Raw genomic sequence first — 60,948 nt, forward strand, 5'->3', positions numbered from 1 at the left:
ATTAATGCAAATTCCCAGATAAATAATTAAACTTAATTAAAAATTACTGTTACATATGACCAGGAGGATATAATTAAACCTGAGACATTTCAGTGTTATCCAGATGTTTCGGTGAGGTGAATTCTTGCACATGGCCTAGAGGGAATGAAAAAGACATCAAACACCGCATAACCATTCTGTCTCAGTTCTTCAAATGCAGTGATGTCCTAATACACTACTATGACCACCTCCATCAGAGACTACTATGAGTTCACCTGCAGAAAGCAGATAAAGAGAAACAGTCCACTTGTGACATCAGAAAAAAGTCACACCATTAGCCCTGAAAATCCAAACCAATTTTTCCGGGAACTTTGATCTGGGATTAAACACACACAAAAAAAAAACACTTTTGGAGGAGATGGAGGTGGGGCGGATCCATCAAGAGCTCCACAATCAGCCGGAGCATTAGAGTTAGAGGGCCTGGAGAGTCCATTAGGTTTTCTTATAACCGTGCAGCAGCCTGAGATATCAGCTGATTTAAAACCGTAATACATAATGTAATAAGGGCATTTCAGTGGTTTGTTATGAGGTGCAGAAATCTTGTGGCGGGAGGATTCCAGCAATATTCTAGCTCTCTATAACATCTCCATGTCTCCATCTCTGGGGTGCCACTTGTAATGTTTGATGAATGGCTCTCTTCACAAGGGTAAAATTCCGTTTGCTGCCTCAAATGCTTTTCTCCCACTTTTCGTCAAAACCCCTGAGTGGAGTTCACATGATGGATGCCTTTGTCTCGTCAGTGGTCATTTGCAAAAGCACTGTGCTCAAGTCTGCTGTGCCAAAGCATCTTTCTGTCAGCGATGCCTCACACACTGCAGCATAGCAAGTGAATATATGCTGTTAAGGAGCTTTTTCTGCCTGTTCGAAACCTTATAATGCTTTAGTTAATGTAGCATGTACACTACCGGTCAAAAGTTTTGAATGTTTTTAAAATTCTCTGATGCTTACCAAGGCTGCATTACATAAAAGTAAATAGTAGTAAAATTGTGAAATATTATTACAGTTTAAAATAACTGTTTTCTATTATTATATATTTACGATGTAATTTATTCCTGTGATGCAAAGCTTTTCAGCATCATTACTCCAGTCTTCAGTGTCACACGATCCTTCAAAAAATTATTCTAATAAGTTGATTTGCTGCTCGATTAGTAATAGTTCTTATTATTATCATTGTTGGAAACTGTGATAATTTTTTTTTTTTTTTTCAAAATTCTTTGATGAATAGAAAGTTCAAAAGAACAGCATTTATTTGAAATCTTTTGTAGCATTATAAATGTCTTTAAGTCTTTGGTTCTTTTAATTGTGATGATTTTGGCTCACATTTAACAACAACCCACCAATTCACTATCTCAATAAATTAGAATACTTCATAAGATCAATAAAAAAAGGATATTTTAAACTGAAATGTCAGGCTTCTGAAAAGTATGTTCATTTCTATGCACTCAATACTTGGTTGGGCCTCCTTTTGCATGAATGTGGTGTGGCCTGGAGGCAATCAGCCTGTGGCACTGCTCAGGTGTAATGGAAGCCCAGGTTGCTTTGACAGTGGCCTTCAGGTCATCTGCATTGTTGGGTCTGGTGTCTCTCATCTTCCTCTTGACAATACCCCATAGATTCTCTATGGGGTTCAGGTCAGGCGAGTTTGCTGGCCAATCAAGCACAGTAACACCATGGTCACTGAACCAGCTTTTGGTACCTTTGGCAATGTGGGCAGGTGCCAAATCCTGCTGGAAAATGAAATCAGCATCTCCATAAAGCTTGTCAGCAAGGAAGCATGAAGTGCTCTAAAATTTCCTGGTAGATGGCTGCATTGACTGTGGACTTCAGAAAACACAGTGGACCAACACCAGCAGAAGACATGGCAGCCCAAATCATCACTGACTGTGGAAACTTCACACTGGACTTCAAGCAACATGGTTTCTGTGCCTTTCCACTCTTCCTCCAGACTCTGGGACCTTGATTTCCAAATGAAATGCAAAATTTACTTTCATCTGAAAAGAGGACTTTGGACCACTGAGCAACAGTCCAGTTCTTCTTCCCAGGTAAGACGCTTCTGATGTTGTCTTTGGTTCAGAAGTGGCTTGGTACGTGGAATGTGACAGTTGTAGCCCATTTTCTGAAGACGTCTGTGTGCGGTGGCTCTTGATGCACTGACTCCAGCTTCAGTCCACTCCTTTTGAAGCTCTCCTAAGTTCTTAAATCGGCTTCGCCTGACAATCTTCTCAAGCCTGCGGTCATTCCTTTCACTTGTACACCTTTTCCTACCACACCTTTTCCTTCCAGTCAACTTTCCATGAATATGCTTTGGCACAGCACTCTGCGAACAGCCAGCACTTTCAGCAGTGACCCTCTGTGGCTTACCCTCATTGTAGAGGGTCTTGATGATCGTCTTCTGGACAACTGTGAAGTCAGCAGACTTCCCCATGACTGCTGTTGGGATTACTGACCTAAACCCAGTATTCATACCCTGAGAATGGTAATTTAATAGAACTTGAAATTAAATATTCTAATAATTTGAGATACTGATTTTTTGATTTTGATGAGCAGCAAGCTGTAATCATCAAAATGAAAACAAAAAAGTCTGGAAATATTTTACTTTATGTCTAATAAATCTAGAATATATTTAAGTTTTACTTTTTGAATTAAATTACAGAAAAAAAATAACTTTTTCATGATATTCTAATTTATTGAGATGCACCTGTATATTATATTATATTATATTATATTATATTATATTATATTATATTATATTATATTATATTATATTATATAGATCTATCAGATAGATGTTGTTATATTAAATATTATTTCTGATTTGAATAAACCAGTTAATTTTATATGAAAATGAAGGCTTATCTCTCATAAATGGTAGTGGAAAAAATCATTCCTCAGATAATGTAAAATAAATACAAATGCATATGTATATACTGCACATACTGCAAACTTTTTCCACTTTCCACACCACAATATAGAATAAAAATAAATAAAATAATTATTTAAAAAATAATTATAACGGTTCTCAAAATTGTTTATCTTGACTGGCATTGGCCGTTTTTCAGGTGCCACCAACAAAACCCCTGTTGAATGATTTAGTGTTCCCTGAGGAGGCCAGAAACATTTGTGTTTCACAGACATTTTATGATTTCCATCCCATCCAAATGGATCGCATCTGTGTTTTTCTCACACAACCTCAGTAAAAGTTACAGAGCAAATTATCTACTTTTTTTTTTTGGCTAACTTTTTGGTGTCCTCTGAGAAATTAAATCCCATCCAGATGAGAAATTATTTATTTATTTATTTATTTTCTTTAAAAAATTTCCTATTGTGCTGCCTGGCACACATTCGTTATGGATTTAGCCTTTTTTTGCCAACGTTCTGTGTAAAATAACAGCTGGTGGTTTAAGTTGTGCCAGTATCCATGACATAAATGAAAATTAAATCAATAAGGAGAATCTGATCCCGGAAACTGCTTAATAATTGTTAATTATTTTCACGCCTTAATTATACACTATTCTATAATTACATAATTAATCACATATATGCAGCATGACCTTCCATAAAACCCACATTCAGACAATCAAAACACTCCCACCTTAATAACAAAGATTCCAATCCCATTCCATTCAGTACATGAAATGTCAGACGTCTTTGTAACTCAAACGTCATTTATAAAACTAATCCCGCCCACTAAATACGTTGAACTTCAACTCGCCGTACAGGTGGATTCGGCAGTGCGGATTAAATCTACAGCTCTTTTTATCCTGATGGATCCACTTGAAATTGCTCTGAAAACTGACGTAATGGGTTTCTGTCAGCGGAATTCTACTCCGGCTCTCTCTCGCTGTCTTATTACCTTGAGTGAACCCGCAGTTCTCCTTTGGTTTTATTTAATGTGTTTTCTTCCCTCGATTAAAAGCCTTGGCATTCATTTCACGCCGCACAAACACTGTTTACCCTCATAGGAGTGGAACATCTGCTCGACTCTCCACATAGCTTGTGGTGAAACCATCAAAATCCTCCTTGGGATAATATAGACTTTCTGAGCTTGCTCTTCACAAACCAATTGAGAGTCTTAATACATATAGGCTCAGTGACAATTGCACACTGTTGGGATGGTGTGGACTGAGATGGGGGAATTTTATAGTTCAATTGAAAGGTTTGTGGCAGTTGGCAGTCTGTAATCCAACAATGCCTCCCACTTTGAGAAGAAGAATTAATTTTCTTTCTTTGATAATCACCAGAAGACCCGTTGAAGCATTCTGAGAGAGTTTGGTAAGCTGTCATGGAATATTTAAGTCAAAATTAGCCTTGAATCACTGGCCGTGTCCGTTGAGGACATTAATTTGAGAGTATTTCACGCTCTAAACACATAAACTGAAAACACAAAACCAGAAATATATTTAGGTTATTAATGTACATTCAGCAGCAGGGTGCTTTAGTAAAATAAAATTTTACAGCCTCATTAAGCACATTACTGCAATACCATACCTCAAGTGAGAAAAGTTTCTGTGCGTTTACTAAATGGCCCTCGGTGACAGGAGGAAATGAGGTCAATGAGGTATGTGAACAGTGCCGTGAAAAGGTCACTCTATTAAGAAGCCTTCGGAGGGCATCTTTGCGATCTCTTCCAGTCAATACAGATCCCATGAAACCTATGCAGTGTACATGCAAACATTGTGCATCAACAAGAACGTTGTTCAAATGATGTTGTCACAGTTACAGAATGTCACAGAAGACACACATTTCCCCTCCGTTATTTATAATTCAGAGCTTTTCAGTTGGGCAAAGGATCTCTTTACACAAGTCAGAATAATAAACAGTCAATTTTTAGGATTCTGTTTTTATGAAGACTGAAGCTGGTGAAGAAAACACATAAAAGCATGTATAATACAATAAAATCGTGTTTTGGGGCCCTACTAAAAAAGAGATGCAATAAAGATGGAAGTAAAGTTGTCAAAAAAGGGACAAAAATATTTAAGAGTATGCATATGAAAACTCATTTGCATACTTTTCATTATTGTCTATGCAAACAACAAACAAAAACATAAGTAAATCAAGTAATATTAAATAATATTTTATTTAACATTTTTATTTACATATTTTCATTTAAACTTACTTTTTACTGTTCCTTAATCATTTTGCTATTTTTCAAATGCCTTTTGTTTTTATCTTTTATTGTGATAAAGAAAGATTGAAATAATGACAAACAAGTTCAACATTTATTATATATATATATATACAAATTATGACAGTCCCTATTTTCTACAATAACCATCAGCTTTGCCTCATTGTGGTTATATAGTTAACTACTGTACTAGAGGAAAATCAAGATAAACATTGTAACCAAATATTTTTCTGCCATTTCCAGTGAAACTAATTTTGTCAAATTATGCACACAAAAAAAAAAAAAAAAAAAAAAAACCCTCTAAAATCTTATTTAATTGTGTGTACACTAAAAAATGCTGGGTTAAAAACAGCCTAAGTTGGGTTGAAAATGGACAAACTCAGCGGTTGGGTTAAATGTTTGCCCAACCTGCTGGGTAGTTTTATTTAACCCAACTATTGTTTAAATATTACTGTATTGCTTGCTTAAAATGAACCCAAAATATGTTGGAAATTAACATTTATTAATATGTTTAATAAATGAAAATGTATTAATAAGTTTAAGTAAGCAATAAGGTACGAGAGGCTGTGCTGTAGGTATGAGACTCCACTTTCTTAACTTTTCTCCACTCCGTTCCTAACAACGCCCTTCAGCCATCACTTATTCACAATACAGCACTAGCCTCGAGTACCTTATTGCTTTTATAAAACGGTTACCACACAATACAAATATTAAAGCCAAAAATATGTATCAATGCAACTTTCATGAAGTAAAATTTCACTAAAAGCCTTCCTTCCGCCAGAAAAAATAGTCCCTGACCGTGAACAGCAACAGAAGTTACATTATTACACCATTAGATGGCGGCAAAGACTGTCTTTATGAGTGTGTCAGTCAGTAGCGAAGACTTTTACATTGAAAAGACTGAATTGTTGTGTACACGGAACAAAACACAACTGATAAATGCTTTGACTAGCGCTGTCAGTCACGGGAAAACCCCTTTACTGTTAAAAGGACAAGATAATACATCGGACATTTAAACAGATTTTTTATTATGAACATAGGACTGACCTGAAGCAAGATGCTAAATCTGAATGCAGGTAATAAAATCACTCAGTCTTTTTCTCACAATACTCTTCTACATAATACAGTAAGCTTCAATGAACAATATCAATTGAGAACATAGAGTTTACGTTGCTAAGAGTGGTTGCCAAGGGTGTTGTGTGGTGATACACAGAACCGTTGGGTGAAATGGTCATAGCCGTGTTTTATCGTGAATAAAACACAGCTATTGACCAATCAGAATCAAGGACAGGAACTAACCATTTTATAATGAATAATAATTAAAAAATAAACATTTATTAAATTGCTTATTAATTAATGTTCACATTTTGTTTATTATTGTTGCCTCCAGTAATTATGTGTCTGATTTTTAATTTCAAACCTATTTGGTTCATTTTAAGACAGCCATATAGAAATTTTTAAACAATAGTTGAGTTAAATAAAACTACCCAGAACGTTGGGCAAACATTTAACCCAACTGCTGGGTTAAAACAACCCAATCGTTGGGTTTGTCCATTTTTAACCCAACTTGGGTTGTTTTTAACCCAGCATTTTTTAGTGTATTTTGCATGCTAACTGTTAACAAGACGTACAGAGTCTGCCATTTTATTCCAAAAATGTTAACAACATAATTTCCATAAGCATAATAAATCCTTTGGCTTTTGTTGATTCAGAAAAAAAAAAAAAAGGTTCAAGATAGATTCAGGAATGACTCATTTATTCCAATTCTTATACAGGTAAAACTTACATTTGTGAAATTTTATACGGCTCTGTTCTTCCCTCATATGTCATATTTGTAAGACAGCCAGCCATGTGAAACAAATGTGTGTGTTTCTCTGATAGCCTCTAACTGTGCCTACACGCGCTGTTGACAAAAACTGTTTACGGCAGTCTGGATCATAGTGAAAAGATTCCACATCGCCCTGCCAGAGTTATTTGTGGTCTGGACAGTGTGTGATGTCCCTGATGCTTCTGTTGATTTTAATGAGATGATGATCCACTGCCTGCCAAATCACTGCTTCACTGCATCTGTGATTCAAACAATACTAAGGTAAGATTTTTTTATGGAAGCTAATTCGCATTATTAAATGAATATGTATACATTTAAACAGAGATTTACTAAAACTCAGCAAAAAAAGCAAAAAAAAAAAAAAAAAAAAAAACCTTTTTCAATATACTGTATTTTAAATATAATTTTGTAAAATCCAATTAAGTTTGACAGATCTTTATTGGAAAACCTTTAATGAACCTTTTTCAATGAACCATAACAACTATTGCACAATCACCTATGAAAAAGTCCTTAAGACACTAACAGTTTACAGGCGGTAGATAATTAAGGTCACAGTTAGAACACTAAAGAGACCTTTCTACTGACTCTGAAAAACACCAGGAGAAAGATGGCCAAGGTCTCTGATCACCTGCGTGAACATGCCATAGTCCTGCTGCAGGAGGCATGAGGACTGCAGATGTGAACAGAGCAATAAACTGCAATGTCCGTAATATAAGACACCTAACTCCTTTTTGCAGCATGAAAGGCCTATGGAAAAGAGCAGCTTGAACATAATGAAGAAAAATTTTCATTTTTGGGTGAACTATCCCTTTAAATTAACTAAAGACATATGATTGATTATAATTATCCTTGATACTGATCATTAAAAAAAACAAAAAAAAACAAAAACAAAACAGAAACCACAGTTTCACGTTGCAATGACACCACATAAACGTGTAGTCAGCGAAATATCTCGTTTTGGAGTACAGGTTCAAAGGCGTGCGAACGTCGCCTCTCCTCTGATGATATTCATGAGTTCCAGAGCCAGTGATCAGGCCTGTGCTACCCATGACCCTCAGAAACAAAGGCCATCCAAGCCCTCACTGTGATAAGTCTGCTATCACTCTCCACACTTCAATGGGCTCTGGAAATACATTCTCTCTGTCCCACAGGACCTGACCTTTTCATATCTGAGCCTTTGAGTTTTTCTATTAGCTCTGAGGAGATTACACAGACTCAGGTCTTTCACTTCTGACTGCCATTCATAACAATTTCTTTGGATGTGACCGGATCTGAATGCTGGATCTGTATACATATTAAACAGGATTGAATGTATTCGTATGTATTTGTGAAACCAATTCCTGCATGATTTATGCAAAGCGGTCTTAAAATGTTCATCTGATTCTTCTGCCTTTTTCATAAAAGTTGATGAAACTGCGGAAAAGGTATATTTTCGCACACCTACTGGGCTGGAGTGTGAAGTGCAGGAAGGCGCACAGGAGAGCAATGGCAGCCGCAGTGATTGTACTCTACTGTTTTTCACCAAAACTGAACAGGTGAATTGTAAAATCTTTTCTTTGTCCCTCAGAACAAAGTCGTATGAGTTTGGAATGACATGAGAGTGAGTAAATGATGACAGAGTTTACATTTTTGTATAGAGCAGCTCAAATTATTCTGACTGGCTAAACAATATGAAGCGGTCAGATTCTTTTTTTATATTATTTACAACAAAAAGCCTTTGGCTGTCAGAGGGGCAGGTGTGATATGTATCAGGTAGGGACATTTTCTGCATGCTGTTCCATAGAAAAAGAGAAAGAAAGAATAAACCAACAGACCTTTAAAGGCTTTTTGTGCCTTCAAATTCTGTGTGAAGATGCAAGTCACATAAAAGCCGTGCTGAAATATGCTGACTCTGACCTTCTTTTGCTCTTTTACTGGCTTTGGTTCTGTTCAGAAATGCAGCATCAGATGCTAGCATTCATGTAGCTCAAACAGCCTGTGGCTAACAGCACCAAAAACATGGGTTTGATGCCCATGAAGGAATATATAAACACATTAAATCTATACCTTTATCCTTTAGATAAAACCATCTGCCAAAGGCATTATCCAAGTTGCCTTTGTCAGTGTGTGCAAGAGAATCATCAATCAACTTTTTTAAGTATGTGATACACTTTTTCTCGCAATCAATTTATTCCATCTCTGAGTCACATTAAATAGTCTGTGTAAACCAGGTTTAAGCATCCATCCATCCATCCATCCATCTATCTATCTTTTCTGATTTGTTTGCAGTCAAATATGAATTGTAGATCAGGATTCTGTTTGCTACTTTAAATCAAATTCAGTTTTAAATAAAATTCATAGAACTGAACTAGAATTTTAAAGGATTAGTTCACTTTCAAATGAAAATTACCCCAAATTTTACTCACCCTCAAGCCATTAATAAATATCCTGACTCATCCGAACTTTATAATGGCAGTGAGTGAGATCCAAGAGTATGAGCTGAAGAAAGTGCATCCATCCACAACCATCCATCATAAACGTACTCCACGGGGGTTAAGTCCTTCTGAAGCGAAGCATTTGTGTAAAAAAAAAAAAAAAAAAAATCTCTAGCTTTTATGCCTTCCGTATTCTACTTACAAAGAAAGTGTGAAACTCTCGCAGTTCAAAAAGCTTACGTTACATCCTACACCTTCCCTATTCAACTTACGGAAAAAGCTTAACTGACGCGATGACAGTTCGATTTTTCCGTAATTTGAATACAGAAGGCGGTCTGGCGGAAACTAGATATTTTACTTCATAACTTGTTAAATATGGATATTTGTCTGACACAAACGCATCACTTCGCTTCATAACCCCCCGGAGCCGTGTGGAGTGCGTTTATGATGGATGGATGTGGATGGAAGCACTTTCTTCAACTCATACTCATTGATCCCGTTCATTGCCATTATAAAGCTCAGTGTTACGGAAGTATACTCGGAACACAGATAATGTCAAGGAATGGAGTTTATTAACAACAGCTGTGATGAAACAGTAATGCAGGTGAGTAAACAATGATACTTCAGCAATGATGATGATACTGATTCAGTCTTTGTCTTACAGGTTATAGAGATCGTGGATTAACAGATGATGGAGGGATGCACACACATACTCAACGGAAGGTAAGTATTCACACAAAGACACTGGAGCACGAAGACAAGGAGAACACGCTGGAGGAACACAGGAGGTAAGCATCAGGAGACATAGGAGATATTCGCTTGGAGAATACGTAGGAGTAACATAGGAAAAGTCAATTACGTGTGAAGAAGACCAGACACTGGAGTGAGGTGAGGAGTGTGCTTATGTAGCCAGCATGATGAGTGTGTTGATTGAAGACAGGTGTGTGTGATCAGTACTCTGGTGAGGGAGTGCGTTGTGATTGGCTGGTGAGGGAGCCTGGCTGATCTGTTGCATCAGGATATTTATTAATATATCTCTGATTGTGTTCATCAGAAAGAAGAAAGTCATATACACCTAGGATGGCTTGACGGTGAGTAAAGCTTGGGGTAATTTTCATTTGAAAGTGAACTAATCATTTAAAACACCACTATGTCCAACTGCCTTGCGCATCTGGTTGGTGAGGTCTGAAAACGCGTTCTGATGACGGAAGTGATGTCTCGCGCTTATACTTCAATGTGCGAAACATCACTTCCATTGTCAGAGCGCGTTCAGACCTCACCAACAGTTGGACATAGTGGTGTTTTTAAAAAATGATATAAATACTGTTCGGTTTCTTGCACAAACCGATTGTTTTGTGTCTTAGGACATCAATGTGTCGTCACGAGCCGCAGGGTTTAATTTCAATTTGTCTGTGCATGTTTTTTTTACTCTTATAGATGGAGTTACCATTGACATGCATTATACGACTGACAGACTGCAACGGTTGGAGTTAAAAATCATCATTTGTGTTCTACTGAAGAAACAAAGTCACCTACATCTTGGATGCCTTGGGGGTAAGCAGATAAACATCAAATTTTCATTTTTGGGTGAACTATCCCTTTGAAGGCATTGTCAGTTCAGTTCTGACTGGTGCACAAGCCTGGCAAAAATGCACCTTTTCAAGCTATGGCTCTTCAGATTACCTCTGAGCTGTTTTTAGTTCAAAGTATTTGGGAGAAGAAAAAAAAAAAGGGTTTTCCACCAATGAGATTATTATCCTGCATGAGACATACTGTGATAATTTGACGCCACTCCAGAATATTGAACATCACATTTGAGGAAGACTATTCCATCCGATTACAGATCTCCAGAGTGCTGCTGTCACCCAAAAAAATCCCAGCATCGGGATGCGCAGCACTCCAGAGTACGGAAATGAGCTGCGCTTCGTAATGAAGCAGTTCAGCCGAAACACTTGCTCACTAGCGGGTGAAATATAACAGTGAATGTATTTAAAAAGTGAGGGGGGAGGTTTGCGCTAATAGGCCTTCTGGAAACTCCACTCGTCCCCTCGAGACGGCAAAGTACAGTCCTTGTAATGAGCTGCGGGAAACTGATGTTAAAGAAGGAAAATCCTGTGAAGGTAAAACGATCAAGGGCTGCTCTCCCGCCGTGCCCTGAGGCCAAACCGACACAGAGGAGCCGAAATGAAAAGGGAGGTGAGGAGGTGGAGGCGATGAATCACATCTTAAAATATGAAGTGACGCACATCGGAGTAGTATGCCAACAGCTGTGTTATCTGTACCTGACATATCTTTGTTCAGTGGTTGACATGAATACTTTGGGTTATTTGGATAGGACGCTTCAAAAGCGAACATCTATTTTCCCCAAATGTCCTTATAAATCTACAACATATTACGTAGAAACACTTCCATATGTCATGAAATGATATACTAGAATCCTACTGAATAAAATATGCAGTATTTGCAGGTGCTCGCTAATTAGAATGACAAAAAAACACATGGTGGCTTGTTATGTACCAATATAGCGCCATTATAATGACTGTATGTTAACATGTCACAATAGCATACCAGATGCCAAGTTGTAGCGCTTTAATTAAACACCTGCTGGTAACAAACCATATATAATACTTCCAGATTGTCGTATCTGTTTTGATCGGGAAACTCACTTTTGTGATCTTCATTGTTACATGTAAAGGCCAATTTATCTGTTTTCACACAGGCTAAGAGCTTCGGAGGAAGTGCAGGTTTTCTCGTAAACAAAATTAATGATGTGTCAAGAGTCCAGACTTACTATTGTAGACGGTTTTTGTGGAAGTGGACCACACTACAACCGAGGTGTGCTGTTCTGTTTAACCCTAAACAGAAGCATAAAGAGGTCAGTACTCCGGGGAGGTGATTATCTTTTTGTCTGCTTAATGGTCCTCATAGACAGGCCTTAATGAGAAATAATGAAGGGCCATAAGACCCCACATCTCCATATCCTCACAGGAATCTCACAAGGATAGCGCTTCATCGGATATATCGGGTATATGTTTTACGGTCACATTTTTCATTGTTTATTAATCATCATTTTCAAAGTGTACTGTTCTGAAAATTTTAAATCTGAAATTTAAAGGGAGAGTTCAGCAAAAAGGAAGTCATGGGAAGGAAGTGATGTAGGTTTGGAATGACATAAGGGTGAGTAAATGATGATAGAATGTTTGTTTTTGGATGAGCTGTCGCTTTAAGTGATCTTTACACTCATGTATCACGATATGACATCCTGACAGTTGATTCTTATACTTGATCCATCTGATGTCATTAGAAAGTCATGCTCAAACTTTCACTGAGAGATAGGCTAAACCAGTTAAATCATTACTCAATTATAAGATCGTTTAGATAATTAAGACCAATGTTAATTGTGACTTGAGTTCATTGTGATCTAAATAGCATCTGATATGCTAATGATGCTACTGAAAGGCATTCTTATCACTAAATGAGTTCCACAAATACACAGCTGCCAACAACACATTCTGTTGTTGAACATCTATCTGTGCTCTGTGCATCACACTTGTAAATGTGGACAGTGATGAGCATCTCTCATTGGCACTGTGTTATTATTGAGGACTAAAAAGAAGATTGGTTTTAAAATATGATCATAAACTGAGCAAAGTAAACCAAAAACTGAAATGAAATTAAACTAAAAGCAACACAGATTGCATTATAAAAGTATCTTATTTGTTCTAACATGATTAATATATTTGATTAATGTATTAGAAAAAAGCCATCTTGTCATGTGATCTCATCTCAACATGTCTGCCCCCATGAGAGCCCTTATGGAAAGAAAATATATTTCCCTATATATGAACGATCAATATATTACAGTATATTTGAAAATATGCAGAAAAATATATTGCGTAAATATATTACAATATATTGAATAATACATAAGGAATTGCCGCTTTTCATATATTGAAAAATATGTGATAATATATTTACTAATATATCATAATGTATGTAATTTTATATTCAGTAATATACTTCATAATATATATAGATTTATATGTGATCAGATATGGTACTGCATGCATAATATATTGCAGATATATTTACTCATGCAGTATAAACACATATATGGTAAAATATATTATGTAATACATTTCTTATATTTTATAATAATTTACATTTTCAAGTTTCATATTTTCAAGTTAGTAAACAAAAGCACACCTGCATGTACTAAAGTTTCTACCAAAGAGACTATCACTGTGCTATAGCGTGCAAAGCCATTACTTTTTAAATAAAGTTATTATAGGCTTAATGGTGTTCAGCCAATCATCAACCAACAGACTCTACTCTTCAGCACAATGGTAAACCCAAAAACTCACACATACCAGAAAACCTTTTAAATTCCAAAATAATACAACTTTAAACACTAACAGATCTCGACCTATATCAATATTGAGCAAAACACAGGAAATAGCACTTAATTTTAACATTTACTCTCCTTTAACAGTCAGAAGCAAAGCATGCTGGGAACTAGACGTCTGTTGTAACCACTGATTGTAACTCATTCCATGAATGTGTGTATATATATGTGTGTACAATACATTCACATTTATATGGGAACATGTATGTGCAATATATGTACACAATAAAGGATAAAACTTTATGAATGTAATGCTATTTTTGTCTTCATTTATAAATATTTTATATGTATCAATAAATAGCCATACATGGTCAATGCATATATTGCAGTATATTGAAAAATATAAGCACTAGTTTCCCATATATGGAAATGTATTATGTAATATATCGTATTATATTTTGCAGTATATTCCCATATATTTTTGTTCCGTTAGGGAGGACCCACTCTGCGCAAGACAAATCTTTCATGAGTCTTCATCTCATGTGAGTGTAAATGATTTTATTTGAACATGTTTTTCAAAACTGCTGCTTTAGGGGAAAACCTTTTAATGAGAAATTAATTACTGAGTAGACCTTTAAACTGTTTCTTCTTGCTTTGTGTATTTAAAAAGTCAGACTCTGATGCCTCTTTTGGTTTTTTATATTAAATGCCTCCTCAGTGCCACTCAGATTTTTTGCTAATTAAAAAGGTTTTCTAGAAAACCTTGGGCAGTCTTTTAGAAAGAATATGTTTTTTAAGAAGTTTCCTATGTGCACCTGCATTTGTTTGATTAAAAACACAATAAAAACAGTAATATTTTAAAACAGTACAGTATTACAAATTAAAATAACAGTTTCCTATTTGAATATATTTTAAGACGCATTTTATTTATGTCAAATCAGCATGTATTTTCAGCATCATTACTCCAGTCTTCAGTGTCACATGATCCTTCAGAAATCATTCTAATATGCTGATCTGCTGCTCAAGAAACATGTCTTATTTCTTTATTCTTTATTATAATTTATTTTCTTCTTATTTCTTATTGTCAATGCAACGTTTTTTTTTTTTTTTTTGTCACACTTCTGACTTGGCTAGAACAGAAATTTGAATATATATATATATCCAAGATCCCAAGCAAATGGAACACTAATCACCATTGTGGTGACCTAAAAACAATTACAGTGGTAAACAATAAAATTTCTTACAGTGGCATGGTTAAAGACAACTTTAAAGACAACTTTACTCACAGTAAACCAAGAAAAGTAGATGTCAACATCATTCTGCTGTTGATTAACAGTAATTCATAAGAAAATGACCCAGCATGCATTAATTTCACTGTAAATTTCTGACTACAGTAATTTATTGCAAAAATAATACTCTTATATGTTATATTTACCCTTACGCAAACCAATCAGGCATTATGACCTTCCTACTATTGTGTTGGTCCCACTTTTGCTGCCAAAACATCCCTGACCCGTCAAGGCATGGACTCCACTAGACCCCTGAAGGTGTGCTGTGGTATCTGGCACCAAGATGTTAACAGCAGATCCTTTAAGTCCTGTAAGTTGCGAGGTGGGGCCTCCATGGACCTGACTTGTTTGTTCAGCACATCCCACAGATGCTTAATTGGATTGAGATCTGGAGAAGTTGGAGACCAAGTCAACTCGTTGTTGTGCTCCTCAAACCATTCCTGAACCACTTTTGCTTTGTGGCAGGGTGCATTATCCTGCTGAAAGAGGCCACAGCCACCAGGGAATACCGTTTCAATGAAAGGGTGTACATGGTCTGCAACAACACTTAGGTAGGTGGTACGTGTCAAAGTAACATCCACATAGATGGCAGGACCCAAGGTTTCCCAGCAGCACATTGCCCAACGTATGGGTACCCTGACTGGTCTGCGTCTATGCAGCTCCATACACAACAAACTGCGATGCTCTGTGGATTCTGACACCTTTCTATCAGAACCAGCATTAACTTCTTGAGCAATTTGAGCTACAGCTCGTCTGTTGGATCGGACCACACAGGCCAGCCTTTGCACCTCATGTGCATCAATGAGCCTTGGCCGCCCATGACCCTGTCACCAGTTCACCACTGTTCCTTCCTTTTGATAGATACTGACCACTGCAGACGGGGAACACTCCACAAGAGCTGCAGTTTTGGAGATGCTCTGACCCAGTCGTCTAGCCATCACAATTTGGCCCTTGTCAAACTCCTTTAAATCCTTAAGCTTGCCCATTTTTCCTGCTTCTAACACATCATCTTTGAGTACAAAATGTTCACTTGCTGCTGAATATATCCCACCCACTAACAGGTGCCGTGATAAAGAGATAATCAGTGTTATTCACTTCACCTGTCAGTGGTCATAATGTTATGCCTGATCTGTGTATATATATATATATATATATATATATATATATATGGGGCTCCCTGTTATTATTACTGACTTAGAGTCATGAGTTATGCTCGTGTCTAGTTTTCTGTTAGGTTTCTGTTGAAAATGCAAAACCATGATTGGCACTGTACTGCAAGTCAAAAGGCTATCAGTAGAAAAGGTGCTCATAAAAAAAATAAATAAAAAAAATAAAAAAAAAGCTCACGGGTGCTCATCTCATTTCTCTCAAAACCGCCACATGAAATGTTTCAGGGCTATTTACAAAAAGCCTGGCTTTGGCACACTGCAGCAAGGGCAATCAGAGCAGACGTTCCTCTGTGGAGGGAGGTTCTCTCTGGAATGGATGACTGCAGTGGTCAAGTTTGGAGCCCTGGCAGCCCGAGTGTCCTGGAGGTCTGGCACTCATGTGTGATCGTGCCTCTTTACACTGTAATTAAACTGCCGTCCCTCAAAAGTCTGTCAACACGAGAGACCGTTCCAAGAGAGCATTGAATGCCAAATGCAATGCCCTCTATAGTCTGATGGTAGCGCCCAGGCTGTTGTTCTTCTTATATCTTTAATCTTCAGTGCTAAACCTATTGCAAATATCAATAGTGAAGTGTATTAGATTTTAGCTGCCATCACATGAAAGGCAAAATGATGACGCCCTTCATCCTGGTTGCATCTAATGCATTTCTACTTTTATAAGGCCAGTATTGGCAGCGGTTATCCATTTAGACCGATCCAAAATCAGTTTTGAGGAAATAATGCAATAGTTTATGGTCTGACAAAGAAATCTGCTCACTGTTTAGCAAGGACGGATCAATACTGAAATATTTTGATGGTGCAAGACTGCCACCTGCTGGTAATTTTGTCATTACATCCGTGCTGTTCATAATTGTTCTGAGATTTTGAGCAACACTGCCAATAAGTCTGTTGGATGGGCAATGCAACCATCTGTTACCATATTCCTTGTTATGTTTACCAGAACATCCTTCAGAATGTGCCTTCCCCTAATCACTGTTTTGGCACACTGTGAGACTTTGTAATCTTTTATTCTTTTAATCGTGTGTCCATATGTAATGTGATATGTGATTTAAAATATGTTCTGAATGGAAAAAGCTCAATTAATCATGGCAAAATGTGCTGGATACTCCTGCAAACTACTCCTTATGAATTAATGCTAAGGTCAAAGGTTTTTTTTAATGTATAATTTTGATCTGAAAGCAACCTCCCTGTCCTGAAACCTTTCAGCCTGAAAGCTTTATACATTATAGGTTTTTGAGCTTTTTGGCCTTGACTATCCTTCTCAGAGCACAGCAAAGAAAAGATTTATTATTGTGATTAACAGACCGCGTTGACACATTTTAGCCTACAGGGTCATGCATGCTTAAATAATAAAATAGAACTATTGTTTTTGTAGAGCTGAGTCTGCTGTCAGATGCCTGTACCTGTTCTGGGTGTGTAATAAATATTTTGTTACTAGGTGTAATTGTGCTTGCTGCTTGCTTATTTAGACCTATAAGGTGAATCCAGGGTGATTGGGACTATATATATATATATATATATATATATAGCTGTTGAAATTAAATGTTTGTGTTCGACGTTCGGTGTATAAGCTCATAATTTCCACATCTGCCCACACAGCGAGGCAAGATCATCATTGTAGTTACATCATCACCCCCAGCATCCAGTAATGAATGGCCAGTACTGATTACGTCACTACAGGGCGGGGGTGCGCCATTTTGAATGTTGAGAGAAGTGCAGCAGGAGGATAGAGCTGAGGAGGGTGGGTTGCAGGAAGAAAGCCATAGAAGCTTAAGATTTAAGAGTAAACTAAAGGACTACCGAAAAGAGCTTCTTTCCGAGGGTTGTCTTCATCCATCCCCAGACGAACTGCTTGCAATAAAATAAACCCAGCAAAGTTCTCTGGATAGTTCTAATACCAAAAATTAGCAGCAGCAAGCGAAGGTAAGAGCCGGAAGTGACGAAATAGCGGGCCCTAAGGCGTGATTTTCCTTCAAAATAAAACTAGAACAATCTAACAAACTTTTATTAACGGTTAATATAAACATTGTCATAAGATCACAGTCTACATTATGATATACTGAAATATGAAATAAATGTAAACATGTTATTTGTTATATATATATATATAATATAATATGTGTGTGTATATATATAACATATTGTAAATGTTTTATTTTCAAAATGGTATAATGCTATCATATGGCACATCAAATAATCACTGATCTAAATAAACTGCACTTTGAAATGAATTTACTTGGCATCTTTTACATTTGCTTCAGCATCAAGATCTCAGTATGATGTATTAATAATGGATTTGTAAATAATTTATAAATTTAAGGCAGATTGAATGTATTTTCAGAAATTATAACGATATTTTATACTTTTTAATATGTTTGTTTTTTTATTTTTATTTTTTAATGAAAATCAAAAGGAACATACATTGTTGGCACATCATGTAGCCTAACCCTATTTAGATAGCATAAAATGGACATTGCTCCACTGCACTGTAACAATTAAAGTTAAAACCTGATATGCCTGTTATATAAAGCTCGTTGGTATCATTTACCTTCACTGCAGTATTAATATTTCAGTAACATTTACCATTAATAAGTTAATCAAAAAATAATGTACAGATTGATAGGTTCAAGGTAGAATTTATCAGCCCCAGTGGGTGAAAAAAAAAAAAAAAACCACACAGGCAGCATCATTAAATAAAATACATGAATACACGGTTACATTAGACATTACAGATTTCCAGAAACATTGCGTTGTGCAAAATAAGTAATTTATGAATCCGTGTTGGCAGACAAGTGCCTCCTGGAAAACTGTAATGGTAAAACAGGTGACTCTTGGCATTCCAAGATTTGCAGAATAATTCATGCAATAGGTTCCTTGCATACAATACAGGAGGACTTTGCTGTCAGTTTGTTTTCCTTACCTACCTGTGTTACTTGCATCAGGGCTTTTCAATCTTTCAGATGCCACGGACCCCTAATTATGATCATGCCCGTGCGAGGGACCACATCCAAAAATTTAAAAGGCAGCTATGTATTTACATGTATAAAGATGCAATTCATACTGTGAAAACATATTAATATTATAAATATGTGTAAGGTATTATTTGGAAAATATTTCTAAGTTACAATGTTTTATTTTTACATTAGTTACTTTTTCTATTCACTATTACTGTACTGTTATAGGCCTATGTATTATTTCTTGATTTTAATCTTACTTATTTACATATATTAATCTAATTTTTTCTCTTATATTATTATATTTTTTTATTTTGTATGTATTTATTGTATATATTTTTATGTATCTTAATCAAATTTGTATTTATCTTAATCTTATTTGTATTATTTATTTTTTACACTGTTTTTCTCTAAACTTTTCCATGGACCCCCTTGCATTCCTGACTTGCATGAGTAATTCCGAGAATGCAGTAAATGTCATTACTAATCAGATAATCATTCACTTTTATCAATAAATCTAGTTTTACGCTATTAATTGCATTTTGTTCCTTCTTTTCCAGATTGTCAAATTTTTCAGAAGTCCGAGCACTTTTATTTTGAAAAACTGCATTTCCGGCGGCTCTCTTGGAAATCTTGCCCTGGTCGCTGCCTTCACACTGCTTATCAAGACTAGGGTCCGACATCGCCACTCTCGCCATGGCAGGTAACTTGGCAAGTTTATGCGCATCTCAAGCAGGGATTGCATGAAACCGATGTGATTATAGCAATTGCTTCTATTTGTTCGAGTGAGCGCAGCGGTTGTGCTGAACCCATCATCGGCATTACTGATCCACTGACAGTAGCCTAGCCATTTAGCTGCCTCGTTTCCCTCCAGTTAGCCAGCAAATCGGCAAAACTGATTTCAGTCGGTTTTACTCATAATGTAACGACCGTTTGAGCTCGTGTTCAGCAGTACTGAGGCTTCTCTGTTATCGAGAATGGTACACAGTGCAGGGTGTTGTACTGATGAGCTGCATTTGCGTGGGAATCTGTCTGGTTAACCCACTCATCATTTGTTAGCGGGGATGCGCGGTCAGGCTACGTGATTTTTAATGTGTCGGTTTAAAAATGAATCGGCATTGGGCGAGCACGTCCTGCTTTTCTTCCTCTGTGTATATAAATGTATCGCTTGGACTGGTGTATAAATATGCTCGACATCTCGGCCTCTTTAAATCACCTCCATTAAACTAGCGAACTTTAACCGGCATCTGCAGAGTCATGTGCAGTCAAACCGCCGCGCGCTTCCCTGTGACTTTAAACCGTTAAAATCACCATGATCCGCACGGATGACAAACACAGATGCTTTCCTGTTTATAGCATTTCAGTGCATCAGACGTGTTCAAAATTGAAATCTTGAAAACAGAAATCTTGCAGTTCAGTCGTGACACTACGGGGTGGGAGGATTCAGTTTTATGGCACTGATTGAAAGACAGACAGACACACAAACAAACAAATATGCTTTAACTGCCGATCATGGGCTTAAGAATTGTAATAGATTATTACATATTTTTAAGTATTATGTACATATACAGTGCTTAACAAATTTATTACACCACCTGTCATAAAGAGAACACAAATATTATAGGAATCTGTCAAAAACTAAAAAATGTATTGTCATTTATTAGGCAAATAACAAACTGAAACAACGAAATAGTCTTTATTCGCTCATAATAACCAAAAAAAAATCTATATTATTTTCAAAAAGACAACTATTGTCAAGAGACTATAGAGGTTTAGTATATTTGATACAAAATTACATTTTCTAATTGTTTGAGATTCGTATTGAAAGTGGTAAAATTATCAAATTTATTTTTTGCTGAACTATTCTTCTAAAAAATGCTGACTTTACACTAAAATAAATTTAATTGGCTGTTTAAATAAGAGTTAAACTCGGCTTGGTTTGTTAGTCATAAATTGTTAAAAAAAACAATTTTATTCTTAAATAATTGAGGAAAGACTTTTAAGTGTACATGAAATTGTAATGGAGTAAAACGTATTGAGTAAAAGCCCTTGTAAAATACAAATTTACCAAAATAATTTTTTGTATAGTGGTGAAGTAATATTACTCAAATACTTAGGGCGTTTTTTGTTGCTGTCATTCGGTCTCCTGTAGCCACTTGTCCCGTGAACAAACCCAACCAGTTTCGCGCTGCCTTAAACGGCCACTCGGGAATTGCCTCAGCCCTTTTCTCCCCCTCATTAAAAAATAATGCAAGAGCTAGCATTTAAAATTTATATGAATTGTTGCAAGTGTAGACAGTTTTTTTTTTTTTTTTTTTTAGTATTGTTTCCAAACCTTTTTGGGTGAAAAAAAAAAAAGGTACATTTGTTTATTTGCATGAGAGCTCTCTGCCTCATTTCCTCACTGACTACTGTGCATCACTAGCACAATCTTCATTGTAGTATAACTCAGGTTTTTTTCTTGTTTGTGCTATGGAAGGATGATTTAAAAAAAAAAAAATTTAATCAAATCCAATGTAAATGTTCCTCATAGGTTTCTGATATTGCTTTAACCTGCTTTTATGATTTCAGGAGCCGGAGGCGGGGGAAACGATGTGCAGTGGTGCTTTTCACAAGTGAAAGGGGCGATCGAAGATGACGTAGCCGAAGGTGAGTACCTGTCTGAATAGTATTTTCCTGTGTAATTGGGCAATTCATGCACCATACTTTATGCCTATAGTCTTTCTGATTGTATTTTGACAATAGTTTTGTCCCAAATGTGTTGTACACTATACAGTTCTACTGATGGTGGCACCAGCACCTGATTTGGTAGCACCATAAAATCATTAATAATATTAATTAATAATATTACAGTTTTTGTCTCTTGAAAATGCACATTTGACTGTAGCTTGAGTTGATAGTATCAGTAGATTGAGCTGGGATGTGAATGTAAATGTATATTCATTAACAAAAACCGTAACATCTGTAAAAATGGCAACAAGCTCATTTAAAATTTAAATATTCTGACTGTCGGTGTTAGAACTCTACTCTTAATAGAATTAACCATTGGTCTTCCGTAGTATCATACATTTGTATGTGATAACCACAGGTAAAACCACTCATAGCACCTCACCACCATGGTAAAATGTAACTATATGGTTTCTATTTGTTATGAAAACAGTAGCCTAAAGACATCTAGTAGAAATGCAAAAAAACTGCTATGGCTTAAAGGTGCAGTGAGCAATTTCTGAGAAACACTATTGATATTTATATATCAACCCAAACAAACACACCTCTTCCTTCATTGCTCCACCCCCAAAATGCACTAACACACAATGCAAGAGTGGATGTTTCTTTGTCATAGCTGAAGCACAGCAAAATAATGCTTCAAAGTGAAGATGACGAACAGAAACGAACATACAGAACAAGGTATACAAGCACGAATTTGTTGTTAGTCACCTGCAGCACACCAGCTTCAGACAAACAGTGACACTCAAAACCAATATTATTCACGTATTGAGCAGAAACAATGCAACATCGGCGTTCATTTTCAGGCCTTCTCGCTTAGATCTTTCCGTGCTGGAAAGCTTTTCTAATATTTATGCGGGTCCTGAAGCTCTTGCCTGATCATAAACCTTCTTTTCCCAATGATATTCCCCTGACCTTTTCTCTTTTGTAATATCTCTGTCATCTCTCTTTCTTTCTACAGTCTTTCTTGCTCACTCTTTCTCCTACCCCATCATTATTGGACACGCCAATATCCAATATTGGCTACAAGTGTGTTGTGCTGCTTGGTCCGACCCACTTTCAACAGCGTTTCTCAGAAATCACTTACTGCACCTTTTAATAACAAAAAACAGTGTAGTTACCGGATAAAATGTTTCGTTTCACTTTTGGCACATGTGCTGTTTAATGTTTCTCATAGCAACAGAAATGACAGCGCTTATCAGTTAGGCAAACTGGTAGTGGCACCTGTGCAGCCTTTATCAAAATTGCAAAAAAAATAGCAAAATGTAACCGTTTATTCGCAGTCTGGAGCCCTAAAGTTTATTTTATCATCCAACATCAGAGTCTGAAAGCGTCCCATTCCGAAACTGTGACTGTTAAGTACATGAAGTTTCCAACATACCACACTTTGTTTTTTCACTTATTGCATCATCAGGTATTTAAAGTGCTTATTAACCGTGCAAGTCAATGGTGAAGGCAACAGCTTGACGTATCGAACTAGCTTCCTGTTAACAGCAGGATGTCAAGTGAAAGACTATATGTGGTAGATTGTATGACCTTTAATTCAAGAGTCCTGCCGCCCATTTTGTGTCTGTAGCAACCAATCGGTCGAATTCAGACATTAAGTTTGTATGCATGTTAAATTCTACGCAATGCAGAGCACTTGAATCTTAAATTCTAATAAGGTTGATGGTTATACAGGTTATACACAATTTGAACCAAACAGTCAAACAAATTTTCAAACTAGTAGTAAAATACAATTATGTATAAGGATGCACACAATATCAGTACCATGTTGGTTATAGTCCATTTTCTTCTTTTTTTATTTATTTTTGTCAGTCGATATTGGTTATTTAATTCTGCATTTATCATAATATAAATAATATATTATAAATATAAATGTATTCAGTAGGAATATTAGGCTGCTGTCACTTTAAGACTGAATGCACGGATCCATTATAATGATACACTCTTGGTTTACACCAAACTGTTTACATTCACTTGAGACATAACCGACTGTGTTTATATAAATACTCCACATGATGGGCATTTCGACGCAATTGTGTGTGTATTCGACCATTCAAGCACAATAAGTCGCACAATAATTTGCGATTGCATGCTAGAGAGACGTGGCTTTCTGTGCCATTTCTGTGCTCTCACCCATACCTGTAGACTTGTAATTTTTCATGGTGCCACATGGATAATCAAAAAGTTCTTGTGCAAAGAAGATTTTTGCCTGAAGTCTCCAGTATAAATTGTTACAGGCTTTTGTGCTAGTTTCCAATGGGATGATCTCTTATCAAAATGTCATCTGACCTGATTCAGTGACTTTCTTTGAGTTTTGCACACACTGAAGGGGGAGGGGGCTCAGATTTACACAAAGGGCCCCTACTTTATTCTTTTCTCCTATGTTCTTCTGCTCTACTGGTTTAAAAAGGGTTAAATTGGTATGAGTCAGTCTACAGCCCATCCATGACTGAGGCAGCTGTCTCAAAAGCATATATTGTGGCAGGAATCTAGGTTACAGATGTCTGTGTCACTGTTCCTTATTATTTAAAGATTCATCTCATTGAGTCAGTCAGTGACTCTGACTTCTGATGTTAAAATGTTTAAAGCAAATCACACATTAAGTTATGACTCCTATAAGTGTTTAGCAGAAGCCTAGTGGCTGTTAAGTAGGGCTGGGTTGAAAATATCGATTTCTTAATTGATTCTCATTTTGATAAACCAATATTGATTATTAAACAATTTTTTTTTTTTGTAGTCTGAGCAGTGCTTTTTTACTTTTGCAGTGTTTACCATGCATTGGTTTATTTGTCGCGTCCTGCCACAATATTAACATTGACTGCCACAAATAGATTTTGGTGCTTCCCATTCATTAACTAGACTGTGGCAGCCCAAAAATATATTTAAACTTGTCATGATAACATAAAAAGGTTTGTAATGTTGATTTGTGCCATTGCTGACAAACTAAAATCGAAAGCGTGATATGGTTTTGTGTCCTTATCAAACCGCAAAAGACGAAGTGCGCACATCGCTCACGTGATCAGCTCCGCATCTCAGTTTACAGTGAATGAATGCAGTGAACTCCATGTCTACATGGGCTGAGTTTAACATGCATTTGGGAACGTAGTGGCACTAGTTACACATTATTTTCACATTTGTATAGTTGACGATTTCACTAGATTTGTAATGAGACACGTTTGTAAACTTGTTTTCAGCCAGAATAAAAGCTTGACTGCAGTTTCCTTCAAAATAAAAGCTCACTGGTTTATCTCTTTCAAGAATTGAGTTTCATTTATTTTTCAGTGCATTTGTTTTACAATATATATAGCTATTACTGTCATAATAATATTACAACTATTGTTATCTAGTGTAATGTAGACTGAGATACTATATCACAACTATATCAACTAAAAAAAACTAAGATGGACACGTCCAGGCAAACCTTTGTTGTGCTTGCTCTTTCTGAGTACAAACACATAAAAAAAAAAAGTGGTATTTTGCACAGATATTGCCGAAGTATCATGTCCACAAATAGAGGTTAGATAGCACTGTGTGCACCACTGAATTTTACAAACTGAAATGCTATTAACCAATAAACTTCAATTCCAATTCTCACTATTAACTAGTTGCTTATTAGCATGCATATTACTAGGATATTGGCTTTTTAGTAGTACTTATAAAGCACATATTAATACCTTATTCTGCATGTATACATATTCTACATCCCTTAATCCTGCCCAATGCCAAACTTAACAAATGCCTTACTGAATATTAATAAGAAGTAATTAAGAGTTTGAGGCAAAGGTCTTAGTTAATAGTTAGTTAATAGTGAGAATTGGACCCTAATCTAAAGTGTGCCCAAACTTCCTACTGGGAACTAGGGATTTCCCCAAGGACAAATGGAATGCATCAAATGTCTGTTTTCAAATTATGTCAATTTTATTACCAAATTCAAACAATAAATCCCGTTTTGGCTTTAATTTGGTGTGACAGATTACTGTAACTGCCTCAGTTCAAGTGGCTTGGGAACCGATCATCTCTTTCCCCTTCACTACTAATTACTAGGTGTGAAAGGTGGGCGAAGTGCGAGGAGCGTATCCTTTAATAGAGACGTCTCACCTTATGAATATTATAGAAATGAATGCACTGAAAATCCCTCGCGCTACTCATATATGTCAGATATCAATGCAGAGAAAGAGAGATGCACAAAGGTCAAATTGCACGATTAATCTTTAAAAGATCACCCACATGATCTAATTCATCAATGACAATGATTCGCCCATGTAACATATATTAAACCTTTGACAGAAATAAAATCGTGACATTTAAATCTGCGTTCGCGCTGCCGTTGATCTAAAGAGAGCACTTGTTATGTGTAGATATAAACAGCTTCACAAACGATCGTCAAACACACAGTATCATTATTTCTGTTACAAATATTCAAATTATCACAGAAGCATACAAAAGTGTATTATTCAGATAAACGCTGATGTCTTCTTTACCATTCGAAATAGGATAAATCACTTTTTAAAAGTGCTTTTAATAACGACTGTATCGATTACATTGTTGCGCCACTAGGTGGCAACAAATTACTGTTAAAAATGTATATATCACTGAATCATTCTTTCAGAAACAAGTCTTTATCAATCTTACAAAAATATTCTGTTTCACCTGTCTGGATCTTACATGCGTGTTCAAGCATCTTATTTGTGTTAAATTTGAGGTAACACTTTACAATAAGGTTCATTTGTTAACATTAGTTAATGTATTAAAGGGATAGCTCACCCAAAAATGAAAATTATGTCATCATTTACTCGCCCTCAAGTTGTTCCAAACCTGTAAAAATTTCTTTGTTCTGTTGAACACAAAGTAAGATATTTTGAAGAAAGTTTGTAACCAAGCCGCTTTGGGGCACCATTGACTTCCATAGTAGGAAAAAAAATACTATGGAAGTCAATGGTGCCCCAAAACTGTTCAGTTTCCCACATTCTTTAAAATATCTTTCTTTGTGTTCAACATAACAAAAAAATGTATACATGTTTGGAACAGCCTGAGGGTGAGTAAATGATGACAGAATTTTCATTTTTGGGTCCTAAACTATCCCTTTAACTAACATGAACTAACCATGAGCAATACATTTGTTACTGTATTTGTTAATCTTTGGTAACCTTAATTATTAAAAATACAGCTGTTTATAGTTTGTTCATTTGACTTCACAGTGCATTAACTAATGTTAACAAATACAACTCTTGAGAATGTTAGAAAAAAAATAATAGATGTTACCTTTGTCAAGGTCCAGCTGGTGCAATTATTTTATTTTATAAAGGGGAGTTTTAGGTCATTTGACCCATCTCATACTATACCTCATACCTCTAAACAGTTATGATTGGAGGATAAAGAAAAGAGGACAGGATATGACATGGTTAAATTGTACATCATTGTAATGTTCAATCATTGCTTAACACTTGTGGCACTTTTTTTTTCTTCAAGTCTTAATTTATTTTCTTTTTTTTTTTTAAATATCGCAATAAATAGCGTATCATGGACTTTATATTGAGGTATTATCATATTGTGAGATTTTGATATCATTACATCCCTACTAATTACAGCATGAAATAAACATGAATGAACATCAGAAGGCATATTGATTGAAAGAAACAGTACAACTTACTGAAATGTATCATGTCTCATGTAATGATTCAATCAGATTTGAATCGATTCACAAGCTTGTAAATTGAAATCAAATTGTGAAATTTGTGCCCTACTGTTAAGACGGATCAGATGTCTGTATCTTTTGGGGGGGACCAGGGTAGAGTAAATCTAACAAATGTTGTATGCACATCCCATCATACAGCCGACATCATCTCTACTGTGGAGTTCAACCACTCAGGGGAGCTGCTAGCCACAGGGGACAAAGGAGGTCGAGTTGTCATCTTCCAGCAAGAGACTGAGGTAAAGGGTCAAGCGATCCCACGTTTTATCTGCTTTCGTTCCCATATGTCTTTCTCACAAAAATGCATTTTTCTTTTTCCAGAACAAGAGTCAGCCACAGTGCCGTAGTGAATACAATGTTTACAGCACATTTCAGAGCCACGAGCCTGAGTTTGACTACCTGAAGAGCTTGGAAATCGAGGAAAAGATTAATAAGATCCGCTGGCTACCACAAAAGAATGCTGCACAATTTTTGTTGTCCACAAATGGTTAGTAGAGCATTAGGGCACTGTGTAGTTTTGTTGTTAGCACAGTCGCACAGATCAATCAGCTCTCCGTAGTTTTCTGAAGGATGGAGATGAATACATAGTGTTAACCATGAACCCTAGGAGTTCAGGATAAAAATGATGGGGATTTATGAGATATAAAAATGCTAGATTATGTAATTCATAACAAAAAAAAAAAGAAATCAATTAAAATTCTCTCTCTCAAAAAAAAGGGCTGTCAGTTTAAAAATTAAGCGCATATGTTAAATTATTAAATATTAGTATTAGTAGTATCAGAATTTGCTGAGAATATCCACCAAATAAAGCTAATTTTATTGTGGCTCATGAAAGCATTCAGTAGATTAAGATTTAGTCTTGTCAGGACAACTACAGTTTGTTTTTTGTTTTGTTTTTTGCTAGCAAATTTAACAGCACAAAAAAGCTTTTTATTAACATTAGCTTTCAGTTCTTATATATGGGCTAGCATGACCCTTAATATCAAGTAACTAACACATTTATTCATACTGCAGTTAATGCTGGAAATCTTTTTTTTTTTTTTTTTTTCCCTTTTTTTAATCCGTTTAATTAAGATGCTAAACGATTACTGGATCATCTTTTCTTGGTCCTGTTGGTTTAAAAGTTATGCACTCTATACAGAATGATTTCTATAAAGATACTTATAATACAGCCAATACAGAATCCTCCATATTTTCAACTGGAGATGCATTTGATAACTTCTATGAGTTGATTTAATCTCTGCAAATTCCCCAGATTTTTCCCTGACTCACTGAAGTGTCTCCATGCTGTCTAAAAATATGAACACTCTGTTGTGTTATGCAACCGGCGTGTATTTAAGACTCTCTTTTGAATGGACTGAATGCTGATCTTCTGTTCACCCACATACTGGAGAAAGATATTTGTGGGAGCAAGTTCGTATTAGACATGGGAAAAATGACCAGATGTTTTTAAAATTTGGTGAACTGTCAACTTGATTCATTATGCCAGTCAAGCTGCCTCTTTTTATACATAGAAATAGGCTTGGGAGTTTTTTGCAGTTCACATAATTATTTTAGCATGACTCGTAGGCCTGATTCTGCATCAGAAGGTGACGTTGTTCTGTACCTTTGATTACAGATAAAACTATAAAGTTGTGGAAGATAAGTGAACGTGACAAGAGACCAGAGGGATACAATCTTAAAGAGGAGGATGGGCGCTACAGAGATGCTTCTACCATCACAACTCTACGGGTGAGTCACGAATGCTTCTCCACACTTTACACTCAAGAACACTGTATCGACATAAAAACTGCCCAAATGTGATCATTTCCATTATTCTTAGGTTTGCAGATTTCATGTATTTACACTACCATTGAAAAGTTTGGGGCTGGTAATATTTTTCTCTTATGCTCACCAAGGCTGCATTTATAACACTGCAGTATATAGAGCCCTATGAAATCTGTTTTTATTTTTTTCCAAATTCTGTTTTGTTTGTTTTAAAACATTTTTTTTTTTTTTTTTTAACAATAATAGGGCACTGATTTTTTTTTTTTTTTTTTTAATTTTTAGGAATTCTGTGTTTTATTTTTTTCTGGATTTGTTTAATACAAATTTATTATCGAAAAAGGTGGTAATCAAATGAAGGCATAAAACTTTAACAATGTGTTTTATCTTTTAAAATGTAATCAAATGAAAATTAAACAATTCCTTTTATTGTTTGGCAAGCAAAATGCTGCACAACAGGGGTTTACTGTTAAAATTAATTGTTCCGGTCATCACTGTCACATGATTTTTCAAAAAAATATTCTAACATATTGATTTGCTGCTCAAGAAACATTTCTTATTACTGTCAATGTTGAAAACAGTTGTGCTGCTCAATATGTTTGTGGAAAACACAATAGTTTTTTTTAAAGGGTTTTTTGATAAAGTAATTTGAAATAGAAATCTTTTGTAACATCGTAAATGTTTTTACTGTCACTTTTGATCAATTTAATGCATCTTTGCTGAATAAAATTTAATTTCTTAACAAAAAAAGAAACATACTTTTGAATGGTACTGTATATTTGCAGTAATATTTGAAAAAAGTACACCTTGTGTCACTCCATGACAGTTATAAATTCATTAAACAGTTTACTGAAACTTTAGCTGAAATGGCAAATAAACGTGGGAACTCTTTGTGCAGGTTCCAGTATTCAGGCCTATGGATCTCATGGTGGAGGCCAGCCCGCGGAGGGTCTTTGCCAATGCCCACACCTACCACATCAACTCCATCTCGGTCAACAGCGACAATGAGACCTATCTCTCAGCAGACGACCTGCGCATCAACCTGTGGCACTTAGAGATCACAGACCGCAGCTTTAGTATCCTATAAAAGTGAAATGGGAATTATTTTGGAGGACATAAATTAGGATCTCTTTAGTTAAAAGCATTGATTTGGTATGTGAATGTCTTGTTGAAATGTCTGAAGTAAGGGTGGGACAAAATATCAATATGGCGATATAGCGTCGTCCTTCCCTGTGCGATACGAGAATCGATACGCTGCGCCAAATATCGATATTTTAATTAATAAAATAAAGCGCTATAAATAGATTTCTCTGCTCGAAGCGTCGCTACTTCAAGGCGGCACTCAACACATGAATGAGGGAAACATGAACATAAGTTAACTAGCCTAAGAAAAAGAGGTTTTTAATAGGATGGCATACAGCAGTGTGAGTAAAATAGATGCCCCAACCACGTTTAAATTCAAAGTCTTGATGCACTTTTATACCATTGATGTGACAAACGTAGACATCTTTGACGTTCTTCATCGAGTGCTTAGATATACATGGGAGCGTTTGAAAGCATATATTAGGGATCCTCTGATAGACGCCTGCTTTCAAACGCTCCCGTGCATATCTATGTAAGCACTCGGTGAAGAACGTCAAAGGGCTGTTTGCACCTGGTCACTTCATGCATTTTCTCTGATCGGATAGCTATCAGATCATGAAAAGACCAGGTCTAAATGCCCTCCGAAACGCATTTGAGACTGATTTAAATCCAGTCGCTCAAACCACTTCAAGAGGTGGTCTGGGACTCATTCCATTCAAAACTGTGTATACATCAGTCTAAATGCATCTGGTTGTTGAAACCACATATGTAAATTTTACTTCTCCCAAAAATCCTAAAACTGAAGCGTGTGAGAGTCAGATATGACAGCGCTACTGCATCACGCATCGCCGCAGATGAGCATTTGAGTATCTCTTCAGCAAACTGACGCGCAAACTGGCGCATATGAAAGTGAAAGTAAGTCGCAGACGCGTAACGCACAATTACCTTCATTAAAAGTAATGAGACCTTACCAATGCTGCTGCCGCTCTCTCCTATTGCGGTCTGTGATTTTGAAATTAGCTGATGGTCAATAAAATGCACCTCATATTTGTTGCTTTCGGTGACGTGAACTCCATTAAATCTGCATATAGCTCGGAGCCGAAGATCGGATTTATCCGTTTTGCGGATAAAGAGAGAGAACCTGCACTTAACCTTTTCACTGGCATTTTTTTTTTTCATAGTTAGACAGATATTGTGATGTATAGGATTGTCTAACAATATATTGATTAGCGCTGAATCTCAATATTATCGTTATCGTGATAGTATTGTGTCGTGAGGTACCCTGCGATTCCCACCCCTAGTCTGAAGATGCCATTTGTCTGACAATTCTCGGTGTGTCGGTTCAGCTGTTATGTGGCTTTAACTCTGCGTCAGACATTGTGGATATAAAACCAGCCAACATGGAGGAGCTGACGGAGGTGATCACAGCCGCAGAGTTCCACCCTCACCAATGTAACACGTTTGTCTACAGCAGCAGCAAAGGCACCATCCGCCTCTGTGACATGCGTGCATCAGCACTTTGTGACAAGCACTCTAAATGTGAGTTATAAGAGCCGACTATGACATATGCAACTTAATCCAATGAAACACTTTAGCTTTGCATTTTACTGTTTTCTGAATAGTATATACTGTGATGTCATGCATCAGTAGTATAAAAGTGTGTGCCACAATCATTTTCTCCTTTACTTTGTCTAGTGTTTGAGGAGCCTGAAGACCCCAGCAACCGCTCTTTCTTCTCTGAAATCATCTCCTCCATCTCAGACGTGAAATTCAGTCACAACGGCCGCTACATGATGACCCGAGACTACCTGTCTGTCAAAATCTGGGACCTAAACATGGAGAATCGACCCGTTGAGACATACCAGGTGAGAGTTCATAAATGGAGTAGCTGTGTTGTATAGGGTTGGGGAAAAATATTTAACGTCTGATAAATTGTGATCCTCATTTCAATGATTGATATTTTAAAGTCACAATGTCATTTTAATTTAATTTTTTTTCTTTCTTTACTGAACATTATTGTTGCACACATCCTGCAGATGTTGCCATGTGCAAAGTTTCTGCTGAATGGAATGACTTTGAAAAGTCGAAATTATAACCTAAATATTAAGAATTGAAACTAAATTTAATAAAATTGAGTTGGCGAATTCAGTGCTGATACTCAGCCCTAGTACATACCTGCAAACTAGTCGCTTTTCTGTGAAATTCGCCATTTTGAATCAAAATGTTATTTATATGAGTCGTGTAGATCCGAATTTTTTTTTTTTCGGGGAGAGGTCGGTGTGAAATTGAAAGCATAATAAACCTCAAGAGAATCAAAAATGGGCTACTTTCCCATAGACTGGAGTGAGACCATAGACGTCTCTCCAGGTGTTGAGATTTTGGTGCTCTGTGGCATGACAGATCACTGAACCGACCATCTCTTCCGCTTTACTAGTTACAACACAAATTAAACATGAATGAACATCCGAAGGTATGTTTAAAGATGCAGTACAACTGACTGAAAACCGTATCGTATCACATGTAATCGATCAATCAGTGTTTCAACTGCGGAAAGGCGATAATAAAATAGAGATCGACCGGTATATCGATTTACCGTTATTTTCCCTGATATTTAAGCATTTTACCATAATCGGATATCGGTTTTGTAATACCGGATTTACCGATAAACGCCACCATCTTGTGGGTGTTTTGAGAATTGCGCGCAGGATCGCCATTAGAGCACATCTGAGGGGAGACGAGACAACGGTGTGCACATGTAAAGTATACTTACCTGCTTTGCTGTAATTAGTAAACTTTATTTAACATAACAGCCATTAATGCACAAATTAGATGTTACATAAATGCCTGAAATGTGGCTAGTTTATGCAGCTTGTCTCTAAGAAATAGAGACAAGCTCACAGAGCCACATAAAATAATCCGTCATGTCCTGTCCCAGTAAAGATGTAACTTTGCATGAATTAAATAATACAGCCATGAATGAGCACATGTTGGAAATAAAAGCGCTGAATTTAATTCTCTCTCTGTTGTCTATGCTCATCATTAGTCTTGTGAAGTCGTCTGCGTTTTGCTGTTCACTCAGTGGGCTGATGCTTAGGAAATGCTCCTCCAGCACGGCCACCGCATGTAACTTTTAATAAGATTCACTTGTTTAAAACACCGTAATTATATAAACATTTACTATATAACCATTAATTCGCTAATAAACATCCAAGTAAACGCAACTCTATGGAAATTATGATCTCTGCGAGCGATCGCAGTTTAAGTATAGTTCTGTGTAAATGCATAGATAAACAGCGCTTTGTCAGCAGATATTTCATAATCTAGAACGACAAAAACATTATTAGTAATTCTGATATAACATACCAGTGGAGAAATGCAATAAAATACGATGTTTTGTTTAGGCCTATAGCAATTGTCATTAAAAATTATTATAGCATTATTATAAAAACTTCCTTATGTGTAATTTATATGTAAGTAGCTTACAAATCAATTAATTTTACCTTTAATATTATAATGAAGTATCAACTGTGGTTCCCTGTATAGTTTACAGAATTAGTTGAGAGATATTGTTTTCTGTATCCGATAGGCCCCACATTAATCAATACTGAATCAAAGGTAATCAAAACAAAATCGAATCCAATTGTGAAATGCCCAGTCCTCTATCTATATATGTGTATATATATATATATATATATATATATATATATATATATATATAAAGCAAGTGTTGTTTTAATTTTTTTTTTTTTTTTGTCAGAGTGCACCAAAATGCTTTGTTTACCTGTTAAAATCACAAATTTCCTGGGGGTGGACGATACCCAGAGACGCCCTACAACAATTTAGTTTGTAAACGTCACCTTTTTCACCTCTTTTGAGTTTGCAGGTATGCTAGTAATTTAGGAATAGGAATGCACGTGTTTTATGAAATGTTACTTTAGGTAAAATATATATATATAAAAAAATGTTAAATATTTTCAACATTGACAGGAGGAAAGGTTTCTTTAGCACCAAATCAGCATTTTAGAATGTAGTGTATATATTTAAATAATCTTAAATTGTACTAGGTTTGATTTTAAAGTCATTTGACATCTATGTAGAGCATATTTTAATGCCAAGAAATAAGTTGTTGGCAATTGCACTGTATTGTCACATTTCATCAGAAACAAAATACCAAATGTGTATGAAAAGACTTATTAGAAAATGCTAATTTAGTCTACATTAGGGGGCGCTGTCTGCATTATTTAAAGTGTGGGATTAAAGGGATAGTTCGCCCTAAAATAAAAATGATCATTTACTCACCCTCAAGTTGTTCCAAACCTGTATGAATTTCTTTCTTCTGCTGAACACAAAAGATATTTTGAAGAATATGGGTAACCAAACAGGTGATGGTCCCCATTGACTTCCATGGTATGAAAAAAATAAATAAAAAATACAATGAAGGTCAATGGGGCCTATCAACTGTTTGGTTACTGACATTATTCAAAATATCTTCTTTTGTGTTCATTCATACAGGTTTGGAACCACTTGAGGGTGAGTAAATGATGACAGAATTTTCATTTTTGGAAGAACTATCCCTTTAAGGTTGAACGTAAAAGTCTACAGTGTTGCCTCAATCATTTGGGAGTGTCTTAACACACCCAGATAGTTATGATTAATATCCATAGCTTAGATGAGGTCATTGTAGATGACAGTCATTTTTACCGTACTTGAGCATCAGGTTGATTTATTGCCTCTGACACAGCAGTGAATGTTATTACTGGAGATCAGAGTTCATGACCTGCTGTCTTTTTTTTTTTTGTCTGCCATAGGTTCACGAGTATCTCAGGAGTAAGTTGTGCTCTCTCTATGAGAACGACTGCATCTTTGACAAATTCGAATGCTGCTGGAATGGAAATGACAGGTTAGACCATTCATAAGTCTGTATTATATCATTACAATAATGTAAGAGTTTCCTGAATTGTAAACACTTAAAAGTACTGCTATTTTAAACTCAGACTCTTATAAAAGTGTCAGCAAAATAAGGGTCTACTAGAGTGTCTGGAAACAGCCATGCTGCTGACTTTGCATTTATCAGCAGGTGAAAATATGCTGGGGGTTTTTACAATTCCAAACTTCAACTTATTTCTTTTTTTTTCTTTTCTTTTTTTTGTCACATTGTATTGCACATGCAACTTTACACCCAAGTTGGATGAAGTGATCATTGAACTGTCCTCTTTCAGATTCAAGTATTGCCCCTTGAATTGCTTCAGCATACACTACTGTTCAAAAGAAGAACAGTATTATGAAATTAATACTTTTATTCAGCAAGGACACATTAAAATGATCAAAAGAGACAGTAAAGACATTTATAATGTTCAACATTGATAATAAGAAATGATTCTTGAGCATCAAATCATCATATTAGAATGAGTTCTGAAGGATCATGTGACACTGAAGACTGGAGTAATGATGCAGAAAATATATATGTATATAGCTATTTTTTTTCTGAGAACTTTATAGCGTAGCTAACAAAAGTATTATAGCTTGATTATACTGTAACTACATTAAAATAATGGAAGTTGGCATTTTAACTAGTAAACAACGCATATCATGGAAATTAGAAAAGTACTATAAGCATGTTTGGAGCAAGTACAGCCAGGCAAAATGTAGAAAACGTTAAACAGCAGTATGTGATTACAAGATGAATTGTGACTTATTGTAGGTATGACTGTAATAAGCCTAGTTTCCTATTTAAAACATTCTTCCTGAGATTTAAAACATGAACCAGTCAGTCAGTAAGGTAGCCTACATTTAGACCAACCACTGATCTTGCATGACTCTCCGTTGGGGCCCAGACTGGCTCTTATCTCGAGGGAACCTCTAATCACTCTTAGGCAGACTGAACAACAGTGATCAAGGTCAGTGGAAGATTGGGTTAGCATGTCATAAAGACACGTCAGTGCTATTAAACATACTCCTCCTCAACTGTATTAGTCATTAAAGGGTTGGTTCACCCAAAAATTTAAATTCTGTCATTAATTACCCTCATGTTGTTCCAAACCCGTAAGTTCATCGTTGGAACACAAATGATCTTTTTAATGAAACCTGAGAGCTTTCTGTCTCCCTCCATTGACAGCCTACACAACTACCATTTTCAAGCACCAGAAAGGTAGGAAAGTTAACATAAAAGTAATCCATGTGACAACAGTAGTTTAACTTCAATTTTATGAAGTGACACAAACATAATTTACCACTTTATTTGCAAAATATTAATCTCCAACGTGCATTCAGAGAGTATCACAATGCATGCATGTTGTGTTGACGGATGTTCAGAAGTTGCGTGAATACGTGTCTGAGATTAATATTTTGTAAATGGTGGTAAATTTTCTTTTTTTTTTTTTTTTTTTTTTGTACAAACAAAGCACTCGCGTCACTTCATAAAATTGAGGTTAAACCATTGGAGTCACGTGGATTAACTTTAATGATGTCTTTTACTACCTTTCTGGGGATTGAAAGTGGTCTATGGAGGGACAGAAAGCTCTCGGATTGCATTAAAAAGATCTTCGTTTGTGTTCCGAAGATGAACTAAAGTCTCATGGGTTTGGAATGACATGAATGTGAGTAATTAATGACAGAATTTTCATTTTTGGGTGAACTAACCCTTTAACATCAGTTAAGTCTACTATTGGACTATTAGTCAAGCATCTTTAAAGGGATAGTTCACCCAAAATTGAAAAATGAGTCATTTACTTACCCTCATGTCAGTCTAAACCTGTATGACTTTGGTTAATCTTCAAAACACAAATTAATATATTTTAATGAAACCTGAGAGGTTTCTGTCTCTCCATTGAAAGTCCAGGTAACCAAAGCTCAAAAGATTCGAAAAGGTCACAAAGGCATCGTAAAAAGATTTCATATGAATCAAGCGGTTTAATCTAAGTGATTTGATCACTTTATATGATTTAATTTAGGTGTTTATTCACATATAAACACACATGCATAATCTCACTGGATCGTGTGCATGTTTATGTATATGTGTAGATCATTTTTTAGATGTAAATAAAAGCCAAAATCAAATCTTGTTAATCATATAAAGCGATCAAATCTCTTCGCAAGTCTTGGATTAAACCAGGGGTGGGGAACGTTGATCCTGGAGGGCCATTGTCCTGCAGAGTTCAGCTCCAACCCTGTAAAAAAACACTCACCTGCCTGTAACTTTAGTAATCCTGAAGACCTTGATTAGCTTCAGGTGTGTTTAATTAGGGTTGGAGCTAAACTCTGCAGGACAATGGCCCTCCAGGATCAATGTTGCCCACCCCTGGGTTAAACAGTTTAATTCATATGGATTAGTTTTACGATGCCTTTATCTTAATTTTTGGTTATCAGGACTTTCAATGGAGAGACAAAAACCTCTCAGGATTCATTAAAAACTAAATGAATTTTTGTTTTAGGGTGTGTTCACACTTGTCACATTTGGTTTGATTAAAACGAACCCTGGTGCAACTGCTCTGTTAGTGTGGTTCATTTGAACGTGTGAACGCTGCCATCTGAACCCTGGTGCACACCAAACAAGCAGACCGAGACCCATCTTTTCAGAGGTTCCAAACAAACTGGTGTGGTTCGAATGATATATGAACGCAACACGGACCAAAAACAGGAAGATGAGACCCTAAAAAGGACAGAATCCTCACGCACATTGGTTTCTCTCGTCATAGTCGCGAGTTTTCCCATCACAGGCATCAGAAGTGCGTCTCCACGCAGCTTTTGTATGTTTTGACTCCTTTACACATTTTATAAGCTCTTCATGAGATCCCAGCTGGCCAAAATACCATCATATGCAGGCTACGCACACACAACAAGTTCATTTATCTCCGTACACAGCATTGTTTTGGATGTTCAGTAAGTTCCATCTCAAAATAAGCAATACGTCATAAAATCCGACCAATCAGATTGTGAACGTGTCCCTGTGCCTTTAGGATCGGTATCTTTTGATTCGGTAATAAAATTGCCAGTCTGAACGCTAATTGGACCAGGACTAAATGTTTTTTTGTTTTTTTTTTGGTCCGGACCAAACGAACTGAACTACAAATGTGAATGCACCCTTAAAAATTAACTAAAGTCGTATGGGTTTAGAATGACAAATTCTATCATTTACTTGCCCTCATTACTAGCCGAATCGGGTTTATTAACGGCATTGTCTTTCTGGTTCTCTTCTTTTATCTTAGCGTGGTGATGACTGGATCCTACAATAACTTCTTCCGAATGTTGGATCGCACCCAGCGGCGGGACGTCACCCTGGAGGCTTCGCGCGAGAGCTGCAAGCCCCGGCAGGTCCTGAAGCCACGCAGGGTTTGTGCAGGCGGCAAACGGAAGAAGGATGAGATCAGCGTGGACAGCCTGGACTTCAATAAGAAGATCCTACACACCGCCTGGCACCCGCAGGAAAATATCATCGCTGTGGCAACCACCAACAACCTCTACATCTTCCAGGAAAAAGTGAACTAATACTGTCGTCATGGGGAAAGAAAACCTCCGAACCTCTCTCTCTATGTGGAAACAAAAAAGATGAACTAGCAAAAATCATTTCTGTGACAACCACCATCATCACATAACCAACCTTGGCCTACTCCAGGACAGGATGAACTAGTCGAGCCTATTAGCGGCTGCCACAATACTGAGTTAACTGGTTCAAACTGGTCTGGAGAAGAGTGCAACCTGGCTTTGGCCTCTGTGGCACCATGACACGCGCCTTGCTCTGGTGATGTTGTGCCAACATGTGTCTGTACCCTCCATCCCTTTTCCCCTTACCCACAAGTCCGAGCCCAAGGACGAAATGGGCGGCAATCTCTGACAGATTTCAACCATAGTTTTTTTTTTTTTTCTTTAGTTTTTTTTTGGCTTCGGTTTATTCAAGGTGTCTGTATAAAATTAATTTGAACTCATGTGGATGTGTCCCTGTGTCCTTTAATCCTCGATATGTTGTTTGTGCCATTGTAACCGTTTTTTAATCTTCTCAGAGAAACTGCCAAGTTGTTTAGTTTGTTTTAATTCTGTTTCAAGAATAAGTGTTTCTGAACATTTTTTTTTTTTTTTTTTTTTTTTTTTTGTTTACTACTTTATACATTTCATTATGGCCCGTTACACTCCATACCTCTCTGGATGGTTTCGGACATGTTTCTTTTCAGAAATCCACGCACTCATACCCACCACCATCACATTGGCCCAAAGAGCTTTTCCTGTTCTTTTTTTTGTGGCACAGACGGAATTGCCGTGTTTGCTGTAGTAGTCTAACATCTACATTTGTTCAAGCACATACACTCCAGTTGGACTGCTCACTCATGTACGAGTCATTCAGCCTTACAGGGTTTATTTTCCTTTGTGATCCATGCCCAATTTCTGTCTACACTCTCCTCTCTATCTCAAGAATTACAAGTTGAGAAAGATTATAGAGATTATAATGAAATGGTATTTATAAACGGAACAAACAATTAAACGCGAGTCATGTCCTCTTCTTTGAAATATGCAAATATTGCTTAGTGCAAAACTGAAAAGTATTTGAGTGTCGTCAAACCAATATAGAATATTAAATGCTACTGCGAACAGTAACGGATGTTCTACTTTTAAATATTTGCATTAAGATTTTTAAGGGTTGCTCCAAGTATTTTGGAGGCAAATATGCTCTCAGATGATTGGCAACATTGATCTGATCTTTTTAATACGTGATTCAACAACAAAAGCATAGTGAAGGCAGAAATAAGCTCACAAAATGAGACATTTCATCCACGTTAGACTTATGGCAAGCTGTTTTACGTTTATTCCTGATAACTAGTTCCAGTTGTTGCTGGTACTAATTCCAATTTACTATTTAAGTAGCTTGAATTTTACTTGCTACAATTTACATTTTACTATATACAAGTATAGTATAAGTATTAGTTGAAAATCTCTAGATATTCTAAAAATGTCGGAAGTAGTTTCAATGCATGTCTTAAGTAATGAATGGTCAAAATGGCAACTTTAAAGTACAATTAAAAATGTACAAAAATTGTAATAGTAAAACTTAAAGTTGGCATTGAATGAAAATTCCCCACATCTATTTTGTAAATGCAGATTACTGGTCTAGGTAGGTTTTTATAGGTATAATTTTATCATCAAAATGTTATAACTCAACCTTCTGGTGAAACGACAGACTTCTCTCTGGTGACGTATGTTGGACTTTTCTAACTTAAACACTGCCACTTTCTTATAATCAACTGCAAGCCCATGTTCAGATCTGCCTCCATCCAATCAACAACCGACTGATAGAACCAAGTGCCTGCCCTGTATTTTTCAATAAGCTGCTTCATGCGGATGTACAAAAGAAAATATCTCTCGCTACTTCAGTTCTATCATGACTTAAAATTGGTACTAGTAGTAACTACTGAAATATACACCAGTATCTACTAAATGGGTACTAGGAAATCTGGAATAGATGGCAGTTAAATAGTTATTAACTAAAGGATAAATACTGGCAATTAGTAAACAGTTATTAGCAACAATTGGAATACATACTAGTTTAAAGTAAACAGTTGATATCTGATACACAGATATCAAATTTTGGTGGTTAAAAGTTGCCATTTGTTACCAGTATGGGGGGAGGCCGGGGGAGATAGTTTTAAGAAATAAATGTTAAATGGGCTTGCCATATGGCATTTCAGTTTATTGACAAGTTGTGTCCATAATTCACGTGCGTTTTATAAATAAGCAGTCCTCTGACTCCATTACGTAATGTTAGTGTCTTTGTTTTTAGATATGCACCCGTTTGCGTCACTTTTGCGCTGCAGGAAATCTGCGCTCCCACAACTGTTCTGAAGTCAGCTATAGAAAGCAGTTAACGAATCTAAAAGGGTCCGCTCCACATATCGTCCGATCCGCTGTCAGGCTCCGCCACGAGTGAGCGCGCAAGTCCGAATGTGCGCGCAGAGTGTGTTCGTGCAGTGCTGACAGTCTTATGCAAGCCACCCTACACAGAGCCACGATGTCTGACGCTGCTGCTCCAGCAGACAACAACGGGGAGCCTGGATTAAACGGTATGTACAGCCGGAGCACCTCGCTGTGTTGTTCTGACATCTATAAACTCTGTTAAAGAAGCCTTTGACTTGTCTGTATTGTTGTTTTTTGACACTTTTAATTATTTTGTTTAATGTAAAACCCGCTTTTTTTAGTTCCAGTCAACATTTTTTGTGCCATTATAGAGAGGGGGAGGGCGGGCTTTGCAGTAAAACATGTGCGTCATGTTCATTGACAAGCGTTCTGTCCAATGGCCGTTGAGGATGTGTTCTGAGGTGGGTCTTAAAAAGTGATGGACATTAGTCTAAACCAGTAGTTTGACTATACGTTTTCAAGAGGCTGTCCAAAGCCGATGTCAACAAGGCGAGAACTAAATCGACTCGAAAATGGAGATTGTGGATGCTTGAAACCTTATTTTATTCGTTTCATAATTATGTAAAATATACACGTGTTCCTCTGGCGTGATTATGAGATAGGGCTCTAAGAAACAATATTTTGTTCATAATTGTTTGACTTGTAACGCATGACATGTGGCAGCGAATACGGTCTTTGTTTGAAGTGTGCGAGGTTGCAAACAAACTGGTCTAGTAGTCTCTGACCACTTTGATTTAACTTGTATTTAATTCACTTAGTAGACGAAAAACCATATAAAATTCAGTTTAAAATAACTTAAAGCCGAAAAAGTACCCATTAACATCTACTTCCAGACCATAAAGAAATAGGTCATTATCACACAGTGTGTATGTGTGTGTGGATTTGCCCAAAAACATCTTTGTCATGCTACTATTTAAAGTCCATATCAGTTCATTCGTCTGGGGAGGCATTCAATTTTTGATTGCAACATTAGTGGAAATTTCTAAAAGATGCACTAACGTTATAGGAGACTTATAAATCTTCTTGAAATTCTTGGTATGCTTTCTGAAATGCAAAGAGCAGACTACTACATCTCGCTGTCTAAATATTCAGACCACGGTTATAAGGAAGTATACTTCAACTGCCATACAATGTAAACAACTGATACTAATGTAATGCTGAGTGAGAGAGCTACGTGCGCGCTGTGCCTAACGCACTAGTCCTCACAGCTGTGACCCTAGTTCAGGACACCCGTTAACAAATTCTACTATGGTGAAGGCTCGGGTCATGATTATCAATCACCTACCGATCCAGTAAGCCTTACTGATTGGCTGAAAGGCAGACGTTAGACGGTGAGCGTTTGTCAACTGTCCAATAAACGAATGGCAAAGGCTTGCTTAATGAATATTAATTAAGCTACGTGACCGAACGGTGTAGGGAGGCTTTAAAGCAGTGTGAGCAGACCTTAGTTGATATTCATAAGCTAAAGCTTTCAACATAGTAGGATTCGTAATTCTATTTCTAGCAGAAGCGAATGTGGTCCAGACTGTGTCTATGTGTGGAAAGTGTCAGAAAGAAAGTCAAGAAATAGAATTGGGAGTGTTAGGGGAATGAGTCATGATATTTTGAGATCGTGAAGTAGCAGCAGTTTGCATCAGATGTTTCAATTTTAATTATCATTTCATATATGAAAAAGAATTGTTATGCTAAGTTTATCTGTTTGTATATATTTCTCCAATTAAACACATTAAATAATAGGCTGCAAATAATCATCATTTAACCTTTTATTATTTCCTAATGTAAAGGAGAATGTGGAAAGTAACAAAAAAAAAAAAAAAAAAGCAATGAAAAATACATTTTGGCTGTTTTGGCCTTAAAAACCTTCACTAACATTATAAAATCTTATATATGTATATGTATATATATATATATATATATATATATAATATTTAAATAGTAGCATGACAAATTAATTTTGCTGAATGCATTTAACAATTTTGCAATTTTATACAAACGGGGGCTTTTCACACTTTTTTTTTTTTCAAACCCTGCATTACGGTCATTTTTCTTAATGAATTCTGTGGCCTTTGAGTTTTTCATTCACTACATTTTAAAAACTAACTATCAAAAGTGAAATGACATCTTAGTGTTGGTCAGGTTCTTTTGGTGTAACAGATGGCTCAGTGTTTTGCTCATTGTTTGTTTGACCATTTGGATCAGTCTGGCTGTGTACTAGACGTGAGGACTGCTAGCTGGAGAATGTGTGAAGAGACTTGTTGAGACCAATAGATGAATCTCACAAAACCTGTCAAGAACATGTACGGGTCATATTTCTTTTCTTCCATAAAGTCAAAAGAATGGAGATATAATAACGTTGCATACTTATTTTATGTGACAATTGTGTTTTAACCTTGTTTAAATTGAAAGTTGTTGATAATATTCTGTGTTTGTTCTAAATAAACAAAAAATAGTCTGGTAATTTTCAGTTTATGCATAAATTATGGCCTTTAAATACAACCCGAATTCCGGAAATGTTGTGACGTTTTTTAAATTTGAATAAACTGAAACTAAAAGACTTTCAAATCACATGAGCCAATATTTTATTCACAATAGAACATAGATAACATAACAAATGTTTAAATTGAGAAATTTTACAATTTTATGCACAAATTGAGCTCATTTCAAATTTGATGTCTGCACAGGTCTCAAAATAGTTGGGACGGGGGCATGTTTACCATGGTATAGCATCTCCTCTTCTTTTCAAAACAGCGTGAAGACGTCTGGGCATCGAGGTTATGAGTTTCTGGAGTTTTGGTGTTGAAATTTGGTCCCATTCTTCCCTGATATAGCTTTCCAGCTGCTGAAGAGTTTGTGGTCGTCTTTGACGTATTTTTCTCTATAGGTGAAAGATCTGGACTGCAGGCAGCAGCCAATTCAGCACCCGGACTCTTCTACAATGAAGTCATGCTGTTGTAATAGCTGCAGTATGTGGTTTTGCATTGTCCTGCTGAAATACACAAGGCCTTCCCTGAAATAGGCATCGTCTGGAGGGGAGCATATGTTGCTCTAAAACCTTTATATACCTTTTAGCATTCATAGTGCCTTTCAAAACATGCAAGCTGCCCATACCGTATGCACTTATGCACCCCCATACCATCAGAGATGCTGGCTTTTGAACTGAACGCTGATGACACGCTGGAAGGTCTCCCTCCTCTTTAACCCGGAAGACATGGCGTCCATGATTTCCAACAAGAATGTCAAATTTGGACTCGTCTGACCATAGAACACTTTTCCACTTTGAAACAGTCCATTTTAAATGAGCCTTGGCCCACAGGACACAACCGTGCTTCTGGACCATGTTCTCACATGGTTTCCTTTTTGCATGATAGAGCTTTAGTTGGCATCTGCAGATGGCACGGCAGATTGTGCTTACCGACAGTGGTTTCTGGAAGTATTCTTGGGCCCATTTAGTAATGTCATTGACATAATCATGCCGATGAGTGATGCAGTGTCGTCTGAGGGCCCGAAGACCACGGGCATCCAATAAAGGTCTTTAGACTTTTCTCTTACGCACAGAGATTTCTCCAGTTTCTCTGAATCTTTTGATGATGTTATGCACTGTAGATGATGAGATTTGCAAAGCCTTTGTAATTTGACGTTGAGGAACATTGTTTTTAAAGTATTCCACAATCTTTTTACGCACTCTTTCACAGCTCTGCCCATCTTTACTTCTGAGAGACTCTGCCTCTCTAAGACATCCCTTTTATAGCTAATCATGTTACAGACCTGATATCAGTTAACTTATTTAGTTGCTAGATGTTCTCCCAGCTAAATCTTTTCAAAATTTCTTGCTTTTTCAGCCATTTGTTGCCCCCAAGCCAACTTTTTTGAGACCTGTAGCAGGCATCAAATTTGAAATCAGCACTTTTAGTTAATAAAAGTGTAACATTTCTCCGTTTAAACATTTGTTATGTTATCTATGTTCTATTGTGAATAAAATATTGGCTCATGCGATTTGAAAGTCTTTGAGTTTTCATTTTATTCAAATTTAAAAAACGTTCCATTTCCGGAATTTGGGTTGTATAATGTTAAATGGCTAAAATTACTTTTCTCCTCAGAAGTTGAAAAAAAAAAATCTATTTAATAGAGGTATTGATATTGGTGACAATCAGTGTTGGGGGTAACATATTACAAGTAACCAAAGTTATGTAATCAAATTACTTTTCAAATAATGAGTAAAGTAACGCATTACTTTTGAATTTACAAAAATATCTTGCTTTTTCAAATAAGTAATGCAACTTTGTTACTTTGTTTTCCCTTTTTTTGAATGACAGCTCTCCTGTCCCCATGTTGAGTGAAATTGGGAGTAAGTGCAAAGGAGTTGTGTGCGCTGTGTAAACATGATGGTTATTGTAGTTCCAGACTAAATGCGAGCATACATTTACTCATCTCACTGGCACAAAAACCGTATCAGTAGTCAAATGAATAAAACAGTGGAATGCAAACTCAAAATATTATACAAACCTGCAGTAATATGTTAAATAACTTAATTGTAATTGTAATCACATAATGCAAAATAAATAAATAAATAAAGTCCTAAAACATCTTTCTTTCGTTTTGCGAAATATAATTTCTTATTTTTTGTTTTTGTAAGATTCACTTATCTTACCACAGAATTTTGTGTTACATGGCCACACATCTACCACTTTGCAGCCCTGATGCTTTAGGGTTTCATAAATGAGCGAGCATAAGCCTCTGTAATATCATCATACATCTGATCTTTTGATCTGTTTCCTGATGACAGCCAAAGCAGCATGTTCCAACGTTGGCCAGAATGTTCAGCTTGCCTGCTGCCATAGCAACACTGTTTGTGTCAGTGGATTGAAACAAAGGTCAGTAGACTCTAGCGTGGCCGAGTTTCACAAGGCTGCTTGTCCCTATACCGATGGGAAGGCACAGTTAAGTAAAGTCAATGCAGGACCCATGTCACATGATCCATGTTTGCTCAACCCAGGGAAGTCATGTGGACCTTCTTTGTCTTCCTCTTTTTATTTTCCTGGAAGTGGGGCTTTGGCTTGCTAGGCATTCAGTTTATACTTAGCTCATCCTGGTTGGTCAGCAGCATGTAGCTGGTGAACCAGAGCGGCGTGTTAAGCCAGTGGTAAACAGAGGATTCACTGTGCGATAACACAGAGGTTTCTGATGAGACAGCACAGCAGATGTGGGTGAAAGGGGAACACAGAAAGCTTCCCGTCCTCATCCCTGTTTCATGGATGAAAGGAGTCTGTGTGTTTGTGTTGTATTTATCAGGCCATCCTCTGGGGAGTGTGTTCCTGCTCAGACTCACGTAGAGTATGCGGCGGTGAGGTCAGCTGTGAGTTATATTTCAGTGAGCCGGAGAGGGAGGCATTTACTGCCCTTTCACCACACAGTAAATAGAAGTTAAGCCAGACCACCATCGACTTACAGGGAGATCCCACTGTCTGCCACTGGCTGTCTCAGTGCCTCATTGAATGGTGGATGCAGTGTCATTTCCTGGTCACATTTCACCCCAAAATCAGGAAGTACAAATATTTTTTATAAAAAGATAGTCTACATTTTTTTCTATTTGCATTGCAACGTTTTATCTACTAGTCCAAGCTTTGAGGTCATCTACATACTAAAAAAAAATAGCTTTAAAGGCACAATATGTAAGATTTTTGGATCCAAAAAACACTAGAACACTGTTATATATTTTGACTTGTGTACCTACATTATTCCAAATGTTTCCAACAATGTGTAAATCCGGAGAAATCATACATTTTTATGGTGTAACAGCCCATGTCTTTGCGTCACCTGTCATAATGTCATATCCGCGTTACCCTCGATTTTCTTTTCTTTTTTTTTACTTGCGTAGAAACCATGACAACACCAAAAACGCCTTAATATATTATGTGTTTTGTTAGACAGGTGAGCAACTGCTTGGATACCTTTATCAAGACAAAAATAATCATGGTTATATATCTCAACACGGTTAGTCTTATTGTTTGTACCTCTTGTTGTTTTTATTTGTTTTGTTGTTGTTTTTTTTACTTGTTTTTTTTTTATTTACCACGAGTAACATGTTTGTATCCAAAAAGTAAATCAGACAACACTAAAGAGCTTTATTTGTAGTAACAGTAGCATTTTCTCCACCATACAGTGTTTTAAAATGAATTGCATGCCATTTAGCAACACAAGTCATTTAGCATTTATTAATATGATATTCTAATATCGATTTATCTTACTGCATTGTGCAACAAGTGTCTCATACCAGCCACCAAGCGAATGCACAGAGTAACGTTAACATAACTTTCAATACACCCAAATGTATTTTTAATATGATTGTTTTGACCAAGTAAAACAGCATTGCGTTACTCCACAATTTTAATTCATCAAATAAAGTGGCCTGTTTGAGTAGTAATTCAGCACTTGCAGCTGTTTCACTAGAATGAAATAAAATAATGTGATTTTAAATGAACAAACTCAGTTTTAACATAGTTCAAGTTCAGGAAAGGAGGTGAATGTTAATCATAACTTTAATCGCAACTTTAATCATAAAATATGCATAAACAACAAAGCCGACTGTGGCATATAAGCATAATAAAAACAGCAGTGTAAAATGTCCCAGGCTTTCAGCCTTGCCCTTCTTCATACCACAGTAACGTTAATAAAACTTTTAAACATTAGCTCACCATAATTTTTGCCTGAGCCCCGTCTGATTGCTTTTCATTGGCTGTGAAGGTGAAGACGACAACTCCCATGATTCCACATTCATTCACAGCGTTATCATGCCACGCCATGTTTCCTAGCTGAGAAAAAATAACTTTTATTAATTTATAAATTATAGTCTGATTCCTCAGGACATGTTCTTACTTTTCAACTGCACTATTTATTTTTTTTTTTAAATAGTTGTACACATTTCATTAATTGGACATTACCTCATGACTTCATTTTGTTAATTCAGTGTCTTTTGCCATGAGCACCACATTTTTAAGATCAAGTTAAAGACATTTCACCTTTGAAAAACTTGTTTCACTTACAGTACTAATGCTTGAATACTATACATGGTATTGATGAAAATGTTTCCATAACATTACAAAAAACAGGCTTCATTTTCTTTAAAGCTGCAATTCATAAGTTTTGCCTCTTTGTCGCCATCTCTGTTCAGTACCTGCATTTGCAGTTATTTGCGGAATTATCATCTTTACCTGGGTTGTGCCTCAGCACGGCTCCTCAGCGCAGATGAATCTAATGCTTTGAGGAGAATGTGTGGCTGTCAGTCACCGCACCAGTGAATACTGTACTTCGAAGAGACAGATTGTAGTCTTGGAAGTATGACCAAAATAAGAATTTTCACTGGAAAATGTAATCTGAACAAGTAACAAATTTGCTACTTTTGTTCTGACCTATCTGAGAAAAAAAAAGCATTACAATAAATCACGCTACCAGTGGTGATTAAATCTAACGATTGTTTAGCTCATATCACATCAAGCTGTGCAAATTATTATTGTTGTTATACTTTGTTCTCAAATTGTTAATGTTAACAACATCAGCATTGCGTGACTATGTGTATTTGGTGTGTATTAGCGTTACCTGTAGATTTAAATTGCTGTACCATACAATCCGCCATCAAAATGATAAGTTTAATTATTCCAGCTGCTGTGAGAAAAGGCTATAAATGATCCGCTTCCAGCAGCATCCTCGCATGCGTTATAGCCTACTAGCTGGGACTCCTTCTTTATGTAAACAGACGTGACGTAATGACGCAAAGACAAACGGCGCCATGCTCGAATTTCCTGCAAAAATCTACCAGTACCACCTGAATTAGAAAACATTATTACAAGCTTACCGTTGTGAATCAGGCTAAGGTAAGGAGAGTTTTGAACACTGTTTGGTTATTTACTTGCTCAGAATTTGATTTTGGATCATTTTTAACCAAAAAAAGTTACGGACTGCAGCTTGAATGATTTGGGGGGATGAATTATGAACCAAAATATGAACTTTTGCGAGATTTGGTCCATACATATTTATTAAAACAGCTGAAAACATTTTATTAAAAATATTTTGTTTTAAAAAAAGAGTTTTATTATTGTTGTGATAGTTTTGTGATTTCTTTTTTCAGGGTCATGGGTAGAGCTGGAGATGAACAGAAACGCTGCATCTCTCTCTTCCTCCAGCACCTTAGTGCCGCCCCCTCTAGACCAGGTAGTAGAGGAGGATGATGGGATGGTCGGGGGTCTGGAACACGTTCCCTCATCGTCTTCCATCCACAATGGAGACATGGAAAAAATCCTGCTAGATGCCCAGCACGAATCCAGCCGTAGTAACTCCTCATGCGACAGGTAGGCAACATATTTACGTCACATTATGATATATTTATAGTAAAAATTAAAACTGTCATTATTTACTCACCTTATCAATCGCACCTTACAAAAGTCTGAGTATTAGCAAGCATGACTGAGAATTGAGTGAAATCATGAAGGTGTACAGCATGGAATGACATGAAACTGAGTAAATGATGACAGAATTTACATTTGTGAGTGAACTATCCTTTTAAGATGTTGTTTACATAGACCACGTGCATATGTATCATCTGCAGATGTCACTCGAGTTCACAGCTTGAGTTTAATGACCTCATAGATAGAGAGTAGTGCTATAAACCTCCATACGAAATTACTCTTGATCACACTGACCTCATATTGATAGGATACGGTCATATGATTCATGATGTTTACTGTAAGAATACAATGTTTCTTTATCATGTGTACACAGGCTAAATACCTCTCACACACTACAGGAATAGTTCGCACACACGCAAATAAAACAATGGAAATGTTAACAAAATGTCCAAGCTGCTCTTTTCTATACAATGAAAGTGACAGGTGATTCATATTGCCATAAAAGGACAAAAATTGCAACAAATTATCATTAAAGTTGTCTTCTGAAGTTATACGAAAGCTTTGTATGAGGAACAGAATAAATTTGAGCCATTTCTTAACATATTCCAAACTGCTCGCTCCCACAGCCCTCCTCGACCCCACAGTCCTCAGGAAGAAGGGCAGATCATTTTTGACGTGGACATGAGGAGGGACAGTCAGGTACTTCCTCTTGAGAACATTGTGGATCATCTAATTTATGGAACGTACTCTGGCTTATATTCATTACCTGTCTGTGTTTGTTTTTGGGTGTGTGTCCGTGTCACTCAGGAGGAAGTCATGGAGAAGATCAGAGATGATGACATTTTAATGAAGGATTCAGACCGGGTGGCAGACTGGTCAAGTAGACCAGAGAATATTCCGCCCAAGTAAGACAAGTATTATTATCATTGACATACTATTATAGTTTTTATTAATATTTAATAATATAGTTTTATTCATTTTTATTTCAGTTTTAGTTTTACATCAAGTTATAATTGTACAGCAGATTAAACTAAATTAAAATGAGAAATGTTGTCTTGGCAACTTGCTGAAATAAAATAATTTTAAGTTTAATGGTTTTAGCTTTAGTTTTTGTTAACTATAACAACCCTGCTAGCATACAGATATTTCCACAAGCCATGATCAAGTGTTTTTCGAGCATCAGTCAAAACCTAGTGAGCTAGTTTAATGTTTATGCCCAAATAGACAGCATCCTGACCCAAACAAAACATCTTAAGTGATTTTATATGCTCTTCTTAGGTTGCAACTGTCACTTTTGCTCAGCAAGCTAATAGCACTAATCACTAACAGTCGATTCTGTACATTAGCATGTTGCTAAGCTAACACTTTAAAACACTAATAAGCACTCTTTCAAGGTCACTCCTGTTCAGCAAGTGAATAGCATTAATCGCTATTGGTTCATTCTGACATTAGCACGTAGCTAGGCTACCCCTTCAAAACACTAATTAGCAACAAAACACACTAGCAGGCACAAATGCTGAGTGAAATTATGCAGTGTATAATAATAATAATAATAATAATATAATAATAATACATTTTTACTGACTTTTAGTTAAATATTACTTACAATTTTTCCCCCAAGCTCTATTTGTCATTGTTAATTTTTGGCGGAGCTTGTCACAATGCATTATGGGATTGTCTTTTGCAATGTTGCCAAATTTAGGCCAAAATAAGGCATCTTGGAATTTAAAACAGTACTTATGCCAGGATTATGCCAATGATTGGACACATCTATAGTGCTTAGATAGTACTTAGTGTTTTGTTTTGTTTTGTTTTTTCTCCAGGCGGTATGATGCTGTTTTGATGATGATGTGTTGGATTTATCTTTCTGACAGGGAGTTTCATTTCCGGCACCCGCGACGTTCAGTGACTCTCAGCATGAGGAAGACAGGAGCCATGAAGAAAGGAGGCATCTTCTCTGCTGAGTTCCTCAAAGTGTTTATCCCCTCGCTGCTTCTGTCCCACATTCTGGTCCTGGGTCTCGGGTAGATAAACCTTAAAACACAATCACACATCCCACATAGTATATGCTGCCTTCAAGTACACCTAGGAAACATGTACGGCGTTTGTTATTACGACATGTTACACATTCAAGTCGGAACCACAACACAAAAGTAGACCTCCAAAATATTATATTATGAACAACAAACCCTAATCTTGCCACTGAAAACCAAAATGACATAAATTATTCACTTCTATTATTTATGCATCTTATCAAAACTGTTTGTGGTACATAAAGCAAACCATGAAAGTTAAGTAATTAAAGGATTAGTTCACTTCTAACATAATTTACTCACCCCCATGTCATCCAAGATGTTTGTCTTTCTTTCTTCAGTCGAAAAGAAATTACGTTTTTTGAGGAAAACATTCCAGGATTTTTCTTCATATTGTGGACTTCAACAGCTACCAGTGGGTTAAAGGTCCAAATTGCAGTTTAAATGCAGCTTCAAAGGGCTCTACACGATCCCAGTGAGGAATAAGTGTCTTATCTAGAGAAACGATCAGTCATTTTCTAAAAAACAAAAAAATAAAATTTATTTGCTTTTTAACCACAAATGCTCATCTTGCACTATCTCTGCGATGCGCCACGTATTATGTAATCACGTTGGAAAGGTCACGTGTGATGTAGGCGGAAGTACCGCGGTAGGGCGAAAAACTCCATCTCATTTTCTCCTCCAACTTCAAAATTGTCTGACATCATTGTTTTACCTTTTTTTTTTTTTTTTTTTTGTAAAAGCCGTTTGACTTAGTCTTTGCACGTTCGCTTTGTAAACACTTGCTCGGTGCTTCCGCCTACGTCACGCGTGACCTTTCTAAAGTGATAATCGCGTGGCAGAGCTAGTGCAAGACAAGCATTTGTGGTTAAAAAGTATATAAATGTTTATTTTTTTTTAGAAAATGACAGACTGTTTCGCTAAATAAGACCCTTATTCCTCGTCTTTGAAGTTGCATTTGAACTTCAGTTTGGACCTTCAACCCTTTGCCGTTGAAGTCCACTATATGGAGAAAAATCCTGGAATGTTTTCCTCAAAAACCTTAATTTCTTTTTGACTGAAGAAAGAAAGACATAAACATCTTGGATGACATGGGGGTTAGTAAATTATCAGGAAATTTGAATTCTGAAGTGAACCAATCCTTTAACTTCACACTTGTTTACTTTTAGCTGTTTCCTACATCACATCTTTAAAATGATAGAAATATGGCATGTAAAATTAAAATAACTTGCAAAATCATTCATTCTAATTCATCACTCTTTTACCCGCTTACTGATCTCTATTACTGACCCCTTCCAGCGGCACAAATTGGAAACTCATTTATCACCTAGAATTCCAACTTTCCCACTCGTAAATACGACTTTGCTCAATCATCTATGTGCTTGGAACTCAGAAATGCACTATACCATAAAATTTTGTCACATCTCACAGCTAGTTTTTTTCTCGAAATAGCCCAGAACCTTGAAAACACAACTGTTTCCCAGTGGACCAATAATAAACCTAAGCACCCTGACTTCTCGAAGTTGCACATAACCAGCCTATTAAATTGAAGCTTGCAAATTTTCGAAAGATTTCACATTTTTGTTTGCGATAAACATCAGACAGTCCTTGAGCGGTTTGGCAACCACCTGTTTGAAAACTGTACATTCGAGAAATTTTAGTGAATTTCCACAGACAAAAAGCTCCATTGTCTGTTGTCAATAATATAACAACGTATGAAGCTCAGCTCACACAGAGGCCACTTTCAAACCAAGCAGCTACTGTTGCAAAATCTGCATGGGGAAGTCATTCGCCCTCAAACAAAATGCCTGTTCAAGCAGATTCCTATTGAAATTGGTAAATTTCAACCTCGTAGAACAATGTTGTAAATGAGACCACACCTAGTGTTCATATTACACAAGACAATTCACACACCCCTGATGACAAACGACTTAACAACAATGTAATATTCCATGTATAAAGTGTCTGACTTTTTAAATTTCTCTTTCTTTTGTGTATCTTGTATCTCACACTCTATCTCTAATGCAGGGTCTATATCGGGAAAAGACTGACAACTCCCACTGCAAGCTCCATTTGAACACAAATCTAATCAAGTGCCTCAGGCATGATCCAGGTGGATTAGGGAGAAAGTAGCAGTTTGTACGAAGAAGCCCCCTGCTGCCCCTTTCTTCCGCTTTTACTCTTTCTCAGCCACCTTTCTTTCCTTTTTCAGTATTTCCTTTAATCATCCTTTCCATGTTGAGAAGTATTAGTGATAAACTTCTCTTCATTTCAGGCCCTTTCTTGTTTATCATTTTCTGTATCCCTTTTTCAGTTGTAAATGTTCTTACACCCCCTTAGTAGAACCATTTAAGTTCATTTTGAAAGTATTTGGGGCATTGCTGAGCACAAACGCGCACATGCTAGCTCTGCACTAGCTTGATTCAGCTAGGAGGCAGTGATGTGTCTGATAATCACCCCTTTCTGGTCCGATCACATGACCCAAGAGTGAGCCACTCACGAGTCATAAAGGATCCCCTTAGTTTTCACCCTCAAATGGGATCAACCAAAATATAGAGACTTATTTAAGTTATATGAGCATGCCTGAGTGATAGCTAAGATTTGATTTATTACTAGAAATGCTATCCATTTAGTTCTTTTTATTCACTTTATGGATGGAATTCCAGGATGATGGACTTGGAAGTGTTTTGGAAAGGATAGGGCTCTCCGTAGACCCCAAACTCATCTGGTGAAGATAGAAAATTAATAGCTCAGACACAATACATTTTTCTGACTGTATCGCATGCAATTTTATACCAAGTTTTGCATAATCTTTTACACAACCCTGACAGAGACAACACCTGTTACATTGAAATGTCTAATACATATATTTTTTTAATATTTCATCTCATAAACGTAGATAAAAACCAGTCGGATGGGGCTAACGGATCCCTGTATGGGGGGAAGAAAAGCTATTATTTATCTGTCCTTGTTTCTCCATGTTTGTTGTGTCATTTTGTTTGCTTATAGTTTCCTTCACATACATATCAGGATCAGGACCTAGTGATTCATAACTAGGCTTCTACAACACAGCCTATTTTGCAGTACCACACAATTTACCATTAGCATTGAGCTGGATTGGATTCAATGTTAAGAGGATCTTGCTAACAAGGACGACGGCTCTAGGGCCAGATTTACTAACAGCTGGCACCAGCGCAAACCCTCTTTTGGCGTTAAAATAGTACTGTCAGGATTTACTAAAGACACGCAGTGAAAAAAAATACACTGTAAAGGCATTGACAAGGTTATTTTTGTGGCGGAACCTATTGCATTTGCATTTGTAGGAGTTTCCGTTTCAGACGCAAAATTTATGGGAGAAGAGTATTTAAATGAATCACGCAAGTGATTTACTAAAGTTTGCGCTAGTCAATTTACTGGTATTTGTGCCATTTTATAAAATGGATAGTTACGGCCCTTGATTCTGATTGGTTGAGCTGCGTTCGAAGCCGTTGTAAAATTCACGAAAACATACAGCTGACTGCACTGAATGTGTATGTTGCTGTGTATGTTGCTGTGTCTGTCTTAGCAACGTGAACATATGTTTGTTCTCTATTGATTTTGTTAATTGAAGCTTACTGCATTACTGCAGATATCGAGTGACTGAGAGTATTACCTGCATTCAAATTTAGCATTTTCCTTCAGGTGTTCCATTCCTGTGTTCATAATAAAATTCATTTGAAATTGCTGTGATCTTGTCCTTTTAACATTTAATGGGTTTTCCCGTGCCCTGCTGACACTGACAGCGCTAGTCAAAGCATTTGTCATTTGCGTCTTGTTCCGTGTTCACAACAAGTTCACAACATCTAATGGCGTAATAAATGTAACCTCTGTTGCTGTTCACGGTCAGGGACTATTTCTTCCAGCGGAACGAAGCCTTTTAATGATTTTACTTCATGAAAGTTGCATTGATACATATTTTTTGGCTTTAATATTTGTATTGTGTGGTAACCGTTTTATAAAAGCAATAAGCCCCGTGAAGCCGTGGTTTACAGTGAATTTATAACAGCTAAGGGGGTTTCCGCTCCGCGTCGTGCCCCTTAGCTGTTATAAATTCACTGTAAACCACGGCTTCTTGGGGCTTGTTGCTTTAATTTACCGCCCCCAAAAAAGCATCTCTTAAACCAGACACTAATTTGCGTTGCTCTTGGTAGATTGCATTAGTCATTTTGGAAATGATTCGGCTGCGTCTGTGTTCTTTAATGTGCGCATTGTCAGTAAATCACCCACAGAACTTTCCACTCCCATCGGCACTTTTATGGGATTGCGCTCTCACGCTAATTAGCCCTGTTTAATAAATCTGGCCCTTAGTGTTTTGCCATGCTGTCTTAGCTGTGTCAAACTTTCTAGAATTTTGATACACACTCTCATACTGATTAATAGCATTTCCATGCTGTTAGCTCGAGGGCAACAGTGCAAGAGAAACCTTTATTCAGTTATAGTGATGGTTCACCCCAAAAAAACAACATTCTGTCATTTACTTTGTGCTGCTCTTTTCCGTACAATGAAAGTTATTGGAGATAAACTGGAAGAGAGCATTTTGGATTTCTTCAAAATATCTATATTTTGTACTTGGACTTACATAAGGTTGAATCATTTTAATGAAAGAATTTTAATTCTCATGTAAGTTATTGACCTCGTACACTTACAGAGTCATAGTCAGACACATTTAGTGAACACTAACACTCCAGCGCCACAGGTGACTGTTATCCTGGACATGAACAACCCAGTCCTCATTGTTGGGAACAGGATTTGTGTTTTCAACCCTGAAGTGAAATTATTCTCAAGTCTAGTTGTGGTTTTTGTCTCTTTTTAAGTGTATTTTGGATGTGCGAACCCGTTTCCGTTGTCTTCGTTATCTATCCAAGGAACTACTTCTCCTCGAACACAGCTGCCAAAACCAACTGAGAACTCAACTCTTATGAACTTTGTGCCTCATCATGTTTGATACAGCATCCTGTCATCATTTCCTGTTATCATGTGCGTGTTCTGTGCCATAGGCTTTTTCTGTTTATTGTTTTGCACCATCTTTGTGAACATGACTTTTGGAAGGTTTCTCATATGATTTGTTTGTTTGGATTTTTACAACTGAGACAAACTAGAAGAGACATTACAGGATAATTAAAGGAGTTTTAGTTCTTTTGTTTATATTGGCATGTAAATTGTGGTTGGAAAGAAGTGAGTAACTCTCCTTTATGGAGATACTTTCTTCAGACTGCGATGTGATGGTAAAAATGAATTGTAGCAAAGTTTGATTTGACAGATCTGTTTTCAACCCTGTTGGACAATGACAAAGTTTTAAAATTAAAATTTAAAGAACAATCTGCATTTCAGAGACTGTTTTTGTATTTTTTTTTTTTTTTTTTTACTTCATACATACCATTGCATCACACGTACATAATATTTCCATCACTTCATTTATTAAGTCATGTACCAAAATGCATGCAAATGTTCTTTTTTTTTTTCCAAAAAGAAAATATTTATTCATGCAACTTCATCTATAGTTTAATATGGAAGCTTGTTTCCACCACAGAATAAAAAAATGTAAAAGACCATTACAAGTTTCTGACTTTTCTTTTCTGACTTTTTTTTCACAATTGTGAGTTTACATCTCACAATTCTAACTTTTTTCTTACATTTCTTACTTTTTCCTCACAATTGTAAGTTTATTTCTCACAATTCTGACTTTTTTCTCACAATTCTGACTTTTTTCTCGCAATTCTGACTTTTATTTTACAATTGTGAGTTTACATCTCACAATTCTGAATTTTTTTCTCGCAATTCTGACTTTTCTTGCAATTCTGACTTTTTCCTCGCAATTCTGACCCGTTTATATTAGATATAAACTCACAATTGCAAGTTAGAAAGTCCAGTTCTGAGGGGGAAAAAATCACCTTTTTTCCCTCCGAATTTCAAGAGTTTTTATCTCGTAATTCTGACTTTATTTCTCAAAATTGTGAGTTTATATAATGCAATTCTGAGAAAAAAGTCTGAATTACAATATGTAAACTCGCAATTACGAGGAAAAAAATCTGAATTGTGAGATAAAGTCACAATTACCATTTTTATTTTTTATTCAGTGACGGAAATAAGCTTCCATAGATTAATAAAAGAATTGCATGTTACTTAAAGAGTTATTTTTAACATCAGTTTAACAACCAGACCCACAGATAATAAGAACAATAGAAAAGAAAAATCCTACAAGGTGTGCCACCGCAGTTACCAAATATTCTTTTGTCTGTTTACGGACATTTCCCGCCAAATCCGGCCCGCCTGCTCAAAATATTCATATCATTATTTGGTAACACTTTAGAATATTGATCCTTCATTAATGAATATCTACACAGGAACAAATGAGTAATGCATTATTAACACTCTAGTAACTACTATTAACTAACAAGAAACTCTGATTAATGAATTAGTAAGTAATAGTGCTCAGTTGAAGGTGGTAGTTCACTATTAGCTAATCAATAACTACTGTTTTTTCATACCTCCCAGAGAACTACCAAGAACTACTATATACAGGTTCATAATTAACATGAATGATGCATGATGTATAATTAATTCTAAAGTAAAGGTCATGGTAACCCACTAGTAATGACGGAAGTATTACCAAATCCTTCAGAAGGAATTACTAATTATTTGGATCAGTATTCTAAAGTGAGTAACATAATAACTCTCTAGTAACTACTGAAGTCATTATAAACTTGAGGTTTTTGTAAAGTATTGGATAGTAATAACTCAAGAGTTACTACATCATTCTAGGAACTACTACTTATTTGGATCAGTATTCTAAAGTGAAGATCATGGTAACCCACTAGTAATTACTTAAGTGTTACCAAATACATCCGAAGGAATTACTGTACAAAACTGTACAAAAATGTACAAAAACCTCAAAAGTTTACAATGACTTCAGTAGTTACTAGAGAGCTATTATGTTTCTCACTTTAGAATACTGATCCAAATAATTAGTAATTCCTTCTGAAGGATTTGGTAATACTTCAGTCATTACTAGTGGGTTACCATGACCTTTACTTTAGAATTAATTATACATTATTCATCATTCATGTTAATTATGAACCTGTATATAGTAGTTCTTAGTAGTTCTCTGGGAAGTATGAAAAAAAGTAGTTACTGATTAGCTAATAGTGAACTACCACCTTCAACTGAGCACTATTACTTACTAATTCATTAATCAGAGTTTCTTGTTAGTTAATAGAAGTTACTAGAGTGTTAATCATGCGTTACTCATTTTACCTAAAAAATATCTTCTGTGGTGTACATTTAGCTGTCATTCTTACACAATTAATAATTTTGTCTTTTTTGTCATTTTTTAAAAATTATTATTTCAATAAAAATTACTTTTTGCTAAGTCAGCCATCACTATGATATAGTGTTTGGGTTTTTCTTGAATCTTTTTGAAAGTACGTAACCACCCAGCAAAGCAAGCAACCACTCAGAACACAGAATTAGCCTGTATTAGAGCTCTGAAGCACATGTCTGGGAATTTGACCTGAGGTCAGCTCTCCTTCGGCTCTACAGTTCACACACCGAGCCTGTTGTTGATACTTCTGTGAGATGATTACTTTGGAGCCAGACCAGCCCAGAGACAGAGTGATGTCTGTGGTCCTTTCATCAACTATTTGTCATGTTACATGCAGCTCTAAGTTATTTTGATCTTACCACATTCCTCCTATTAGTGTAGCTTTTTTTCTCGTTGAGATGTTAGGGTTAACCAGACCCAGCTCCTCCTAAACATGAGTTTGGACCATTCTGGCAACTGCCCGTCCCTTATATCTGACTCACGTTTCTTGTACAAGTTCATGCACTTATCTTAACTGTGAATATGAGATGCCTGCCATATTTTTGCTCTGCCATTTTTTTTTGTCTGAGATAATGTGGACTTTCACAGTTCCTTGCTTAAGTTCCTTATGGATCACCTAGGGTTGAATGAGCACCACAGTGCTGTAGTCGAACAGATATCTGTAGTCGAAATGCTTCATCTGTCCTTGGTTTTACAGCAGTGTGCAGAAAAGCTATTAGCATTGAATCCATTTTATCCATTGATTTTGTGTGAAATGCTGCACAAATTCATTTGCACTATATCCTCGAGGGGTGTTACATGCATTTGCTCACAAGAGGCTGAAACTAATTTACCAACATTAAAGCGCCTAAACTGCCTTTGTGAGTTCACCTGGTTTTAATTTACTTAAAAATGAATCAGTTTAGATGGAGTTAGCAGTCTAAAGCGTTACTAAACTGCCCTCTTGTGGCGCAGATGGGAAAATAAGGGTGTGCCTCATTCTAACCGAGCTGGATATGGATAAATACATCATCTGTATTCCAACATCTTGTGGTATTTGCTTATGGATACAGTTGCCTACAACTACAGATTTTTTTTTTCTTTTCTTTTCACGGTTTGCCCCTGTCAGGAGTCTTAAGATAGCTTTGCAGAAGCCAAATAATTGATGAGTCAGCAATTGCTGCAACCTAGGGCGTTTTCTTCAGCACAACACAAATCAAATCAGAATACAGTCGGTACGTTCCATTCAGTAACATCGACATGCATCGTAATGCATGTGTTGATCTTTTTTATCTTACTGTGCCGTATTCACACTGCAGAAGTATTTGTCACAAGTGGTCGCTTTGTGTGTATTTTAGGCTCTTTTAAATAAGTTATCTTCTTAAAATAACAGGTTAAAAATCTAGTTCCCCTGAGTTGCATATTCCTGTTTGAATTAGTCTAGCCTTGCAGTAGCCCATGGCAACCGCATAGGCTGTAGGAGGAGGAGCTGTAATTGAACTTCCAGTCTTGTGATTGGCTGAAACAGGTGTTCTGAGGTTCCGTAATGAATGATGACTGAAGTATGCATACTTGTGTGCTCCAAAGCAAGACCATTATCTAAGCCACATAATGACTTCTGTTAACCAGAGAAGAGTTTTGGAAAAATCTATTAAGTTTTCTCTTTACGTCATTTTTATGCATGCATGTCTGATGTTTGATTTGGGGGAATTAAATGAAACGAGTTGATCCTTTGTTCCTTTTGTGGCACAAACTGTCTTTCTCACTCTTCCCCCCTCAGTCCAACAGCCTGCAAAGACAGTAGCTAATGCAGCAACTCTTTTGAGCGGGTAAGGACACATGT

General features: G+C 36.5%; 2 protein-coding genes across 3 annotated transcripts; both read left to right on the forward strand.

Annotated features, from left to right (window-relative positions):
• The first annotated feature begins 17,882 nt into the window (after positions 1–17,882).
• Positions 17,883–39,907, forward strand: ppp2r2ab (protein phosphatase 2, regulatory subunit B, alpha b). Its single transcript, XM_051908409.1, has 11 exons — positions 17,883–18,132; positions 19,724–19,866; positions 21,735–21,812; positions 27,730–27,827; positions 27,910–28,075; positions 29,207–29,319; positions 30,251–30,428; positions 31,810–31,974; positions 32,131–32,300; positions 35,244–35,335; positions 38,640–39,907. Exons 2-11 carry the CDS (start codon positions 19,860–19,862, stop codon positions 38,917–38,919), a joined length of 1,347 nt encoding a protein of 448 aa, XP_051764369.1. The 5' UTR covers positions 17,883–18,132; positions 19,724–19,859; the 3' UTR covers positions 38,920–39,907.
• A 1,348-nt stretch (positions 39,908–41,255) lies between these two features.
• Positions 41,256–57,130, forward strand: bnip3lb (BCL2 interacting protein 3 like b). 2 transcript variants are annotated; one of them, XM_051908422.1, is made up of 7 exons: positions 41,286–41,480; positions 44,216–44,297; positions 49,457–49,676; positions 50,360–50,432; positions 50,541–50,638; positions 51,608–51,757; positions 53,795–57,130. In XM_051908422.1, the coding sequence occupies exons 2-7, from the start codon at positions 44,270–44,272 to the stop codon at positions 53,841–53,843; spliced, it is 618 nt and encodes a 205-aa protein (XP_051764382.1). In that variant the 5' UTR covers positions 41,286–41,480; positions 44,216–44,269; the 3' UTR covers positions 53,844–57,130. The 2 variants fall into 2 exon arrangements, with proteins under 2 accessions (XP_051764380.1, XP_051764382.1); XM_051908420.1 differs by lacking the exon at positions 44,216–44,297 and having other exon boundaries at positions 41,256–41,480.
• The last annotated feature ends 3,818 nt before the right edge of the window (positions 57,131–60,948 follow it).

The sequence above is a fragment of the Ctenopharyngodon idella genome, chromosome 10 (assembly GCF_019924925.1).
Source record: "Ctenopharyngodon idella isolate HZGC_01 chromosome 10, HZGC01, whole genome shotgun sequence".
Taxonomy (NCBI): domain Eukaryota; kingdom Metazoa; phylum Chordata; class Actinopteri; order Cypriniformes; family Xenocyprididae; genus Ctenopharyngodon; species Ctenopharyngodon idella.

What these genes read in the sequence shown, in the direction of transcription:
- ppp2r2ab (XM_051908409.1), top strand. An exon ending in TCTTCCAGCAAGAGACTGAG is followed by an intron (nt 27,828 to 27,909) that starts GTAAAGGGTCAA and finishes TTCTTTTTCCAG; the next exon opens with AACAAGAGTCAGCCACAGTG. An exon ending in TGCTGGAATGGAAATGACAG is followed by an intron (nt 35,336 to 38,639) that starts GTTAGACCATTC and finishes CTTTTATCTTAG; the next exon opens with CGTGGTGATGACTGGATCCT.
- bnip3lb (XM_051908420.1), top strand. Translation starts at nt 41,402, where the DNA reads ATGCAAGCCACCCTACACAGAGCCACGATGTCTGACGCTGCTGCTCCA. An exon ending in AGTAACTCCTCATGCGACAG is followed by an intron (nt 49,677 to 50,359) that starts GTAGGCAACATA and finishes TCGCTCCCACAG; the next exon opens with CCCTCCTCGACCCCACAGTC. An exon ending in CCAGAGAATATTCCGCCCAA is followed by an intron (nt 50,639 to 51,607) that starts GTAAGACAAGTA and finishes TCTTTCTGACAG; the next exon opens with GGAGTTTCATTTCCGGCACC.